We start from the raw sequence: 71,793 nt of genomic DNA on the forward strand, positions 1-71,793 counted from the left end.
TCATAACCACAGGAATTAAAATAGATTAGCTACTTGATCATTTTCCAAAATTATCAACAGAAGCTGAACCAAACAATACCAAAAAAATTCCCAACCTAACCAAAGACAGGTTGGGTTGGATCAGTTTCCTTCACCGGTAACCAACAGAATTTTGTATTTCAGATTTATCAAAGCACAGTTTTTGTTTTCAATTATTAACCAAGTAATGAGTAGAGACCGAAACCTAATATAAACCTTGAAAACTACATTTTACTTCAATAAATATAAAGAAAATAGATATGACAGATATGATCAAGTCGGGCACTAGAGGCCAACACTCTACCCATAATTCCATGATCTAAATCTCCACTCTCCACAGACAGTATTTGGTCAGACAGTTTGGATGTTTGCTCAACCTAACTCGACATCCAAAAATGTCAAAAATAGAAAAACAATGTAAGACACTCTAACTTGGTCATGAATTAGCTCACCAAGAGAGAGTACTCAAAAAATATAGTGCTCGGCTCAAAATCTGAACAAGCTGACATAAGAAACTGCATGGCTCATAGCCTCAGATGATAGACAAGCTATACTCAAGCAAACACTAATTGGAAGCAAGAATTGCTCTCAAGCTACCTGTAGAGTCGGTCCAAAAAAGAAGGGAGGAAAAGACGCTACCTGTAGAGCATAAGGCTCGGATATGTACGAGACAGAACACACAATTGCCTGTCGTGGACTAAGCCAGAAGGGCCATTTCCCTTTGTAGTGTTCCAAAAGTACAGCAAGCATACGCTCTACAGAACCTAAAACAGCTCTGTGAATCATAACAGGCCTCTCCCTCTTGCCATCTTCACCCTCAGCTGAGTAATACAGCTCAAATTGAGTGGGAAGTTGAAAATCAAGCTGCAACCACAGCATTTTACCAAATGATAACAGCAACAAAATGAAACATCAAGAGATCGTAAAACATAAAAAAGTGATCATCATATACCTGTATCGTTGCCAACTGATGTTCTCTTTTCAATGCATCATATACACCAATGTCTATTTTTGGGCCATAAAATGCACCATCCCCTTCTTTCACCTGTGTAACATGACTAACAATGTAAGCATCCATACAAAATCAAGAAATTCAGGGGCAAATACTATTGTGCTAGCTTTAAAAACAAAAAACAAAGTACAGATAACAGACCAAAACAACATTCCACCAATTACAAAATTTTACTCTCTCCGAGGTGAATGAGTAGAGTAGAAAATGGCTTAGTTAAAAACGGGACTGACAGAGCTTCAACAAGTTTTTAAAACCAATTTGGAATGACCACAAAAGAAATAAGCAAGGATCTACTTCGGCTCAAGAACAATGAAAATTGGATATATTTTATTATACATGACTTTTATGAACATGCTGCATTAGGTACCCAAAAAAGAGTGAGCAAGATGCTTAAGAGTATTAAGAGCATCAAGTAAAAGTACCTCCCAGGGCTTGCCAGTCTCAACTAATGCTTCTTTGAGAGCAGCCTCAGCTTTCCCCCATGTTGCCAAGTCTCCCATGTGGTTTTCTGGCATCTACAACATAAATACCAGTACTAATATTATACAATGCAATAGATATGAATTACCCATACTTCCTAGACGTAAACAGGTACTCAGAAACAAAACTCATAGCATAACAAATATATGTATGCCACACCCAATGAGTTGCAACCGAAAATCAGCAACTATCAATACAATGTGATGATCAACTAAAATTAAAATCCAAATAGAGACAGCATGGAGATCTTTCAATATGAGAAAAAAGGCACAAACATCATGGTAACAAAAAAGAAGCTAAATTTACAAGACGGATGAGATATTTCCTTGAGCGTAAATGTTGTCTATTTAAATGTGAAATAAAAAATATATATCTAATTCAAACTTTCAGATTGGGCCTATAACTTGTGAGGAAGAACATCTACACTTTTCTAAAAAAAAATACCATGGTGGCTAGTTGCTCCTAGGAAAAATAAACTCCATTCAATTTTCTACAAACAAAAAATATAGTAGTTCAATGCTTCAAGCATAGGGATCAAGAACCTTACTGTTGATAGCTTCAGATTATAAGTAAAGCCAAATATATTATAGGCATACTCGATAAACTCTAAGACACCCCTCACTTCATCTTTTACCTGAAAAAGAAATATAGATATATAGAACTATAAACATAACAAAACCTCAACAAAAAAAATATGTTATGAGGTATGTAAATAAAGTTATACTCACTTGGGACTCCCTGCAAAAGATATGAGCATCATCCTGTACCATATTTTGGACTAAAATAGTCAGAAGAGTCATGCACTTTACGAATTAAAAGGAATAAGTCGCTACAAACATAATTTTTTGACAAATAAAGTGTATTCATTAGAGAGAAAAGAGTTTCAATAATGCTGGGAACTGGTATTAATTAATAATATAATTATTCAAATGACCAAAAATCATCTCAAAGTATACCTGCTGGAATCTCCTGACACGAGTTAATCCAGTAAGTGCACCACTGGCCTCGTTCCGATGTAACACACCAAAATCAGCAATTCGTAGTGGAAGTTCTTCACAAAAAGACCACACACAAGTAAGTAACAATATCAAGTCCTAACAGCAAAGGATGGTTTATCCCAGTTTCAATAATGTCAAGAAAAGATTTACCAAATATTTTTCCTGAAAGCTAAATAAATAATAATAGCGATGCTAGAGATACAAAAAGTTCCTTTACAATTCCTAAACTAGCAAGGAAGCCTGTGCATCAAACCATGATAAATGAAAATCCGATCAAGCAATTCAAGTGAATAAAAGGTTTCAAAAAAAAAAAAAAAACCTCTATAAGATCGAACCCTATGCTGAAACATTAAACAATGCCCTGGGCAATTCATTGGCTTCAATCCAAACTCCTGTTTATCAATCTGCAATGGAAACATGACATCATCATATAAAAGGGTACAAAATCCAAGAAGTTAAACTTAGTCCTGACTCCTGGTCATTTACATAGCATAACTATATGATGATGATCTAACCATCTGCATTGAATTTCATACATAATTTTCATATTGGTTTATTGTTCAAGCAACAGTGCCTTCTCCTTCGTTACATTACCCACACAAAGATCCCAATAAAGTAGTATAGGAGGCCCCAGTTCAGCTGTTAAGATATCAATATGCATATAGCCAATATTTGGTTTCATTTGTACACACAAAAAACTAATACATAAAATTTACATTTTCAAAGATGTGTATTGACCTTATTTTTACATTACCTTTCAAATTGTCTTACCATAACTTAATCCCTCACAGTCAGATTACATTTCGGCATAAAGTTACTTGAACATAAATTTCCGCAATGGTATCAAGTTACATAAAAACTCACCTCCACCGAAAACATATTATCTCTGTACTTATCAGCATGACGAGATGTTTCCCAAAGTTGCATACTGTACAAGTTTGGTGATATAACCTACCAAAGGAAGGAAAACTATGTGCATATTATTTAAGATTAACAGGTTAATGTAAAAACTGAATATTTTCAGCATGACCAGATGTTTCCCAAAGTTGCATATTGTACAAGTTTGGTGATATAACCTACCAAAGGAAGAAATACTATGTGCATATTATATAAGATTTAAAAGGTTGATGTAAAAACTGAATATTGACTGCCAACCTCTTCATATCCTCTCTCTCTATACTGATTTTGTATGAACTCCATTAATTTCTTATAAATCCGGGTCCCTCTAGGTAGGAAAAACCAACTTCCTGGGCTGAAATTGACAAGTAGAAATAATCAAATGGAAATCATTGACACTCTTGTTCACTTAAAACAATGAAGAAATATGAACTCATTACATACCTAAGTGGGTGACAAAAGTAGAGCTCTTGTTTTGTACCCAAGACTCTATGATCATATTTTTTTGCTTCTTCCAGCTGTTGCATATATGCCTGCAGAAAAAGGGAGATGTTGGTAAGAAAATGAAATAATTCAAGAACTACTACAGCTGAAACATTACAAATTAATACTTAAAAAATAGTTTCCTGTAACATTCATTGTAGCTTAAAATTGCACTGTGATTTACATTTAAACTTATGAAAAAGACGGTATGAAAATTTCATTTCCTCGATATCATTGCTTCGAATAAAACTACACCAAGGTGTATTGCTTGCACTTCATTCAGCTTTATTGATTTTCAGTTTACATAGCTCAGAAACACACCCGATGCACTACTGACTCTGAATATAGGTTTCCAATTTCTATAATATCATGAGAGAAACTGCCCCATGTTGTATTATGATATTTATATTCCCGTGTGAGGTGCTAGAGCCATCAAACAAGCTTAACAAATGGCATCAACATATTTCGAGTTCAACTACACTATGGTGTTTGGTTAACTAAAATGAAACATCTTTTTTCCTTCACATGTGAAACCTTTTTCATTTCATTGAAGTGCTTTCTCTATTCTGTATCCAGATCTATAGTGAAATTCAATTTTATGAGTTAGCACTGAAATTGAATATGCATAGATTTCAATTTGGTATCGATTTGAAAAATTAGTGTAACAATTAATGCCTACAAGTAACTTTAGATTTCAAAAAACACTCAAAAACTTAGCTGAAGCAGCTTTTAAAAGAAAGCAAAGCAGATAATTAAAACCGAAATCAAAGATATGTCCAGTCAAAAACATGATGTCACCTGCAACCACTTTTTATCCGGGTAGGATATTCCATAAACTCTTTGTAAACTTTCGCGATGCTTGTTACCTCTCCAATATGCTGAAGAAGCCTGAGAGTGCAAATTCATAAGTTGCAGAACATGCAAACAAGATGTAGGAGAATCTTACAAACTACAACTATAACATGCATGGTACACATACCTTCAAGCATGCAAATGCTTTGACAAAGGAAGTATTTGGTATATGGGGTCCACGACACAAGTCAACCAAGGGGCCACATCTATATACAGTTATGGTTTCCTCTACTGGAAGACCATTGATTATTTCAACCTGATTAAAATAGTCCAAAACAAAAACAAATCTGAAATTGATTTTGGAAGTATGGAATGCATATACAAAAAGTAGTTAACAATCATTTATTTATAAAAAAAACAAAACTAAGCACTTTCACTTACCTTAAATTTATTTTCCGAGAAAATCTCTAGTGCTTGTTCCCTTGATACTTCAATGCGCTCAAAAGGCTGTTTCCCCTGGAAAAAAAAAAAAAAAAAACAGCTAACCAGTAAAGGATTCTCAACAAAAAAGAGCAAAACTTTGAAAGATCTTATGCTTTTGTAATCGGTGTTTCCTCCATACAGCTTACAAGAGAATAAACAGTACCTTAACAACCTTCTCTACCACTGATACAATTTTCTTTAAGTGCTCATCATTTAAGCCCAAATCTCCGTAAAATGCATCATAATAGAAACCCTGAAATTGAGTTTAATCATTTCATAAACCAAATGAGAAATCACGAAAACACATAGCAAAGAACAAAATCTATACAAAATCTTTTCAAAATTGGGATCACAAACTTCGAATTATCCTGGACACGAGGGAAACCACATATTGATTAAACTCCAAATTATACAACATATTTGAAGAACCAGATTTCCCAAAAGACAACCAGACGAACAAAAATCATATAACAAATGAAAACAGATATTATAACATAAATTGACTGGTAAAATTATTCAAAGACTCCAAAAATTAGAATGTTAACATAGCCAAGGATAAACGTCAACAATGAAACCTGTTTGCTAGTGGTACACATATCGACCCTAGGGGCAGAGATATCGCCTCTGGCACATGGACCGATGCAGAGCTTGCATCCATACTCCGCCTCAAGTGCCTGCAGCGTACGGTATTAAGACTTTATGAATCCAATCCAATTCCTTAAACCAAAATCTGAATAACTCTGAGGTACCTGTCCAAGAATGTGTGCGCTGGAATGCCAAAAAGTTTGGGATACTTGCTCCTCGTTTTCAAATGTGTCAACGGTGAAGACCTTAAGATAGGCATCGCCCTCCAAAGGTCTATTCACGTCCCATAGCACCCCATTAACTTCAGAAATCAAAGCATTGGAAGCCAGACTCTTTGAAATCTGGCTTGCAATGTCAAGCGGCGAAGTTATCCACTTCTTGCCCTCCTTCACCTTACCGTCCGGCAATGTAATCCTAAAAAATAAAAAAAACAATAGTTTCAAAACCCCGAAAATATATACATAAAATATATACAAGTTTTAGGTTTTAGGGTTACTTGATGGGATCGGAGGGGAGGGACTTGCGATGAGCATGTTGTTGAGCCTGGATGGACTCAAAGAGTTGGATGCGCTTGGGAATCATGGTCTGGAGGTAGGGCTCATCTTTGTAGCAGGCGTCCATGGCATATTCTGGTTTCTGGTGCTTGGAGGATTAGAGAAACTCCAGAAAGAAAGAAACAGGCAATAACGTGTCGCCGGCGACGAATACGACGAGAATACAGTTGAAAAAGAGGGGGGGATAAACAGGGGAGAGAAAGAGGGAGGCGAGATCTGAGATGGAAGAGCGAGAGAGAAGGAAAGAGGAGAGGCGGCAAAGATATGATAAAGCAATATGATATGATTAATAGTAGGGTTAGATATATCACATTTTTATATCATAATGTCATAGGGTTTAGGGTTTAGGGTTTAGGGTTTATGATAAAAATGTGTTACATATACTATATTTTTATACCATAATTTCATACCACCTTATGTGGCAACTTACATGACATTCATACATTGGATACTAAAAAATAAAAATAAAAACCCAAAAAGAAAAAGAAAAACGTTGTCCAATAAAGTAATGACACGTCAGGTGGTATAAAAATGTGGTAAGTATAGCATTATTCTAATGTTATACCACCTTATGTGGCAATTTACATGACATTCATACATTGGATACTAAAAAATAAAATAAAAAACTCAAAAAAAAAAATTGTCCAATAAAATAATGACACGTGAGATGGTATAAAAATATGGTATAAAAATGTGGTAAGTATAGCCGACACACACAAAATGTGGTGTAAATATGGGTGCCTCTGGGGCCAAAAAAAGCCGACTTACAACTTACAACACCTATTTATTAATATAAAAAGTTGTTTTGAAACTGTTATTCTATAACATTTTATAGGATTAATTATTTTATAATTTTGTTTTAATGCTACTACAACATCAATATGCAATGGTATTTAATCCATGAATTAATTAGCTAGAGATACACCCATTTATGAGGCCCAATTTGATATTAATCCATCCTTTTGATATACACTCATTTTTGAATTTGCCACATAGGATTATTCATTTTTTGTAGAAGATTCATTTTGTGATTTCCTCTTTTACCCTTTGAAGTGAAAAAAGGTAAATTTTTTGTTTGTCAATTAATGCTTATTTCAAGGTATTGTCATGATTTTTTTTTTTTTTTTTGTAATTAATTGTCATTAATTTATGAAGTTGAATATTAAGATTTTCCATTTCTGGTTTCGTTTTCAAATTTCAAAATTTTATGTGTTTTCCAAATTAGTGTGTATTAATGGCTTACTTAAAAGTTTTGTCATTTATTTTTTTGGTAATTAATTCACATTTATGTTTGACTTTGTAAATTAAGTATATCCTTTTAATTAATTTAGTTTTCAAATTTCAAAATAGGTCTGATCTTGTCCAATTTAGTGTATTATCATATAGAAGAAACATCTTGTACTTATTGCAAACATCATTAAGCTTCCTTCTCACATGTTCTCTTGGTTGCAATATTCTCACATGATCTTGTCCGATTCACCTGTTCTCTAGGTTGCAATATTTTATCATCACATGTTTTCTAGATAAGTAACATATTATTTTGTTTTGGTTGTATTTGTGGTTTCTTCGATCTTCTTCTTCTTCTTTGATCTTCATTTTCTTTAATTTTTCTTCCTCATCAATCTTCGATCTTCTTCTTCTTCCTCCCATATTTTTCTTTGATCTTTTTTTTTTTTTTCAACACCAAGCTCTCCATGATTGTTGGTGTTATTTTTCTTCCACATTTTTCTTCCTAAGTAAGAGGTGATGAAAAGGAGGTTGGATTTGGGAAGATAGGTATCTTCTTCTTGACCTGAGTGATAGGTATCTTTTTTTTTTCTTCTCCTGTTTATGTACCTAATCGAGTCCAAGGTATTGGTATTTGTATTGTGATGGCTTTGTTATATTTTTATTAGATATATTTTTTTTTAACCCAAAGTGGAGGCTTACTGTGTTCATATTTTAAATCTATATTATAGGTATATTATATGTATATTGGGTGTTTAATTTTTTGTATTTAAGTGTTTATATGTTGATGTGAATTGGTAACAAATGTTTTTTGAATTGGATGCATGAATCATAAAATTTCATCAATAAAAACATTCAAAATTAGGAGTAATAAATATATCAAATCATAGATCTTTAAAGGTTCCATTAACATACAGGTATTAGCACCTAAATTTATTAACCAAAACTACCCAGAGCCCCTTTCTTTCTTTGCGGGCCAACTATCACAATTCTATTATTCCTTTGCGGACACCACATCCACTGGATCCCCGCGCTACAGTAAAGCTCATCTGCCAGCGCATTGTTTTGACGAAAATAGGGATAACAAAAATTAAAAATACCTGCCGTGTCCTCACCAGCTGCAACATGCCAAAACACTAATAAACTGAAACTGCAAGTCAGCAACTCCAATAAACTGCAGTTTCAACTCTAATAAATTGCAGTTTCTGCAGTTTCAGTTCATTTACAGTTCCATAAACTGCAGTTTCAGTTCACTTGCAGTTTCAGAAACTGCAGAAAGTTCACTTGTAATTCCAGAAACTGCAGTTTCAGTTCACTGTAAACTGCATAAACTGCAGTTTTTTATGCAGTTTCAGAAACTGCAGAAAGTTCACTTGTAATTCCAGAAACTGCAGTCAGTTCACTGTAAACTGCATAAACTACAGTTTTTTATGCAGTTTCAGTTCACTTGCAGTTTCAGAAATTGCAGAAAACTGCAGTTCTAGAAACTGCAGAAAAATGCAAAAAACTGCAGTTTGACTTAAAATGGCATAAATGCATAAAGAGAGAAGATGAACGTGAAGAGAGAAGAAAGAGAAAGACAAAAAGGAAATAAAATGGCAATTGACCAGATTTCAAGATAAGCCAGCTAGCTGCAACTTACCTTGTTATTAAAAAAAACTAATTGGTGCACTAGAGAGTAAAAACAATAAGTAAAAGGTACCTTAGAGTAATTAATATTGTTCAAATTGAAGCAATGATATCTTTTGTAAATATCCACAAATTTATGCCTAAACCATTATCTGACGTGGAAAAAAAAAAAACCCACACACATTTATTTACCTACTGGGCCTACTCTAAAATTGAGTATTGAAAATAAAGGTATATCTAAATGACTCTTAATCCATCTTGTAGCTTTGTTCTCTGTCCAAACTCTTAACACTCATGGAGTTGTGCAGAAAATGAGAAGATAAAGAGTACGTAGAGAACGTAGCTATACATCCAAACAGTCTGCTAACTGATTACGGCGGCTAGCTCATGCCCCCTCAAGATACAGTTATACAGTTGTACTAACTGTATAACTAAATCTTTGACCAAAGATATCTGATAATATACCAACATCCCCCCTCAAGCTCATGCTTAAGCATGAGATTGGACCTGAGAAATCGAAGCTTAGGAGAATTAAGAGCTTTGGTGAGAATATCACCCAACTGCATAGAGCTAGGAATGAATCCGAGCTTCAAATCACCTCGATTGACTCTCGATCTCCTTCACAAAATGATAATCAATCTTTGTGTGTTTAGCCTTGGAATGAAACACACGGTTGTTAAATAGAGCTATAGCTGAGACAATATCATTATGCATGACAGGTGGTGAAGCAAGAAAGTAGGTTTACTCATACTTTAAAAAAAAAAAAAAAAAAAAAAAAAAAACTCATTTACAAAAGTAGGTCTCACCTCTTTATTACATAGATGATACCCAAAATGGTTAGTAAAGCTTTAATTTCACAATCTGGTCAGTTTACTTGGCAGCCAATTAACCTGTAGTAGGCAGCCAAATATGAAAACTCAAAGCAGAGCAAGTGAACTTTGAAACCCTTGTGCATGCTTTTGTTACAAGACTGTGTCTTCACAGGAACGTTGAGCAAAGAGTCGGTTGCAATTGGGCTTATATTCACAGCCACCCCGAGAGGGAAACACCTAACAAATCAAATTATGCTGACTTAAAAGGAGGTGAGTTGGCCAACTCCTTGAGATTTTACCAACCACCAAATCTTACAAAATTTGCAGATTCCAAATTAATTAATTTTGAAGTTAGAGCATATAATTTAAAATTAATTAACTACAAGTGAAGATGTGTTCAAAATATTATATATCGTCAATAAGGTTCCAAAGTGATATATTACTCAACACACTCTCTCACGTGTACAATAACTTGAGCCAAATATATGTGAGCCAAATATACTGGATGACGTGGAACATATGTGGCCCAAGATTGAGCCTAAAACGTGGATTATTGTTATTTTTGATATTCGTACACAATACTTATTATTTGGATGAAAAAAAACTCATTATATTATATATTGTAACACAATACTTAATATTCTGAATGTGAAATGTTCACGTGCTATATATTAAGCTCACACTACAAGTATTTCCCATGGTTTTGAATATAATCACCTAACATGTGAAACTTGGGGACTTAGACATCACTAAATTAAAATGGCACGCACATAGTGCCTCTGAAGATACTATAAATTCTTGTCCCTAACTGCCATTTAATTATTTTACAAACAAGTGAGATTATTGAAAGATGGAAGCAATATTGGGGATGGCTTTATTAGCCACCACCACTACCACAATTTTCACAACCATGTCAGCCATGGCTTCAGCTGCATCCACAGTGACATTTGTGTTTGGTGACTCCTTGACAGAAGTAGGAAACAACAATTATCTGCAGTACTCTCTTGCAAAGTCAAACTATCCTTGGTATGGGGTCGATTATGAAGGCGGTCAAGCTACCGGCAGGTTCACTAATGGAAGGACCATTGGCGACATAATATGTACGTATTCTCAACTTTTGGATAATAATTTTCTGTTCCTTTATTTTGCAGATCGAAATTTGATTTTCCAGAATTCATATATAATTAATATGTTTTTTTAATTTTGTATTGTTTCTGTTTCTGTTTCTCTTTTCCTTTCTTTGTTTTGGAATTTGCAGCTGCAAAGATTGGGATTCCATCACCACCACCTTATCTTTCCTTGTCACAAAATGATGATGCACTTCTTAAAGGGGTTAATTATGCATCTGGTGGAGCAGGAATACTCAATGACACTGGACTCTACTTTGTAATAATCAAATTTCTTTCAAAATACTATTTATGTTCACTACATATATTTATTCCATAATCTAAGGTACTATACATGAGTAATGTCTCTTACCAAGACAGTCTAGCCAAACTGCGAATATAGACTACATAGTTAGACAGAAATTGACTTACTATATATATATAGGATTTTTCTCAGGTGTGGATGATCTGCGCTCATTTTTTTTTTTTTTTTTTGCCGATGCGTATATCTGGTATAGAATTATGTCATTCTATACGCTTCCGCATAAAAAATAAGTGTGGACATTCTCTTTAGAAGACTATATATATATATATATACCTATATAGTTCGTACATTTAACTTTGCTTCTATTTCCTTTTCACACAGATTCAGAGATTGTCTTTTGATGATCAAATACAGAGCTTCAACAAGACAAAGGAAGCCATCAAGGCTAAGATTGGGCCAGAGGCTGCAATCAAGCTTTGCGCTGAAGCTATGTACTTCATTGGAATTGGTACTCTATCAATGCATGCGCAAATGAAATTTCTTTTAGATGAATTAGAACTCATTTTTTTCATGGGATGTTGGTACTCAATGTAGCATTTTTCTTTCTCTTTTCATTTTTCAGGCAGCAATGACTATGTCAACAATTTCTTGCAACCCTTTTTAGCAGATGGTCAGCAGTACACTTATGACGAATTTGTGGAGCTATTAATCAGTACTTTAGACCACCAACTTACGGTGACAAATTCTCTACAATCCTCTTTCGAGAAAAAAAAAAAAAAAAACTTGAGTGGGACGGATATATTACAATATAATACTAACATAGTGGACCTAATTGCTCATAAAAAGTCGTGCATTAATATTTTAGGATTTTTTTTTTCAAATTTAGTAACTTTGGGTTATGTCCCAAATGGATATTCTAAGGGGTAATTTTGTCTTTTCATCATCATTTCCTCTCTGCCCCCACCCACCCACCCACCCACCCACCCACGCCCCACCACCTTCTCCTCCTCCTCCTCCTCCTTCCTCTTCTTCTTATTATCAATTCTTATTTTTCATTCCTAATACATGGTGTGTATTGAGAATGAAAAACATTTAACACATGGCTTTTCATGTGTGACTAGACTCACCACTTCAAGCATGATGACATGAGATGATTGTCCCACCCAAGTTAATTTTTCTCATCCCCTTTCATGCATTAATATCATTAATTGTGTATCAATTTCGAAAATCAATTTTGACGTGCAGTGTGTATTTGAATTGCTTGTGTTAGAGTCTCTACCAACTGGGTGCTAGAAAGATGATCTTCCATGGTCTTGGTCCCCTTGGCTGCATTCCTTCACAGAGGGTGAAATCAAAGAAAGGCCAATGCTTGAAGCGAGTGAATGAGTGGGTGCTGGAATTCAACTCCAGAGTACAAAAGCTCATTGCCTCTCTTAACCGGCGCCTCCCAAATGCAACACTGTCATTTGCAGATACGTATCCAGATGTTTTCGACTTAATCAACAACCCCACTGCCTATGGTAATTACTAAACTCGATCATTCAACTGTAGATTAGTTTGGAGACATATTTTATGGGCATCACATAAATTTTTTTAATAAATATTCAAGTGTTTTCTTTAAGTGTTTTATAAATATTATAAATATTTAATATTTAATAAATATTCACATAGATTAAGCATCTATCAAGTGATTTATAAACCAAATTAGACACTATATATTAACAACTGGTTTTGCCAAATAATCAATTTTAGCATTTCTAGTAGCGCTACCAAACATGTAGTGTGCATTTGTAAGAAGTGTTTAATTCACTTTTGTTGATAGCACTTTATTTAGAAGTACACAATTTTTTATTTATTTATTTAAACACTGTGATTTCCGTAAATGTATTTGAAAGTGTTTCTTTAAGAGGACTTAAAAACACTAAAAATGGTTAATATATAACAAAAAAAAAACACAACAATTTTAACTATTTGTCAAATACTACCAAGAGCAATTTGAAGTATTTGAAAGTGATTTTAAGGCTAAAGCACAACTTACATATATGCCCTTAACGACCGTAGCTGGTAACCTATGGGAAACTCATGCAATTGTAGATTAGATTGGACGACAAGTTACGTAAAACAATATATGTAACAGTTAGTAATTAGAGATTTAACTTTGTTGTGTTTCAGGTTTTAAGGTTTCGAATACCTCATGTTGCAATGTGGACACAAACATTGGAGGGCTATGCTTGCCCAATTCAAAATTATGCAAAAATCGCAAAGACTATGTATTATGGGATGCATTCCATCCCTCTGATGCAGCAAATGCAGTTCTTGCTGACAAACTCTTCTTGAGACTCTTCTCAAAGTCTCCTTCCCTTGCACCCACACTTTCACCCTAATTTCACACCTACCTGATGATGAAGCATATATATATTACTGGTAAGTCATTGTAGACCACATTAATATAATGACGAATAAGGGATTCGATCATGCAATTAGGGTTAATAAATTGGTATACTAATGTATATCAACTAGTTGTTAGTTTAGTGGTATTTGTTTCTCCAATGTTGGAAGTGAGACAATTTCGATTCTCCCCTCCCCAGGTCATAAAAAAAATCGGCGCACTAATGTAAAAGAACTTATGTTAGCTGAAAATCACACGCGCGAAGATAAGGACAGAGCATTGTAGTCCTTTGCAAGGTGTATATATTGAGTTGCAAGCGTGCCACTACACAGCCTAAATTAGCTTGTTGGGCCGAACTAGAGACTTATTCTTGGTCGAAGTTCATTTTCATGTCTTGTAAACAAGGAATTTGTACTTTTGAGTCAGATTTTGAATACCAAAGTGAAATTGGTCTAATGGTAATGGTGTGAATGAACTTGTACTTACAAGTGAAGCCTTAGTTGTGAAAAATAAAGCAGGCAACAATAAAAGTAAACTTGAATTGTAAACTTACACCAATCGTACGTCAATATCAAATGAAAATCATATTATTAAATGGGAAAGCAATACAATAGGGAGAGACTAAGCAATATACAGGGCCTAGCAAAGTTAAACCAAAATTAAATATATATGACGAAAAATAATATTTTAAATGGACTAAACTATTACAATGATTACGCAAATGATTACGGACTAAACTATTACAATGAAATGTAAAAAAGGTTGTTAATTGGAGAACAAATTAATGAAAAAAGACGGTTTTTTCCTTGTTGTTACATTGGAGGGAATCGAATCTTGGATCTAGCCTAATCCTAACCCTTACCCACCCACCCTCATTACTATGGCTAACCCCAAATGCTTCATTGTTATGTTTTTTTATCTATAGGGATTTATGGAAAACTTTTACTTACTCGCTGTGTAGTTTTAAGGATGCCACTTTTTATAGCTTTATGTACTATGCATAGTTTACATGTTTATCTAAAATTGCACGAAGATCTTTACTTACAATCGATTATTGTCCCAAAGATCCTTATTTGTGCTAAAATCAATTGAGGGCAAAAAAATTCTTAATTCATATACAATAAAGGGAAAGCCTGAAATTCCTCAATGCGTATACAATAAGAAGAGGAAACCTGAGGTTGCATGACTTTTAATTAAGGACTTAAAGTTCCTTGATCCTCATCATAAGAACCTGCAGTTCTTTATCATATGATCAATTACAACATATATAAAGTTTGTATGACTATTTGACAACCCAAAGTTCTAAAGGGGACTGTTTGTACCATAATTTTCAAGAGGCCCAAGAATATGATGCAAGCCCAGGTCCAAGGCCCAACTTCAAGGTCCACTTAAGATGTCCTTAGTGAATAAAGAATGTCTTCTCGGCTACACCAAGCCAAGAATTTTATGGGTTGAGACCATTAGAGTAGTGACACGTGAGTTTAAAAGGCTATCAAAAGCTGGGTAGTAGCTGTCAAAGAGGATAAGCATCAGAATCCTAGGTTGTTCAAGACCATACACGTGTCAATAATCAAAAGGAAGGTTGCCTAGGGTTTCAGAGACACTCATCCACCGTGTGAGACCTCAAAGATAAGGGGATGCTAAAGTTGGCAATCACCTCCTCGCTTGGGAATTCAACACTTGGCTTTGTGTGAAATTGAGGGAAGTATGCTTGCAACCAAATCTGAAACATCCACAATGGACCACTTCCATTTGGATCCATTCACCTGACCGTTATGTCACACAGGCACCGATAAAGATTCGCCAGCACAAAGGGCCCTAAAGCGAGCGCTCGGCCTGATGCTAAGGCATCGGCCATACAAGCGAATTCCTGCACAACTTTATTGCTTTTTGCACAAAAGACATACTTACTCAGCCAATAGGATAGGAAGGTTGAATGCTCATGGTCAGTCACTAGTCCAGTCCTTCGGTTTTAGTGCTTGGTGAACGTTTCATAGCTGGTAACTGTGCAAGAAGTCTTGACGTCCCTTATAAATAAATGTCACCAATTCACCTTGACATGCTCATTCTTGTCGAGCTCCTCCTCAAAGAACGGAGATACAAACTCGTCATGTGGTCTGAAACCAAAGATAGCAGCCATGTCTAAAACAGTGGGGGTGAGTCACCCATAGGGGAGATACAAAGCATTCATGGTCGAAGACTAGAAACACAGAGCCGGTGCAAGAAGTGGACGATCAAAGGTCAAAGCCTTGGTTGACAAAGCAATGACATCCCTGATACCAAGAGCTTCCCATACTATTGACTTCTCAGCTTCAACTCGTTTGTACCAATGAAGCCACTCAGAATTTGGGACAGAGGTAGGCCACACAGTTTGAAGTTTTCGTGATACCCAGGTTCCCCAAAGCCCGCCATGATAAAATGTGGAATGATCCACAAACTAGGTATTCATGGTTTCTTCCACAAGAATGGGCATTTTCTTCCTAAAGTAAGGACCCAAGGTTACCATAAAACCAGGTTCCCTCACGAAACCAATGTCAGAGAATGAAACCACTTCACTCTCAGCTTAAACCAATGCCTCGCGAAAGAGTAAAGGGGCAATCGCATCGTTGAAAGCCTTGGCTTCTTCGCCCATCTTCTTTGAAGTAACAATCTCCCTAACCTGAGCCATCTGAACATAAGAAATTGGATGAAGAGATGAAAGTTTTGCTTTGAAAGATGAAGAACACAAAGGGATTATGAAAGTTCAAAAAGGTAGAAGCTTTTAGACTTGAGAGTTTGAAAACTTGAAAGCGTAAAAATGGGAATATGAGGAATGGGGGATTTATAGAGGAAATTCTGGACACTCGAAGAGGCGGTTCTGGGTAATCAAATGTCTTAAACGGCTACTTTTTCTGGATTGATTTGATGGATTGAGATAAGTTAACATCCGTAATTTTTAGCCCATTTACTTGCTTTATTTAAGTTTTATTATTTCAAGTTTTATTTTAAAAAGTATTTTAAATATTTTGAAAATTTATTTGAAAAATAAAATGTTTTGGGTTAATTTTATAATCTTTGTTTAAAATTAGTTTGACCCATTCTTTGACTTTTTGAACTATTGATCTTTTTACTTCGATTTGTAGCTTGTTGGAAAGGTCTCGAACACACGAATACGTGGGCGCAAAATGTACATCGATCAGAGGTACAGTTTGAGAGATACAAGCATGTGAAGCGATGGGCATTTTGGTAAATTTGCAAACATGAGTTTTAAAAATCCAAAATCACATTTTTATCTTCATTTCTCTCTCCTCATTCACATTCATGCAACCCCCTGACACACTCATTATCTCTCTTCTCTCTCCTCCCTTTTTGGTCACTCTATTTTTCTCTCTCCCCGACTTCACTCCTTTTTTTTCTTCTTCTCCTTTCTCTCTTTTCTTTTTAGTCCATCCTTGTGCTTCTCTCTCTCTCTCTCGGCATCTCTATGCCCAGCTCACCAGCGCCGACCACAGCCCACCTCATCTCTTTCTCCTTCCTATCTTTCTCCTTCATCTCACCACCTACCGTCGAAACCATCGAAAACCCAGCCCCTCCTTTCTTCCTCCCATCATGACCTCAGCTCCCCCCAAAACCCATAAATCCCACCAGCCGAAACTTTTGCAGAAATTTTAGGAATTTCCAAAAATACCCAAATTTCGGCAAAATCATCGAAATTTGACTAAGAACGAGTTGGTATGGTGTTAAAATTTTCATAGCAAAAAAAAAAACGAAAATTTCTATTAACTCCTTGTTTCTATCTAATTTTGTTTCCACTTTAAAGGTTTGTATTAGGTGATTTAACTACCTAATTAACTTGATTAAAACTACAACCAGTAATCGAACCCCAATTTTTGTTTATGTGATGACTCAGGGACTAATCAAACAGACTTAAATTTGAAGCTACAGATTGACACTTGAAAAACACAACACAAATTTGTAGCCAACACAAATCAAACACACACAAGGATTAAGTGACAACCTATACATTCAGAGGACTCATCACAATAGGCATCCTCGTATTATCCACAACTACAGTGGTGTGTGATCGATTAACTGGATAGTTCAATATAACATATAACAACATCAAGCATAAATTTTCAAAGCAGATTCGTGTTTAAATATCAAATATGTCAATAAACATCATGACACAGAATGGAGAAGAAAGCACATAAAATGTTCACCTAAAAAAACTACAAAAGGTAAAAACTAAGGGTCTTTTTCAGCTAACCGGGCAATTCACTATGCAAGAGGTTCAATACAAAGGTAGCATACAACATACAAGCTCAATCACGAAGTCCTAAACTAAGTGGCAGCTTCTTAACCCTTTGTGCAACTTCAATAAGCTAGGCAATCAGTAAATCATGAAGTAGGCAGCTCAATTTCCAAGCTCATCAATTCATGGCATCGATTCACACCAAGCACAACGGATTCTTCAATGTTTAAACATGAAATGCAGATTTGGATTCTATAAAAATCAACCTCCTCAAGCTAAATACATGAAAAAGCTAATGGAGAATCCTAAATCTAAAACCTAAATGAGAGTGTTTATAAATTTGTGAAAACTTCAAGAACTCACTAAACACATTCAGATTAGGGGTGGGTTCGGTACGATTACCGTACCGAAACACCCATACCGAATTCCGACCGATTGGGGTCAAGATGAGGTTTTTGGTTCCAATACCGTACCGACGGTAGGCGGTAACGGTTCACTTCGGTATCGGTCGGAGAGTGGCGGCGTCGGAATGGTATTGAGCCTGCCGAAAACAACACCAACAACCAAATTAAAGAAATCAGAGAGAGGAGGAGAGATAAGACAGAGAGATGGGGAGAGATAAGAGGGAGAGAGGGAGGCGACGATGGTTTCTGGTGGAGTTCGTGGTGGTGGCAGGGGTCTGAGATGGTGTTAGGAGTCTGAGAAGACAGAGAGAGGGAGAGAGATAAGACAAAGAGGTGTTAGGAGCAGAGGGTGAACTCCGAGAAGGTGTGGCTCAGAGAGTGAGTGAACAGAGGTGAAGGACGAGGCCAGAAGAAAACAGGCGGAGACTAGAGGTATGAAACTCGTCTCCATATGTCTGTGTTGTTGGGGTAGCGACTGACTTCCAGTCTTCCACTATGATTGTGAGTTATGGCTTCTGTTTTTCTAAATTCAAGGTCAATGAAATATGAGCTTCCATATTTTTATTCTATAGGCCCAAAAGCCCAACCTTCAGCCCACCCAAACCACCAACACTTGAACGTGTAATCCTCTCTCTCTCACTCTTCACTTCTACTTCTCAGTTTTCATTCTTCGCTCTTGTAGGTTTCTCTAGATCTCTTCAATTCTTCCTCTTCCTCTTCCAGTTTCAAGCTTCATCTCCATTTCTGAGCTTCTTGTGGCTGTTCTTGGGATCATCTTCTTCTTCTAAGCCTCACAGCCTCAGTGCCTTACTCACTGACTCAGGTATTTCTTTTCTCTTCTTTTGGTTTTTGATTTTTTCTAATCTAAGATTCAAGAAGGGTTCAATTACGATTTTAATTGAAATGCCAACAAAAAAATCTTGAAATCTTGAAGATAAGATAGAGGGTTCAATAAAGATAAGGCAGGGGTCTGAGATGGTGTTAAAAGTCTGAGAAGACAAATGGTAAAAAAAAAAAAAAATAAGACCCACAAACCAGATCAAAAATAGAAGAAGGTTTCTGCAAATCTGAAACCAGAGAAGAAGAAGAAGAAGAAGAAAATAAGAGAAGAAGAAGAGGTATCGGTACGGATCGGTATACCGTCATATGAGTATATCAATACTGTTTTGATTCCGTTTTTAGTCGATACGGTACAGTATTTACTCCGATACCGAAAATTAAAAAAAAAAATACCATACCGATCGGTATGGTACTGATACGGCAACGATATTTTTCAGTAAATCTGTAAAAAAACCCAGCCCTAATAGGCATCCTCGTATTATCCACAACTACAGTAGTGTGTGATTAACTTGATAGTTCAATATAACATATAACAACATCAAGCATAAATGTTCAAAGCAGATTCGTGTTTAAATATCAAATATGCCAATAAACATCATGACACAGAATGGAGAAGAAAGCACATAAAATGTTCACCCAAAAAAACTACAAAAGGTAAAAACTGAGGGTCTTTTTCAGCTAACCGGGTAATTCACTATGTAGGAGGTTCAATACAAAGGCAGCATACAACATACAAGCTCAATCACTAAGTCCTAAACTAAGTGGCAGCTTCTTAACCCTTTGTGCAACTTCGATAAGCTAGGCAATCAGTCAATCATGAAGTAGGCAGCTCAATTTCCAAGCTCATCAACTCATGGCATCGATTCACACCAAGCACAGCGGATTCTTCAATGTATAAACATGAAATTCATATTTGGATTCTATAAAAATCAACCTCCTCAAGCTAAATACATGAAAAAGCTAATGGAGAATCCTAAATCTAAAACCTAAATGAGAGTGTTTATAAATTTGTGAAAACTTCAAGAACTCACTAAACACATTCAGATTTTAGAAAATCGAAAACAAGTTAAGAAAATAATTTTAGTTTTTGAAATTCAAAACAATTTTCTTACTTGAAAAGATGAGCTCTCACCAATGACCCCAAAAATCTCAAGAGCATGCACACCCCAAAATAATGCTCATCTACAACAAAGAAAAGAGGCTGATTCAAACCTATACCCACGACACCAACATGCTTACCTGCTCGTGCCACCTGGAAGCCAACCAATGGCTCTCCGCAAAAGACAAATTGAAGACATATTCTTGGTGTCCCATAAAAGATTCCTAATACAGTTATAGATAAGAATGTGGAGCTGTAAATCAACAAATTCCTCATTTTGCAAAATTTCCAAAAGAGACAACCAAAACATGTACCAAACATGTAACTTCATTTAATTGATGAAAATGCATGTGTAGTGAAGGTGTGATGAAAAATGTCTTTATAATCAGTGAGAACTTGACAACCAAACTTAAAATTGATTTCGTGAAATGCATGAAATGTTTTATACCTTCAGGTTGTAACAGCCCGACCCAAATTTTCACTAGGATTTTAAATTTTTATTTGTTGTGGACTTAAAAAAAAAAAAAAAAGGGAGACAAAGGAAAGTTAAGTTGTGGAAACCAGAAAATTTGGAGACAAATATGAATGTTTGGAGATTTATTTAGGAGTAACTAAATTAAAGTGAATAAAGTTTGGGAACTCAAAGTTTAAATTTCAAGCCATTAGAAAAATGGTGCAAGACGAGTGAAGCTCATGGGAGTTACGGAACAATTTTCGGACCTCATAACCATGGTTGGTAAATTATTTAAGAACATTGATGTTATGCCCTCAAGAGAAAAATTGGGTTTCTAATGGGAATTAATTGAGAGGTATCTTTTAAAATTTTGAAATTTACATGGTTAAATAGAGTTTAAACGTAAAAACGCGTAGGCGAAAACGGATCCTAAATTGGAGTTTCGTGGAAAGAAGAATAGATATTTTTCTAGAAGGGGCATCTTTGTAATTTGAAACCCAAGCATTTTAAATTAAAAACCAGCCCACACACTCTCTCTCTCTCTCCAGACTCTTCTCTCTCCCGCACTCCCTCTTTCTCTCTTCTTCCTCGCACCCTCCCCCTGCGCACACATCAGCCACCCTCAAGAACTCACGCCGCCGGCCAACCCAGACCAACCCAGATCGCCGGCAAGCTCCTCTCGCCGGAGCCAAACCGTGTAGGCCCCTCCTCTCGCCGACCAGCCAGTGTAGCGACGCGAAATCGCGACTAGAAGCTAGCCATCGCTGATTTTTCTCGCCGGATTCCAACCACTTCCAACCTCCTTTCACCTCTATTTCTGGCGAGACGATTGTGGCTCGAGACGATCCGGCTAAGGATCGAAGCTAGAATTCTTGCTGTGAGTGGACTTTATTTTACGAATACTCTTCTAAAATTCATGTTTTAATCATTTGGTTATTTGAATTTGTTTGAGAAATAATAGAAGTTGAATTGGATTTTTGTCTTGGAAGTGTTTTCTTAAATTATGATTTTATTATTTAATTCGGTTATCATGAGTCTTGGCTTAGAAATATTGATTGAGAGTTAGACATTTTCTTTATGAAATTATGTGGTGAATTTCAATGGTTTAAGTATCTTTGGACATGGTTTGATTGGAGTTACGAGTTTTATGAATTTAACTGGACAATGATGTTTATATATACATTTTTACTTTTGTCAAATATGTTGCAAATGGAAGATCACGGAAAGACTCAGTTCAATATGATATTACGGATTTGTTCCATTTAACAGAAATTATATAGATTTATAAGATATTTTATTATTGAGATATGTTTGAAACGAGGTGATTTTTGAACGGTCAAAAATCTTGTTTGGGCACGAATGTTTTCGATATTAAAATGAGTAGTTTTAAATCGTCCTATTAGTACCCCCTCAGCAGGTATAGATTTGCTCTGCACTCGCCTAGAGATGACTCGGCGGTGTATGACCAGCATTTGCTCTACACTGACCTAGTTGGCGGTGTATGACCAGCATTATATATTGCTCTGCACTAGCCTAGTCGGCGGTGTATGACCAGCATGACATATTGCTCTGCACTCGCCTTGAAATAACTCAGCGGTGTATGACTAGCATTATAAGCTCTGCGTGTACGTATGACCAGCATTACATTCTGCTCTGCACTTGCCTAATCGGCAGTGTATGACCAGCATCACAAGCTCTGCGTGCACGTATGACTAGTAGTTCCCTGGGTTGTTATGAGTCCTTAAGATCTTACCTTAATTGAGTTTCAAATTGTGAGATTCAATTATTCGACTATTAGTGTTCTTATTGAAGTTTTAATTAATATTGCTACCTAACATATTTTGTGGGAAATTTTGAAGCCTCTAGTATACTTGAGTTAGTTAAATCTATGCACTTGAAAGGTTCATGATGTGTTTTAGAAAGGGTTGTAAATTGTTTTTAAAACTGGGGGATTTCAAAACTAAGTCTGATTTTTAAGTAAAAAGGGTTTTAAGTATGGAAATACGTTCACGAAGGGTTATATACTACTAAATTAGTTTATGTCTACTCACTGAGTTTCCTCTCACGTTTTGTTATTTTGTTTTAAATTTTTCCCAGGCAAGAAGTGGTCGCGCCAATCACGTGGAGGCATTTACATTCACTTCCTTACTCGGACCTTGTAAGCGCCATTTTAATTTTGTAAAAAATTTCTTGTAATAGAATAGTGGCTCTAATAATCACACTTAAATTTTAAGATGGTTTTCTTGAAATTGTTGGGTCTGAAACCCTTTTTTGGTTGTGATAGAGGAGGTTGAAGTTCTTAGAAGTGTTTTTACAGGTTAATAAAATTTTGGATTAATTCATTTTCAGGGGAGGTTCTGCCGAATTTTCGGTAGGATTTTCCTTGATTTTAAATTCCCACATAACTCACTCCGAGATTTAGGGTGAAATCCGGGGGCAGTCCTGTCACGGGTATTTTGGATTGTCATATCAATCTTCAATTCTTCACCCCAATTTCTACCTAATTTTTTTATTTAATTTTTTACCTAATTTTCTTTGTACTTAATACATTTCACCTAATTTATGGAAAGAAAGTTAAGTAGAAATAAATTAGTTGAAAAGAAATTAAGTGGAAAGAAATAAGGTGGAAGAAAATAGGGTAGAAAAAAATAGAGTATTAACTTTTACTACCACAAAACACCTTACTTCAAGCTACAAATGGTTTTTAGTAACATCTTTTAATCTTCAAATAACTTTTTTAACCCTCAGCTCCTAAAATAAATATTTTTGACATTTTTAGCACGTGATAATTAAAAAGTGGCCTTCACATATATATATAGATATATATATATATATATACAATAATGCTCTAAATTTAATTAGCTAGCAAGTTAATATAAAGCTAATCACTCTGTTAGACCCACCGCACAATATAATCTCAAAATCCGATGTAACGACCAGAACTAAATTCTACTAGAAATTTAAGTTTTATTTTTTTATTTAACTATGATTTTAATAGATTTTTAAAGAATGTTCAATTGTGAGACCCCGTATTAATTAATTTTTATTTTAATTTATTATTTTTAATTAATTAGTCAATTTTAAAACGAAGGTAACCTGAAGGAAGTGATATGAATTTGGAAAAGAAAAAAAAAACCGTGCAGATAAGAGGAGTAAAATAATTTAATTTTATGGAGAGGAGTTGCACATTGATTGTGGAACAAGCTAATTTATATTTTAAAGGATAACTAAAACGTTTTTTCTTTTTCAAGGGTAAGAATGGAAATATGAAATTAAAATTAAAATTAAAATTTTTCAAGGGTAAGGATGGAAATATCAAATTAAAATTTTGATTGTATTGATGATTTAGTTTTATGAGCTGTTAAATGACACTTGCAGCATAAGAATATAGAAGGCAGAAGTAAAATTTTCTTTTACTACTGGTCAAAATTGTTTAAAAGAAAAAGAAAACATTAGGAAGGAATTACATAACGTGCAACCAAGGGGTAAAATTTCGGGAGAAAATTTTCGATGAAAATTTGGATAAAAATTTTTACGGAAATTTCTATTAAAATTTCGATTTCAATAAAATTAGACAAAAACGACGAAAATTGCTATTAAAATATGAAAATTTTGAATGAAACTTGATTATATGTTTATTCATATTAAGTACTACATTGATAAAAAAATATTAAAGAAATCAAATTATATAGTAAGTTTCATGTGATATAAAGTGAATATAATATATACTGAAGATAAATGTTGTTAAAAAAATGAGTCACTAATTAATAATTATATAAAAATAACCTTTTTTTAAGGAATATTTAATCATTTTTAATCCAATTATCCTTTAAACATATGTGGACAAATAAAAAAATAACATGTATTCTTATTTTCTAAACCCCTTAATCCAATGAAAAAACACAATCTAAATAGATTGTGAGATCCTAAAAAGTTGGTTTATAATTTATTTTGGAATAAATAATGATTTATTGATAATTATCTTGTTAATTTAGAGATATTAAAATTTTTTTAAAGAATTTTGAAAGCCAATAAATGAATTTGAAGTCATAAAAAAATAAGATTTATCGAAATGAGCTTACAAGATTTTATAGAACGTTTTTCCGACCTCGAAGTTAATTTTAGTGAATTATTTAGGACCTAATCAACTTTAAATCTTTTTTATTTTTTTTTCTTCTTTCCTTCCTTTTTCCTCCCTTGACTATGACTCTCTCTTTTCTTTCCTTCCTTTTCCTTTTCCTTTTTTTTTCTTTCTTTTCCTTTTCCTCTTGTGTTCTCTTCCTCTTCCCCTCTCATTTCTTTCTCCTAGGGTCCCAGCCCTAACCCACGCAGACCCATCTCCTCCCTCTCCCTTCCTTCTTCCTCGATCTCCTTCTCTTCCTCCTCTCCATCCCCGATCTCTTCTCTCTCTTCTTTCTCTTTAGTCTTCACCCTCTAACTCTCTTCGATCTGCCTCCTCTAGCTGGCGACGATGAGGGGATGGCTAGGAAATGTTCTGAAAATGAAAAAGAGGGCTGGGGGAAATTCGACAATCTCTCCAAAAAAAAAAAAAACTGGCTTTGAACGTTAGAAGACAGCGAAATTTCACCCAAAATTTTGGAAAAATTTTCCAAAATATTACCGAAAAAATTATGGAGTTCGAATAAAATCTCCCCCTCTCCAAAAAAAACAAAATTTTCCTCCTTGTGTGCAACTACTATATTCTATAAATAAATATATTCAGTAAATTTAAGTAGTTTTGCTGCATATCTACACCATCATGCATGCCATGCCAGCTTAATTTCAAACCAACTTCATTATCCCATTAACACATACTAATGTTTTACCATATATAAATTTTAGGTTAATAATATGTTATTTTGCTAACAATAAAATCAGATTTACTTTCTTAGGCCAGTGGTAATTTCTTAAGAAATTTATTAAGGATAAATTCAAAAAATTAAAAACTTCTAACTTTTGTGTTTTTCAAAACATTAAAGTTTGGAACAATGCTAGAGAGATCACATTTTGGTACCACATGTGTACCATCTCTCTCTTGAAACCCACTAATATATGTAGAACCCTATTAAAGAGGTGATACACATGTGGTACCCAGAATGTAGTCTCCTTAGCATTATTGTTAAGTGCAACCTTCAAGAGTTGGTGAATTTCCCATAGTACTAGAAAAAGGAAGTAAAAAAGGAAAATTAATGTAAAAACATTTCAGCTATAATAAATACAATTTTAATTAGTTTAAATATATAAAATTATTGGAATAAATTTTAAAAATAAATACTTTGTAACTAAACTTTAGCTATTTTAAAGATAGATCAACTAAAATTTCAGCTATTCATTTTAAAACTGAACCCTAACAATTGCAAAAAAGACAAAAGATTAGTCAAATATAGCTAAATGCAAGAGAAGATAGTATTAGACCATCTCCAAAGTTAAAATGTGAAAACTATATAATTTTAATTATTTTGTAATACTTATTTTTAAAAGTTTAATTTTAGGCTTAATTACAAAATGCATCCACTAATAGGGGGTATTTCAAATTCGTACATTAACTATAAAACATTTTAAATATATCAACCAACTATCAAAAACCTACAAATTAACATTTTTATTAAAATTTTCATCCAAAAAATGTTTAAGGGTCACGTGGACAATGCTGACGTAGCATTTGTTGTTGACATGGTATATTAGTAGGGGTAAAAAAAAAAATGTGGCTATCGAGTTTCGAATTGTTAACCACTAAGTTGAAACTAAAGTGCTCCACCACCTAAACTGACTTCACTATTTATTCATTTAGTGACATATAATATATTTATAAGGTTTCACTTACTATATTCTCGCAAATATATTAACCAACTATCAAAAACCTACAAATTAACATTTTTATTAAAATTTTCATCCAAAAAATGTTTAAGCGCCATGTAGACAATGTTGACGTGGCATTTATTGTTGACATTGTATACTAGTAGGGGTCAAAAAAAAAAATGTGGCTATATCGAGTTTTCGAACTGTTAACCACCAAGTTGAAACTAAAGTGCTCCACCAGCTAAACTGACTTCACTACTTATTCATTTAGTGACATATAATATATTTATAAGGTTTCACTTACTCTATTCTCGCAAATATAAGTAATTTTCTACTTAACCCTTGTCAAAATATAAATGATTGGACAAAATATAAGTATAGATGATTGGCCAATATAAGTACGCAAGAATAATCTTGCTATAGATGATTGGCCAAAAAAATATATATATGCTATATATGAAATAAAATATTAAAAAAATGGGGACTCAAAAACTATGAGAGCATTAGGAGAAAGATAGACTGGGAAAGTGAAACTAAAAAGCTAGTAAAGGTTAGGTATAAAACTACTTATATTTGCTGGAGTAAAGTAAGTAAAACCTTATAAATATATTAGATGTCACTAAATGAATAAGAAGTCAAGTTAATTCAGGTGGTGGAGCACTTTTCAACTCGGTGGTAAACAATTCAAAACTCAATGTAACCACATTCCTTATATTTTTTTTTGAAGAAAATAATGTCCAACCCTACCAGAAAATAAGATCTCATATCCTCAATCTGTCCTCCCGATCCCCTCTGTCCTCCCGATCTCCTCTCCCCGTGTCCCTCCTTGTCTCCTCTCTCAAACTTTGAGGGCCCCTTCTTAATTCTTGTTTTACTTAAAAAAAAAATTATTTTTTAAAAAAATCTGAGATAGAGGACAGAGAAGGACAAGGGGGGATTGAGGACACGAGATCTGAACCTCTACCAGCATATCATGTCAACAACAAATGTCACATTAACATTGTCCACGTGACACTTAACCGTTTTTTGGATAAAAATTTTAACGTAAGTGTTAACTTGTGAGTTTTTTTTATAGAGATCTGAACCTCTACCAGCATATCATGTCAACAACAAATGTCACGTTAACATTGTCCACGTGACACTTAACCGTTTTTTGGATAAAAATTTTAACGTAAGTGTTAACTTGTGAGTTTTTTATAGTTGGTGGATGTATTTGAAACATTTTATAGTTAAGTTAATAGACTAATTTGAAAAACCTTTATAGTTGGTGCATTTTGTAATTGAGCCTTAATTTTATTATTTAAAAATTATACCATTGTATTTCAACTTAATTGTATTTTCTTTTCCAACTATTTTTTTACACCTTATTTCCTTCCTCCTAACTTTCCACTAACTTTCTTTCCACAAATTAGGCAGACAGAAAATTAAATGAAAAAAATTAGGTGAAAAATTAATTGAAAAGTAGGTAGAAATAAAATTAAGTTGAAAGAAAATTTGGTGCAAGAAATTTAATAAAATAAAGGAAAAATATGAAACTCAAATTTAAATAATAAATCAAAATTACAAAATCCAAGAAATATTTGCAATGCAATAATTTAAAAAAAATAAAATTTATTAATTTTAATCTATAAGAGAATAGTACAAAATAATCAAAAAAACCATAGCTCATGACAGAGTACAATTTGAGCACTTTACAATGACAATGTCAATAATTGAAATATGGTGTCGATTTGGTACTATTAACATTGTGGCATTACAAATGGTTGAGTCTGACACCCACATTTGCGATGTTCTTAAGATTTACTTTGTAAATATGTTTTTTTGAAGAAAAAAATAGAATATTCATATCAACTAAAGTAAAGAATATTATTAGAATAATATTTTAAAAACAGCTACTTAATAACCAAATTTTAGCTATAAATAGCTAATAAGTTATTTTAGCTAGTTTTTTTAAAAACTCAACTCTAATAATGCTCTCTATGTTAAGAAAAGCCATGTCATTTCTAGTAATAGAATAGCTAACCCCAAATCATAATATTAATAAGGTGATAACTAACCTATTTAAGTAAATTTTTGTAACAAAATCAGTCATTAACTAGCAATGAGAGTTAGGTATATCGATTTAAGACTTATCTCCATACTATCAAGGTGTTAAAAAAAAGTTAAATTATCATCAATTTTCTCTCAAAGAAAAAAAAAAAATTTGCATACAACCATTCCCTACAAACTATGAGAACAAATTTTCTTTTACAGAAAAATCACATACACCTACTTAATAAAAATTTATCCAAATTCTCTAAATATTAAAACACTCCTATCCACATTGTGTTTATGAGGGTATCAAATCATCCAATAACCTCACAAATTACATTTTTTTAAACAATGACAATATTGGGATCAGACTGACGTGCAAAGATATTCAGCAGAGCAGAAGCCTCTGTAAAATCGTTTAAATCTCATCATCATTCCCCAAATTCAATTCAATCTTACGAGATTGTTGAATGCCTCATTGACATGTAAAACAATTAAACACTAATCGAATAAGTGGAATATGGAATCACACATCACAAATCAATAAGAAATAGATTAAAGAGAAACACCTGTTAATTAGAAATTAAAGAATAAGCAAAGAGAGAATGAGTGATTGCTCTCAGATTAGGGCCAAGGTTTTCAACACAAGAGAACATAAAAGGAGTCGGACAGACCCTCACACGATTTAATCAAAGAAAAAAGTCATGAGCTTCAAATGATTGGCAAACCCTTCTTCTCTTCCCTAAAAGCAGAGGGACATATAAAAACATATCAACCTTTGTTCTTAGAGAAAAGGGTCATTAGGAAAAGCCAAGAACAAGAAGCAACCGCCTTTGATCTATGAATTAATTCAGGAGAGGGCCCAACCCAACCCCCCAAAGTCTCGATTCGGTGTGGTTAAAGCAAATGAAATCATCATCGAGCATCAAGTGGTTGGTGGGTGTTCGTGTTTGGGAGCTGAGAAAATGTGGAACTTACGAGAAAAAGCCAGAACCCATTGGAGATATGAGAGTCTGCCAGTCCAGAAGTTCCTAACCCTTCGGGATTTGATTTCGCATCGTTTCGTAGTCTCTATGCCATTGATGAGCAGAGAGGTTCATAGTTAGATGCCTATTCCGATTCTCATTCGGCAGAATCAAAAATCACAACAATACAAACCATCGAGATTTTACGAAATCAAAATTAAAAGAAGAAAAAACTAATTTTGCTAAGAAATAAAAGAGATGGTGGCTGCAGAGTCGTTTGTGGTTGAGTTATATAGCAGCAGGAATATTTAGGGTTTGTAAAGGAATGTAATATAATGTCCGCAATGTTCTTCACAATTACAGATTTGCCACCCCATTTTACGAGTCAAGGCTGGGCCTGCTTCGGGGCCTGCATCCAATCGAGATCCAAAAATACCCTTTGGCCCAATTTATGGTTGAGTGATTTTAGAACACTCAATAATATTCTCGGGGCGACGTGACTATCGGTGTTGTTGGTGGTGGTGGTTCCAAGGCAAGCTTCTCTGGTTTGTTTGATGGCGGCGTGGATTCGGTCTTTAGGTCTAGGGTTTGCTTCGTGGTTTCTTTTTGGGCCTTTGCCTGTATTGTGTTTGTAAATTTGGTTTGTCCTTTGTTTGTGAAGTTTGTGGAATTGGGTCAGGTTGCCCTATTTCATTTCCAATCCCTTGCTTAGGCCATCCACAGCGGTGAGAGTGAGAGTGCATGATAGTAAGATATGGCCTGAAAAGTGAGTTTTTGGCTTGAAAAGTGATTTTTTGTGCTGAGAGTGAGAGTGAGAGTGAGAGTGATGAAGCTACAGTAGTGCTGAGAGTGAGAGTGAGAGTAATGTAATTGTATCTAATTAAATTAAGCCTAAGTTAGATTAAGTTATAGTTAAGTTATAATTTATAGCTTTAATATTTATAAAAATTATACCATTAGTTTTATTTTAAAGAGATCTTTAATATAAGGTCAATATTGAATATATTTGAATTTATAATTTTATTACCTAAAATATAAATTCTATATATATTTTGTCTCCACCAATACCTTTATTTTAATACCTTTATTTCATTTGACCAACATAAAGCAAGAAACAATATCTTTATTTCATTTCACCAACATAAAACAAGAAAATTTAAGACAAAAACAAACAAACACAAATAAACATAAACAAATAAAACAAAAAACAAACACAAACAAATACAAAACGACAGCCACAAACACAAACACACAATGGTATTGGAGACATCTTCAACATTTTGGCGTTCATCGCCGGCGTCGTGCTTGGCCACAACTTCCTTCTCGCGTCCAAAGGTGCTGGACCAAATCATTCTTCAGTTGCTGGTGGAGTGCTGTTGACCGTATCAATCTAACTCGGGAAAGCCGTTGCTCTAAAAGAATTGGCTGATAACTTTGGCCTCCATCATATGGTTCAGTGTCATACCGTGCCACAGCCCGGGAGATCCTTTCTTGAACGTGGTCAATGTCATCATCCGATTCATCGTCGTCGTTCTCTGGACGCTCGTCCTCAATGATCATGTTGTGTAAATTTATGCATGTCTTCATAATATAGCCCAGATCATTGGCTTTCCATCCTCTGGCGGGCTTTTTTAGAATCTCTCATCTAGCCCTCAGAATCCCGAACGCCCTCTCGACATCTTTCCGGTAGGACTCTTGATATCTTACAAATAGCTGACTTGCCTCTCCTACTGGATTTGTTATTGTTTGTATAAGCGTGGCCCATTTGGGGTAGATCCGCTCCAGTAGATAATACCCCATTGTGTAGTCATTGTCATTAACCTTATACTTGATCTGATGGTTTCGCATCTGCTCCTCATCATCAAAAAGGTGTGAGCCATCCAATACGTTGATGTCATTGTTGCTCCCTGGAAAATCAAAATTGGCATGCCAAATCCATGTGTCGTACCCGGCAACTGCCTCTAATATCACAGTTGGGGTGTGATAATGGCCTTGATATGCCCCTTGTTTTCCTACTGGGCAATTTTTCCATTTCCAATGCATGCAATCTAGACTCCCTAGCATACCTGGGAATCCTCTTTTTTTAGCCTTACACAATAACTCTTATGAACTTCTTGAATGACTCCAGCACTATGGTTTGGGCAATTTGGAAGCCCTCGTCTGGGGCATCAGCCGAGTACCCAGCGGAGAGCATTCTCATGACCGAAGTCAGCTTTTGCTCTGGCGTACAGCCCCATCTTCCAGCAGCGTCTTGTCTTTGTTGGAAGTAGTCATCTTTGTTGCACACATTTTGCATCATCTTTAGGAACAATGATTTCTTCATTCGATAGCGCCGTCAGAACATCTCTTCAGTATATCTTGCTCCAGGGTGCAAATAGTTGCTCATAATAAAACCATGGCCTAGTTGTCGGTTTCGAGGGATATATCGTCGTGGTTGGGATGTGCCTCCATGTATTGGCCTTCTTTGACTTCGTTGTGTATATCGTCGGTAAGCAGCCATGGTACATGCCGTTATATTTGCGAGCTGGTCATCGTACATGTCTAGTTGTGCCTGAAACATCTCTTCATCTGAATCATAATCGTTGGGGGTAGACATCCTGAAGTAGAGTGTAAACGAATTTTCTGCGATTACTAAACAAGGTGAATTGGCGAAGGCACTACATGGTGAAATTTATAGACTAGGTGCGATAATGTAAACAAATCAGAATCTTATCATCTTGGACAGTTAAACGAATCAAAATCTTATCATCTTGGAAAGTTAAACGAATCAGAATTTTATCATCAGTCATAATAGGCTATCTTATCATCTTGGAAAAGTAAAGGAATCCGAGACATATTTAATAAAAGGGTATTTTATTTTAATTCATAATAAAATGCATACATAAAGTACACAACTAACATAGTTGGAAAAACAATGACACATCAGTCATATTGTGAAAAGTCAGTGTTGGGGAAGTACCCTCCCGAGTTTGACTTGCCCTGATTGGCCTAGTTAGCAGCACTTGCATTCCACCTCGCCAAAATTTCACGTGGTCGTGCCTCCCAAAACACTCGTTGTTCTCCATGCATGGTGGTGAGGTCTTTGCCCATGACTTCATAATCTTGTTGCTTTTGTTTAAAATCGATGTGCTCTTTGATCAATCGGTCGCGTGAAGCAGCTATGTCCTTCTGCCCTTGGCAAAGAAACCTGATACTATCGGCAAGGTCATCATCGTTAGTATCAACTTGTTTGGCCCTCTTGGAGTTGTTTCTGGTAGGTGGCCTCGGGCGACTACTGCTAAGTGGTTGAAAGGTCGGGGCATCCTCATCCGCTCTCAATTGAACCGCTTCAGCTTCTGTATCTTCTTCAGTGGGGGTGTCGGATTGTGCACGTTGCCACTTCACAAAGTGTTGCATCTTAGCAAAACAATGGTGCCAAGCAAAAGGACGGTTTCTCGAGTTTGTTGCTTGGTATCGTGTGTTGGCAAAGTTCACCTAGTAATATGAAAACAAATTAATGAATTATAAATGGTACACACATATGTGAATTAACTAGCAAAAAAAAGTATACACAATTTGAAATATAGTACACACATATTGATCAAACATAAATATGTGAATTTAATTATCAAATATATTTGAGTTTAACTAGCAAAAATAAAGTACACACAATTTGAAATATAGTACACACATATTGATCAATCATAAATATGTGAATTTAATTATCAAATATATTTGAGTTTAACTAGCAAAAATAAAGTACACACAATTTGAAATAGAATACACACATATTGATCAATCATAAGTACACACAACTTGAAATATAGTACACACATATTGATCAATCATAAATATGTGAATTTAATTATCAAATATATTTGAGTTTAACTAGCAAAAATAAAGTACACACAATTTGAAATAGAATACACACATATTGATCAACGAAAATATGTGAATTTAATTAACAAAAATATTTGAGTTTAATCAACAAAACTCACCGTATCAATTTGATTTTGCTCGCTAGTGCGTGATCATTCGACCACCAAGATACATTTATGATATTTCGAGGTGGCTTGTCCTATTTTCTTGAAGTGAGCCATGACTGCCCCAATTTGTCGCCCATTCCTCACGGCAAGAGGATATCTCTGAATAAATTGATTGTACACTTTATTCCAAAATTTCATGTTTCTTTGATTGGATCCGATTTCACAATCTTCCGAATTTTCTATCCAAGCTTCAACAAGTGCTACCTCTTCTTCATTGGACCAATTCTTTCTCTTGGCATTTTCCATGATTGAAAAAAAAAAAAAGAATTTTCTAGGAAAAGTAAGGTGATTTGAATAGATTGATAAAATGAATGAATTGAATAGATAGATGTGTGAAAAAATGAGGTGTGAATGCTTAATTTATAGCAAAAGTGATGAAATAGCCGTTATAAATTTTTTAGAATTTTTAAATATTTTTTCGATTTTTTTTTTTGTATTTTTTTTTGTATTTTTAATTGCATTATAACGGTCAATTAATTGTAGCCGTTGATCTCCAACGGATAAACTCATCTGAGCCTCCAGACGCTGCCACGTGTTGCTGGCTAGGATTTTATTTTTTATTTTTAAATTGAAACCAGGCTTTATTGGTGACCGTTGATCTGCAACGGACAGAAGATCGTGGCCACCCGTGTGTGTCAAGTGCGCGTCTTGGCGAGTGGCAGACAACTGCTGTGGTGAACAGTGGATTGTCGGCCACTTTTTTTCATCCCTTCGCATGTACTGATTTGCCCCTGGCTTCTGTCAAAATTCTGGACTCAGCTTCAGCTTTTTGAATTTCTCAAAAGCCCTTAATTGTCTTTTCGCATGCTGGTGGGGCCCACTTAAATAAAAACTCACACACTCACTCTCAGCCGGACCCTCTCCTCGCCCTCAACTCAAGCTCTCACTCACCCTCACTCTCATTACTCTGGCTTACTGTAGACAAACTGAGAGTTTCCTCCCACTCCCACTCCCACTCCCACTCTCACTCTCAAGCTCAAGCTCACCACTGTGGAAGGCCTTATGGACTTTCCATGTCTTGTTGTTTTCTGTTTGTCTTTATTAAAGCTTTTCTTGACCAAAATAATAATATTCTCTAGAGAGCTCATTTCTCAAAGGCTTATTTGTATTTTTACACCCATAGTTTCAATCGGTTTTCACTTTATCATCCAGATGTTTATTTGTCTCACTTTATCATTTACAACTATTCACAGTGTTCACTAAACCTTTTTTTCATTCATTTCATCACCCACACCTACAAAATTGCTAACGTGGTAGTATTATTTTGGATTTTTCACCCAATTTTGACCACAGACACTCACCCAACCACATGCCATGGGAAAATTTAACTTTTAATCTATGTGGTGTCACACTCCGAACCCCAGGTATGCAAAAAAGGTACTCTTCTTGAATTTCCCGAGAAATTAATATCAATAAACCAGTGTTAATCCTCCAAGTCACTCAAGAAAGGTTGAGCCTTTTTAATTTAAATACATTGGGTTAGATCAGAGTGCTCATTACACAACATGATCTTTAAGGAAATAATAAAACTAAAATAAATACATAGATATAAATGAACCAACCCGCTAGGGTAGAATAGTTAAATCAACACCCTATAAAAAGGAGAATTACCAAAGTATAAGTAAGAGCCACATAAGTTTACAAAATGATTAAACTAAAATATTATTGTTCAAAATAGATTCCCAATGGAAAACACTCATGGGAAAGCAAGAACTGCTGCAAAGCAGAAGACATGAATACAGAGACCTTGAGACACCAGACAAAAGAATTCAAGCTACGCGCCCCTCAATTGATATCTTCTCCAAGAAACAAATCTGCATAAGTAAGAGAAAACAAAACAAAACCAAAAAAATAGGAGGTAAGCGTCACATACGATAGCTTCCCTCAGGGGACCCTGCTAAGTTTGAAAACCTGACAGGACCGCCCCTGGATTCCACCCTGAATCACATAGAGGTCCTGTGGAAATCCAAAATCAAGGAAAAACCTACCAAAAATTCAGTAGAACCTCCCCTGAAAATGGACTAACCCAAAATTTATTAACCTGTAAAAGCACTTCTAAAAACACCAGCCGCCTCTACTACAACCAAAAAGAGGTCTCAAACCCTACAAATACAAAATAAATACCATCTTAAAATTGAAGTATGGTTAGCAGAGCCACTACTCTTATTACAACAATTTTTATAGTTAAAAAAAGGAACTTCCAAAATGGAAGCGATGCCTACAAGATCTGAGTAGAGGAAATGGACGCTATGCCTCGACGTGATTGACGCGACCTCCACCACTGCTATTGTCTGGGGGGACAATTTAAGACAAAACAAGAAACACTGTGAGATAAACTCAGTGAGTGGAGAATTTAATGGAAATGAAATCAAATGTTAAATATCTTTTCAGAAAACTCTTTATAACCACGTTTAACTCTAAGACCTCACGTCACTCTTTGAAATCCCCTAGTTTTAAAACTATTTACAAGCTTTAAGAGTGTTATAAAACTAATGGAACTCAAGGAAAAGATAAATCAAAACACATTTCTCAATAGCCAACCATCTAAATTAACAATGTCATAAAAATATTAAAATCGAAATCTTTATAAAACTCGAAAGGTATTTCTCAATTAAAATCCATATTTAAGCTCTTGAAGATAACAATTTAATTTCCACCATGCTTATTCCCTGAAAAACCTGGCCATACACCTGTGCGGAATTCCTGAATCGCATAAGCATGCAATATCCTGGCTATACATACGAGTGAAGTAAAATCCATACACGTGCAGGCAATCCTGGTCATACGTGCACACAAAGCAGATCCTAAAGGGCGAAGCATCTCGACACACGGCCCAAAGCCTATATATGTGTCGTGATGGGTCCCAAAGACCTATCCAATCTGATTACCTAGAGGGTACTGCAAAAGGGTGGTTTGAAAACCATCTCCCATAACTAAATCATAAAATCATTTTCTCGTCGCAAGAATATATTATTGAAACCTTCCTACAAACCTTAAATCAATACGTCAAAGTGTATTATTTCAAATAAATTTAGTATACATAAAACCATTTACAATATCTCAAAGCCACGCAAAATATTTTCTTGAAAATGAAATATCAACTATGAAATTATAACACATTTTGCTATCAACTCAAGACTTACTCAAAACTTTGAAATCGATTTATTTTAAATAAATTCTTGTATAAATCACGTTTGAAATCGTACATCTCTCACGACTCTTAAAAACCAAGTTAATTCATCAATCTCGAATGAAAAATCATTTAATAAGGCTTAAAGTAAGAACATTAATCAACTAATGGAAATGTAAACTTTGAAAATCATAATAGTTTATAACAAGTCCATTCCCAAAATATTTTAACTTAATCCATACTCAAATAAATCAAGAAAGAATTAATATATCCATACTCACAATTCATTATTTCTCAATTAAAACTCGGGATAAGCAAATAAATTCAATGTACCATAGAGTAAACAAAATGTTTTTAAAACAAAAGTCCACTCACAGACATAGCCTAGCTTCGATCCTCCGCCAGATCGTCACGAGCCATGGTCGTTTCGCTTATAAAATAAACAATAAAATAAGAAGTTAGTCTCAACTCCAAGATGTTAAATTTGTATGTGTGTGTTATACCTAACGTCCCACCCAACTTTCGTTTCTACACAACGGTTTACAATTTACACAAGTTGACCAATAACAACTCCACAACCCCCCCTAAAGCTTCCCGGCTCACTAACCATAAACAACATAACCTAGATTGATAACCCACTCAACAAAGTAATCCTAAATACTCCTAAAATCATGGAATATCAGTGGGGGTTCGAAATCACAAAGGTTGCCGCCCAAGGTGGCTGTTTCAAGCCCAAAATTAACCAAAATACAAAAATTTCTCAAATCTCCTCATTCATTCAAATCTAGTATCAAATTTTATTGGTTTCCTAAAGATGGGATTGTCCAAAACCACACCAAAATTACCACAAGACTCAGCCAAACCTCAGCAGACCCAAAATGGGTTCCACCCTTGAATCAAACTTCCCAACACTCAAATTCCTTCAAATTTATTCTAAATTTTTTTTTGTTCTAAACAACAAATGAGGTTCTTAGGGATGAAATTTTTCTAAGAAAACAACAATAATAGTCTCAAACTCTAAGATTCAAAGGGAATCCGAAATGGCCTTAAACCCCAATATTCAAACTTCACCCAAAATCTCAAAATTTCACCACCAAAACATGAGAGGTTGAAAGCCCATTAAGAAGGAAGGAAAACTCACCCTAACCCTTGAAGATAGGAAGTGGGATTGGCCGGAGATTTGAAGGAGAATGGTCAGCATTTTCTGTGGGAATTTTCTGAGCATGGGTCGTGGAGGAGGGGGCTGGGTTGGCTAGAGGAGTAGCTGAGGGAGGTGGTCGACATTGGGGGAGGCTCGCCGGAGGTCTCATGTGGCTGGAAAGGGCGGCGGCAGGTGGTGGCGGCAGATGGGCTTCCTCTGGCCTTATTCGCTCGCGTGTGTGGGTTGGGCTGCAAGGGTGGTGACTGGGAGGTGGTGGTCGGCGCGGTGGGGTCACTCCGGTGACGCTGGGTTGGTGGGTGGTAGTCGGCGGTGAGAGTGGTGGTGCTGGCTAGGTGTGCAGGGGTGGGTTGCGAGGGGAGAGAGTGTGCGGGGAGAAGAGATAAAATGAAGGGAGAGAAAAATGAAGAGAGAGAGAGAGTGAGAAAGAAAAAGAGATCTGAAAATTTTAAAAAAATTTGGGCCTTTCTAGAAACACCCTACAATGAAAAAGTCTAAAATACCCTCTACTTCAAACGTCCATAACTCTTGATCCGAAACTCCGATGGTCGCACAGTTCGCATATATGAGTTTGTGGTTTCAACACTTATCCGACGAGACCAAATTCACACCCAATAGATTAAAAAGTCAAAATTGGGTCAACTAACCCTTTACTTAAAATCCTAAAATTCCCCTTCATGAAAATTTAAATAAAAATCCACAATAAAACTTAAAATTAAACTTCAAAGGGTCACATTGGGGTCGGGGCGTTACAACCTCCCCCCGTTAAGAAAATTTTGTCCTCAAAATTTGTACCTTCCATTCGAAAAGATGCGGGTACTGAGCTCATAATTGCTCCTCCGGTTCCTACGTCGCCTCTTCCACATTGTGGTTTCTCCATAAAACTTTCACCAGGGGAATGATCTTTGTACGAAGTATCTGATCTCTACGATTCAAAATCTCAACGGGCTGCTTCTCATAAGACAAATCCTCTCTCAACTCAATGGGCTGGGTTTCCAAAATATGAGAAGGATCTGGTTGATACTTATGCAACATAGATACATGGAACACATCGTGGCCGTAGGTAAAGCAAGTCTATAAGCAACTGGACCAATTCGCTCTATAATCTCATAAGGTCCAATGAAACGAGGATTTAACTTCCTGCGCTTTCCAAAACGCACTACACCCTTCCAGGGTGATAACTATAGGAAAACTCGATCACCCACCTCAAACTCAAGATCCTTCAAAGAATTTAGGCCGGCGGCTTCCACCGCCGATTTCAGCCATTTCTGGCGAGAATTGGCCGTCGACCCAGGTATAAAGGTTGATCCTCTTGACGTCTCCTTCGTGCTAGAGTAATTTGTTTTCGTTAATTTTGAGTTTTGAAATTTGCGTAGGTTGACCACCACGGACCACCGCAGGTCCCGCCGTGTTTGGTCGTACCGATGGATGGAATTATTGATTTTTGGCGTCTGGCCAGTCACCCGAAGCTTGTGGTGAGTTTTCGGTGATTTTTGTGTGATGTTTGGGGCGGGGCAGCCACCGTGTGTGATGGCGGCCGCCAGTTTCGGTCGTTCAGTGGCCCAATTGTGTTTCTGAATTGTATTTATTTGATTGTCTGGTCTTAACAGGTACACGAGCTCAGGAAATCTTATTCTCGATGCCGTTATGCTGTCGGATTGGAGATCCAAGCAAAAGAGCGAAGAAGGACATTTCGGTCTTTTTCGCGTGGTTAGACTGTGAGTGAAATTAGATAGTCTGTTTTGTTGCTTTGTGTGCTTGCGTGCATATGTTTGCTAGGATTTGGTTTGGCTAGGACTTGGAAATGTCTAGGCTTGAATCTTAAGAATGGAAGTGATGGTAATTATGCTTTGAGGTTATTAAATTTAAGACGGGAATGATTTGAGGTTGAGGTTAATAGTTGATGATTAGGCAATTGAATTACAGAATGATTATTATTATTTATGGTGGATTTATGATGTAAACTTGAGGAATTATATTTGTCTTGATGCTTGGATGAGATTGTTGATGAAATTATTATGCGATTTGAGTAATTATGGGTTTTATTGTGGATTATTTTTGAGCATGGAAATTGAAGGATTATTTTAGGATTATTGTTTAAGTCATTTCACTCATACGAGCTCTAGTGAGCTTACCGGGTTGTTTGTTTGAATGACCCGGTGTACCATGAATATGGTGTAGTGTGGTTGTTGGTGTTTTGCAGGTTAAGCAGGCTGAGGAGGCAGTGAGGAGAAGTCGAGGTAGTGGGACTCATCGAGATTTATTTAATTGTTTTTACACAATGTTTTCATTTAAATGTTTTTGGTAAAATTGTTTTTAGTTATATTTATGTGCATGGCTGAAAAGAAAAGAGAAAACAAGTTTAAAAGTTTGATGTTCAGTATTTTTATGGGCCTGAGGTTCGGGGCGTTACATGGTCTTCATCAGTGAGATTATTTCGAAATTGCTTGTTGTCTCCTTCTGATTGTAATTGTTTCTCTAATTGTGCAGTAAGTTTCTTAAAAGATTATTGTGTCTATGTGCTCATGTTAAGTGGGTCCATAGGGGCTGTTAAGAATCTTTTCTCTATTATAAATACTAATTAATATTATCTTCTTATCCTATAAGCATAAGCTTGGGATGTGTATCATCGAAATTATCAATTTGGACAAGTTGTCCTCCTCAAAATCTCTAGATATGTTCAATCTTTGGTGTCCACCTGTATGCTGCTACATTAGTGACAAAATATTTGTTCTTGTTAAAAACTACTATGTTTTATGCTACGTTATGAACTTTCTTTAAAACCCATTTAAGGGGAATGCTGAGGAAATCAATGCAAAGATCATGCCACTTTTCTAAATGTATTTATGCTAAGTACTGAAACTTATGAGAGAACTGCTGCAGATGACTGTTGCGATTAACATATTAACTGACTAAGATAACCAAAATCAATGAGTAGCTTAGGAGTAACTTTGACTACTTCTTGCTTCACGTTATGCCTGTAGTTGAAATGCCAAAGCTCATTGTTGGAGTAACTTTTACGCGTTTACACTCACAAAAAGGATCCGTGTGTTGACCATAGGGTTGCCGCTAGATCCAATTCAGTTTTTAATCCTATTTTCAGCCAATTTTAGAGCCTTTCCATTTAATCCTAGCTTTTCTCCCCCAATATCCTAACCCTTCATTTGGACCCTCCATTCCTATAAATACAAGGCCACCCCCTCCCATTTCATTTTCACTACCAAACTAATTTTTGCGAGCCTCTCTCTCTCTAAAACTCTCTTAGTTTTTTTCTCACTCTAGAAATATTTCTTTTCTAGGACATACCACAATTAGAAATTTATCAATTAACTAATAGTGGTAGAACTTGATGCCTTAGTTCTCTTTTAATTGCTTGTTAGCTTGCATGCTTAGTTTATTTTTTTCAAATCACAATCCATTTTCTTCAACTAGGTTAGATTTAAATTAATTTGGGAAACATTTATAAACAAGACACATACTTTGATGGTTGTTTCATTTCAAGATATTAATTTTGATTCATGTTAATGAATGACACATACTTTTATTTTATGTTAATTAAAGACAATTTTTTATCTCAACTTTGACCCGACATTAGATCCATCAAAACTCCACCAAATCCAGCAAACTTATAATTGGTTTAAAGCTATGCATCTCCTATTTACAACCATATAAAGATCATTCAAATCAAACATCTACAACTCCAGATAATTGGCCCAAAAGTAGGGTACCCGAAACTGTTCAATTGAACCTCTAGGGAAAAATTTGAAAAATCAGACAGTTTCGGGTACCTTACTTTGGGGTCGATTATTTAGAGTTGTAGAGATCCGATTTAGGTGATCTTTATATGGTTGTAAAGAGGAGATGTATATCTTTAAACCTACTATAATTTTTTTGAGTTTGGTGAAGTTTTGATGGGTCCAACGTCAGACAAAAGTTGAGATAAAAATTGAAAAAAAAAACATGGTCCTTAATTGACACAAAATGAAAGTATGTGTCCTTCATTAACACAAAACAAAATTAATGTCATGAAATGAAACAACTATCAAAATATGTGTCATCTTTGTAAATTTTTCCCAATTAATTTTGATTTAATTAGTTATTTTCATCTTTTAAACTATCCATGTGGGTTTGACCTCATGCTTATTAGTCTATATTTCAATAAACTCGTACACTTGCGAGAAATAAATATTTTATGAAAAAAATCAAATATCTTATAGAAGAAGTCTTTGCTAATATTCAAAACACACTGTTTGTGGATAAATCCACATGGATTCAACAACCAACCACACACTTCCACGTGGCCTGATAGATCCCATTTGCCACTTTGACCTCTCAGCAGTCGACTTGGTCAAACCCACCATCCACGTCATCATGCCAGTTCGACAATACATGATATCGGATTCAACATCATAGCTCGTCTTGTACCACCTAATTCGAGCTGAGCTCATCTTGACTGGTATTTATCGTTGACTCGAAGGACCGTTCTTGACTATTGTGCGAATGGCTCAGATTGACATACTATTCCACCAATCTAATCTTCCCAAGAAGACCATTTCACACTTGAGAGGATTAATGGTTACATGTTCAGCTCGGCTCGGTCTCTTTGCTCCACCGCTGTTCTAGAAACTCCAGCTAATGTGAACCGCCTCACTCAAGTGCACTTGATGTGACATGCTATACAGCCTTGCAACCTAGCTCCAATTGTCACTATTAGAACATCCCATCATACCAAGCCATGCTTGCATTCAATGCAACATTGAATGCAAGGGGACTTGGCAGCTATGCATGCTACTGTTCCAAGACAGTGACGTGGCCTCTTCTCCAACGTTCATCCTCATGCAGGTAACTTATCCCTTACTTCTTCCTTGTCTATATAAGCCACCTTATATGCATAAAAGAGGGGTTCACAAAAGCCTAAACAAACACACACCCATTTGAGAGAATAACCCATAACATATTTTCTTTGTTCTTCCTATTTCTCTCAAGTTCATCATTTGTTCTTGTTTGTTCTTACTCAACCACCTCCTCTCGCTCTTCACTAACTTAATCATCGAAGCGTAGTTGGCTGGTACCACACCGGTGCTACTTCTTTTGATTCTTGTTTATTCATGTCATCTTCATTAGAGATCATCAGCAAGTTAGCTCATCATCACCCTTGTTCACCCTCCAAGAAGGTTGAATCATCACCCACATCATTCACCTTAAGTTGTTGCATCATCGAGCATATTTTTGCATCAACACACACCATTGATTTTGATAAGAAGAATAAGGTTTATAACAAATTTATTGAAATTCAAGCTAAGAATGATGGCCCAATATATTACTCATAAGGAGCATACTGTTTTTCACTTTTTCTGATGGTTTGGCTTTGAAAGTATATTTTTTGTGTGGCCTAGAAATAGGTCATTCAAGATCTCCAAACTGTTGTCGAAGCTCTAGCTTTAGGCCACAATATGACCCTTGGACCAATGGTTCTAGCTTATCTTTATCGAGGCCTCTACAACATGGTTCATCCTAAACCCTTGGACTATCACCCTTCTGGGCCAATTTGGCTTTTTCAAACATGGTTGCAGGTTTTTTTTCACAATTGAGGCAGGCATATCCCCCTTTTTTCATACGATTCTCTCCTTGAGGATACATTGCTACGATGACCACCTTTCGGCCTCGAGGCCGACGACTGCTTTAGAATCTTGTACCATTGCGAAGGCCTTTATGCTTCCCAATTTTCTACACGTCTAGACCACAAATTTCCTTAATTTCTCCGCATGACGCTAGACACGCCTACCTCAGCCCATACACCTTTCAAAACTTCATGCAATAACCTTTGGGCTAGTATTACTGTGACTAGAGATTTGCAATTTGGTCTTTTGGAGGGTAATTCTCACAAATACCTGTGTAGGGCTAAGCTTTATTTTCCAATCGCAGCCTGCCATCAACTTCGGTTTTAGTTAAGAAATTCCAATTCCGTTCTCTAATTTCGTCAACCTAGCCACCTCTTTCAGGTCGAGTTCAAGAAAAAAGATTGTCATGAGCTCTCTCAGTACAACGCTTGCAAGTTAAATAATTTTGATCTTCGAGTCCAAGATGCTACTTACAATTCCAAGGAACATTTCGATGCTTAATGGAAAGATTTTAACAAAGGATGGTTTTCTCATGTTGCTGAAGTCATTGCAGCCAAACTCTTTCAGGAGAGTTTACTTCTCCATTAGGGAAACATGTTTAGTCTTTCCCCTGAAAATGAGTGGAGAGTTAAAACCCTAGGAGGGTTCGGCCAAGCTCATGGCTTTCTAGCCATTCCACCTAGTAATAATATGGACTAGGTTCATCCACTTAAAATGAGTGGCTCTCCTTCTCCCATTTAGATCCACTAATCACCATCTTTTTATGGTAAGAATTAACATGTTTGGACTTCATTATGTGAGCCTCAGTTGTAATTTTTTCCTTTTTTTCTCTTCTCTGCAAAATTAAAACAAAACAAGGTGGAGCTTTTAAAAGAATATTAATAAATAGTTGAAGCCCAGGCTCTTCGGCTTGTTTTTTACAAAATTGAGTGGACCAATTCGCTAAAACTACCTGCTCACTCACTGCAAGACCCCCTGACCACCATCTATCTCAAAATTTCTGAAAGTTCCCGATACCATATATGATATATATACCTGTCTACAAGAAAACTGCACAGGTGATGAGAACTTGAATTATCAGTGCAATGCTTGTAAAAGCGTTGCTGTGGAAGTTGCAGGCAGAAGAATCTGTACTTGTGGAATTCATGGATGGAGCCGTGATATTTACCATGGTGCCATTCTTGCCAAGACTGCATGCAAAAAAGAACAGCAATCAAATGGTGCTAATTGCTTTGTACCAAAACAAAAAATAGTGCTAATTGCTCATCTAGCAAAGTGTAGTTAATAAGCAGAATTTTACCTTCCTAGAAATATACAGGAACCATGGCCTGCAGCATTGAAACAGAATTATTAAAAAGATGCATAGTTAAGTAGGATGACCAACTCCAACATAAATATTCATAATAAATAGAACCTAAGACTAAGAGAATGTTGCGTTCTGTAAAGTAGAGGTCTTACTTGGATCTGTGGTGGTGATTGTAGCCACTCCATTGAAGTCACATGCTGCAGAAGTCTTCCCCATCTGATGGTAATAAGTGTCAAATGCATATGTTGCATGCGCAATCACATTGTCCGGTTCATAGCACGGTTCTCCCTGCAATAAAGTTGAACAATCCACCTTGCCAGGTCCACAAGCCCAGTCAAGTGCAGCCTGAAGCATCTTTGGATCAGCACCATCCTTTGCAATACAGAAAGTTTGGTTTGCAGTATCATTTGCTAATACTGCTCCTGATCCTATCAAGCGTAAAATGTAGATAGGTGTCCCATTTGCATCAAACAATCCCCAGTTCTTCTCTGATACGGGCCCAGGTTTCGTATCCTCATTATACAGTTCATAAATGAAAGTACTAACAGCCATTCCAGGATGTTTGGGAGTTCCAGTTTTGTTCAGCACATGCCTTATTAAATTGCTGTTGTAAGTGTTGGCATTTTCTATTGTTGCATCTGGCTCATTAGAATCACCTTTAGAAGGCCAACCTGATTCCGTCACTATTACCGGAATGTTAGTGAAGTTAAGAAAAGCCATTGCATAATATGCTGCGTCAACCATAGCATCAAAAACATTAGAGTAATGAAGAAGTGTGTTGGAATCAACAGCTTCTTTGTTTGGAGCGAGGGGCTTGATGAGTGCATAATCTAATGGAATAACCCCATTTGATTGCATGTAATCGTAGTATGGGTATATATTGACCATGAGAAACGACCCTGTGGACTGCAAGAAATTCAGCATGGGGACTAAAACGGGATCCAATGAGCGGTTAAAGAAGGCTTGGGAGGGTGGGAATGAATCAAGGATAATAGAGGAAGAAAGGGGAGTTGAAACTTTGATTTGGCGATCAAGATTGGATGCCACAAGGGCTGAGTGAATATACTTGAGGGCATTGACAAGGACTTTTGCAGCATTTGGGAGGGTAGTAAGAACCTCCGAGCCAACAGATATGGCTGTGATGTTTGTGGCTGGGTAATGAGCTACCACATTCTGGGATACCCAATTAGCTGCAGTGGAATTCGATTGACCAACTCCAAGGATCTGTTCATTAGGGACAGAAATCATAACTTGAATGCCTGAATTTGCAAGTGCAACAAGCATGGCACGGTCAGCATCATATAAACGGACATGTCGAATTTGCTGAGCTTTTAGGAGAGCTACTACTTGTGTTGGGTGTGGCATGTCTGAGAGGTCTGTTCCTATATTCACACCAATAAATACATCTGCACAAAGGAAATCAGCCGTTGTCATTTTTTTTTTTCTTTTTTCTATCTGAAACATAAATCTGAACTCCAAGTTTCAAGCAAAAACGCATGAGTGGAAAGGAAATGAAATCAACATCTAACAGAGCAATTTGTTTCTTTTACTACTTAAATCTTAGTTGAATTTTAACTGAGAAACCTGCTTTTGCAAGCTTTACTACTCTTGAGAACTAGTACATATGTAGAACTATCTCTTAATTAGAACATATTTGGTTCCCACCAGTTTTGAAAACTGACATAAGCCCAATAAAAAAGGAGCCTCCTCTTCAGAAAAAAACAATATTTGGTGAAGGTTTGGGTTGGTTTGTGACAATTATCTTTGAGGACCAGATAACCAAGGAACTTGACTAAGCTGTAAAGAAAATTAACCAAGTTCAAGTTCCCACATGTGAAGATAAACTGAGAGATTTTCGTTCCCCCACATATTGAATCCAACTAGAAGCATAATCAACCAAATGAAAAATGATATCTAAAATAACAAGTAATTGTTGGACAACCCTTGACCACAATCTGCAGTTAGAAAAATACATGCCACACATCCATATAAGAACGCAATTATTATATATCAACTGCTTTAATATATTGAAATGTTTGATTAAGAATATGCAATTTGTTGGGGGCTAAGATTGGATAACATGAAATCCAATAGGACCTTCCAATTTCCTTGCCTATACCATATTGGAACTTTAGTAGTAAAACATCGATCACAGATTCACAGGAAATTAAAGGACAGCTTCCACTGAACAACTTGTACAAGAAAGAAAAGTAAATTATCCCGTTTAGTTTCATCTAATGCTAAAATTTCAAGATTCTCAAGCATTTATGATCATTGGTGCTTCACTGGAATGAACCAAATAGAACATGATAACTTGACATCTAGCCTACAAATTTCACATGGACATAGATTTACTTGACAGTAGCACAATTTTAGTAGACAAATCTTTGGAGTTTGGACATTATCTAGTATACATATCTAAATTATCTAATTAAACTGTCAAATGATAATCTGGTAATGATGATAGGTACCCTACAAAATCACTTAAAAGGGGTCCACACCATTTAAGAAGGGGAGTGGGATGATGATGCTATGAAGGGTTTTATTTCTTCTTTCTTAGTGATACAAACTTTTGCAACAAAAGATGAAATTGCATAATTACCTATGCTTCTTTGATTGAAAAGAGAAAGTTTGAAAAGTTTGGCTGCACATAAATTCTGATATCCAAGAAAAAATGGCACATTCTTGCAAGGCACTCACTTACCATTTACAGCAAAAGCGGAGTGAGAAATTAGTATGTAATCTCATTCACAATATTATTACCTAAACAGAACTGTGAATACCATATGCATACTAATTACAAAGTATGTTCACATGGGTAACTTGGAAGACAGTAAGAATCCCACTTTATTGGAACTAGGTAGAGCATTATTCCAAGGTAAACTAAACTAATCCAAGCAGGAACCAGCCTTAGGTAGCAGTACTTATGGCATAAAGCAATATAATATTCTGTAACTGAATACAGCACAGTATGTTTTTATGATCCACAAAGTTCTAAGTCCCAAGAAGAAATGCCTAAATTCTGTAACCTTTGACCATTTGCACTACCAATGTAAAGGGTAAAAAAAATTACCCTTGAGCTGGAAGACAGTGATGGTGAATTTCATATTATTATAATATATTACATAATTTTACATGAAAATTGCACAACTTCATGAGCACAAATCTTATATGTACCACTTGATTTTCATATAAAAATTAATTACAGATATGTAATGATGCAGATGAAATTTGTGTGGATTTATGCATATTAAGTTCTGCAAGGGAAGGATCGTTGTTGGATGATTATCTACAATATCAAGAGCATTTTCACTAAATCCTCAACACACATCTGACTGATTTCAAGAGAGAGAGAGAGAGAGAGAGAGAGAGAGAGAGAGAGAGAGAGAGAGAGAGAGAGAGAGAGAGAGAGAGAGAGAGAAGAAACAGAGCCTTCTAGCAATTTAATAAATGACCATCAAACTCACTGCCAAGTGAAGCATAACACACTCATACACAACAAGACACCTTCCCTTTCCTTTCCTAGTTCAACAACCATCAAACATTGTGTTCATGTAATAACAAAAACTCATGGGGGTATTGAGGACGGAGATGAAATAATGCCTCCAAGAGAACACATGGAGATGATGCGAATCATCATAAGCTCTATATATATATATATTCCAATTAAACATATAAAATATCACCCGAATAACATTTAATGCATTGCTGACCAATTAGGATAGAACTCGAACACATTCAAAGAACCCATAGAAAATTAAAATGAATACACAAATAAAGATCTAACCTTCATCAGCTGTAGCAACTGAAACTGCTAAGAGTAAAAGCAAAAGCCTCACAGCCATGGATTTAATCCGCCAAAAACAATAAACCCACTAAAGAATCTGAAGCAAACCCAACAATGTCGCGAGAGAGAGAGAGAGAGAGAGAGAGAGAGAGAGAGCAGGGGAGTGTTAGACTGGAAACATATGAAACCCAAGTGAAGAAGTAAAGTAATGAAGCAAAGGGTGGATTAAAGTTGCAGGGGAATATATCATATCTTGACTGTGGACTCTGGTCTAGTGGTCGGTGGAGAAGTAAGAGAGAGAGAGAGAGGGGGCCCACATATCACGTGGCAATAATAAAGGCAAATCCGACGACCCAGGCATCACATTAGTGGAAAGTTTACAGTAACTAAGCAGAGAGCAGTCTGTTGGTAGTACTTGGTAGTGTGCATGGTAGTGGAGGGGTAGCTACTAGCTGATGAGGAGCCCAAGGCCAAGGCCAGGGGGTAGATTATGTAATTAATAAATACATGTATCATTTTTTGTGCTTGTTGGGTAGCCGTTACACTTACAGCCTTCTTTTGCTTTTTCAGACTTCGTTTGTTACTCTTTTACTCACAATGTTTTGTAGTTTTTGTATTTTTACTCAGATTTTGTCTCTTTGTGTGCTTATGACGAGGAGAGTGTGGGACTACTTTTTGTGCATACAAACAAGCAAACGACTCCGAACTGACCCAGCTGCCCCCAACGGTCATATTCTCCGTCCTTCCCACTTATTTCATTTGTTTCTGTTTTCTCATTTTTCATTCAATTCTTTTTGGGTCTGCATTTTCATTGAATTCATTCTATGATTTATTCTTTTTTTTTTTTTTTGGTAGAAAAGCCCAGAAAAGACCATCTCTCAGAGCCTCGAGGCCCTCAGCAAAGTTAATCGAAGTAGAAAAAAATTTACGGACCCAACTATCAATTATCATAGGTTTTCCATTTTCGTCGCGTAAAATAAACATTTTCTTAATTGTTTGAATTTAATAAACTAGGTTATTACATACATGATTGTTATGGACAAAATTTGTTCACTCATGGATTGAGCTAAAATTGGTCCATATCACTTAAAGGAGTGTTCCCAACTCAGATGTTACAGGAGTTTAATGGATTTTAAAATCCATAGAATCTATCAAAATCCAAAGGAATTGGGTGGAATTCTTATGGAATTTGTTATGTGTAAAAAATGCATTCAAATCCAACCAAATCCATCAAAATCCATTAAAATCCTTCACTTAATGAAATCTATGACTTTTTGAAGACACCTGGATTTTATTAGAATCTATTAAAATCTGAGTTGGGAACACCTAAAGTTCATTAGAATCCATTAAAATCTAAATTGGGGACACCTAGATTTCATTGGACTTTTAAAATCCAATGAAATCTAAGTTGGGGACACCCAGTTAGTTTGGGCTAAAAGAGGTACCACCAAGTAAAGATCCTACTTGGAACTTATGTTGTTTAAAAATAAAATAAAATAAAACATATGTAAAAGAAATCAGACATTTGTGTTTAGTTCTTCTCTATGTTTGGGCATTACAGGACTTAAGTGCTAAAAGTTCTAAAGTATGTACTAAGCTTATTTGCTTCAGGATGTGTTTATGTTGTTCTCTGCAAGTAATTAAAATAAGATAAATAAGTAAACAAATCAAAATTATAGAAGTTAACTATCTCAGGATCCAGATTTGACAAAAATGTCCATTGAAATTGCAGGTCATAGATAGAGATTGTGAAATTCAAACAATGAAATGAAAATAGACTGATAATAAATACTCAATGATTGAGAAAATAAATGCTTCCTTGATTGATTCGCAGTGAGGAAAATACATTAAATTCCATAAATAAATATAAAGAGAGAGAGAGAGAGAGAGTAATAAATAAAGCAGTTAAATATGAAAGAACGAAAAGGTTGCAATGAGATCAACGCATTAACAAAAGCACAAAGAGAAGACAAAATGAATGATCAAGTCATTTGACAGAGAAATTTTAGAAATAGATCTGGGTTTTTGTGTGAGTTGTTGGAGAGAGCTTCAATTTTCTTCTAAAATTGTATTTATAGTGAGATAAGGCTCCGAAACCCTAGCTGATTCTTCTTCAGATTGCTGACACGTGTACGATTTTGAACAAGCTTAAGAATCTCGGTACCCGTGACTTCACAACTGCAGCCAGCTTTTGGACAGCTTTATATGGACGCATGTCACTGTTCTAATGGCCTCATCTCTTCATAATCCTCTCGGCTTGGTCTAGTCGAGAGTTTCTCTCGCCAAGGCACCTCTATTCGCCTGAACCTTCCTTCATGGGCCTTGAACTTGGGCTTTAGTTGAGTTGGCATCATCTTTGGGCTAATTTCTTCTCAGAACTTCTCCTCTGGGCTTCGGGTTTATGCCACCTGAAAATCATGGTACAAACATTGCCCCCCAAGTATGAGAGATGCTTGAACTAGTCGAGAGATTGAAGACTTCATTAAAATAAAACTGGGCGAATAAAGATCTTGGCGAACAAAAGGACTTAGAGATTTCCTGTTTTTCATTTGCCCTGGGCAAAAGACTTGCTAAGTAAGGAAACATTAATCTGTTTCATTAAATGCTCACAGTAGCTTTTTTGCACACCTCGTGCCACGTGGCGCAACCTAACTGGCCACATATGTCCTTGTATTGCAGAGGCGGCGTCACCTTCTTTCTGTCCTAAAACCTTTGGCGGCATGTCTCTTCATCGTGAAGCGTGATTTACTACTTGAATCATTATCGCTCTTTCATTAAAACTTCATCATCACCATCCTTAATCAATTTCAAACCCCTGCAACTTCTGAAAATAAATTACCGTTTGAGCCAAACTTCATACCTTTTCAGATATCTTACCTTGAGACTATAAATTGAGAACTTAGCCATTCTTGCATTCTTCATGCTTCCAAAAACTCTAAGAGCTTAGATCCTGTCTTGAATTCTCTTGAATTTTCTCTAAGAGCTCGCATTTGTTCTTGAGTGTTTCTTTTCCTCTTAAAAAACTCAAAACTTCAGATTCTTTAAACTTTCCCCTCTTTGTAATCATGGTTCATGTTCGATTCGCTAAGGCATCTGGAAGAATTGAGAAAGACGCAAAGGCTTTCCATGAGGCCATTGCCTCTTACTACACTCCTGAAGCCCTTGTTGATAAAGTGAACATATTTTCTGCCATCGTCCGCAAGGAATTTCTTGGTTATGCAACCTGCCTGGGCCCCTGCTTCAAAGGCGATATGCCCCCCAGACTTTCTGAGGCTATAATTCAAAGATTATTCTGTGTTCCATTCTGGTGGTCGATGGGGAGGATCATGGACGACCCAAAAACCTCAAACGTTTTGGCCATCAACTTCAAAAAAGTGGATCAAGTGGTACAATAGGGTGGAGGCTTGCAAAAGCGAAGTGTGGGAGACATTGGGCATCAAGAATGCTCTCGGTTTTTGCTAATAGTGCTCTTCAACAATATTCTACTGCTTTAAGCAAAATGAAGATGTAACTAGGGCAAATTGCTAAAATTTGAGTCAACGAGAGCCTGGAAAGTTTCAAGTCAACCACTTGTGAATCCAAATAACAAGAACATGCCAAAGCAATTACAATACTCCGAGGAGGTAAGGTTATTGATAATAAAGTTAGCAATGAAGTTACTAAAGACGATTTTGTGGATGCAGGTGATACACAAAAAGAAAAAGAGACGCCACCAAAGGAAGTAATTCCCTCGGCCACGTCAACAACTTCACTGTAACGATCCGACCCAAATTTGACTAGAAATTTGAATTTCTATTTAATTTTGGTTTTACAAGGCTTTAAAGGAAGTTTAACTGTGAGACCCCGTATTTTTCAAGTTTTATTTTTGAAATATATTTTAAATATCTTGGGAATTTGTGTGAGAAATAAAATGTTTTGGATGAAATTTATTTTATCTTATTTTGTTTTTAGGTTAGTTTGACCCAAAGGTTGACTTTTGATTTAATGGACTTTTGACTTTGATTATTGACATGGTTGGGTAGTGCTCGGCTCTACGAACATATAGGTGTGAACGGTTTGTCGATCAAAACTAAGATTTGAGAGATACTAGCAATTGAAGCTAGGGGCATTTTAGTCTTTTCATAGCCTAAGATATTTTTAAAAAACCCACACTAGAAGGTTCTAGGCCTCTCTCTCTCTCTCTCCTCAACCCACAGCCCAGCAAATTTTTTTTTTCTCTCTCTCTCCCCGAGCTCACTCTCTCCCCTTCCTCCTATCTCTAGCGCGGCCAGCTCCGGCCAATTTCCCGGCGACCAGAGGCCGGCGGCGGGTCCCTCAGTCGTCGCCAACCCCCCCCAACCTCCCTACTTCTCTCTCTCTCTCTCTCTGACTCCTTCTCCCTCCTCCACTGCGCGCGACCAACCCAGCCAGCCCAGCCTAAGTTCGGCCACCTTCCCGACGACCCAAGCTCACCGGTCGACTCCCCACCCGGCGCCAACCCAACCCAGCACCTCCTTGCGCCGGCCAGCCACCACTGAGACGCGAACCGCGACTGGAAGCCAGCCCACCGCCGCCCCTTCCTCGCCTGATGTCGACAAAATTTTGGCATTTTTCACAACAAATTAGGTGGGTTATCATTCTCTTGTCATTGGCTTTCTTTTCCCTATGTAAATTGTTGTTTAAATTGAGAATTTGAGAAGTTGGATTTTGGAATTTAGAGCCTTTTCGAATTTTCTCTCGGGTTTCAGACTAAGGGTGTTATTGATGATGGTTTTGGGCAAATTTAATCTTTAGGAACCTCAATTTGTTGTTTTAGAATCGAAAGTTGAAGTGGATTTGGGAAATTTGTATCTTCGGCTAAAAGTTGGTTTTGGGGCAGCCACTTTGGGTGGCACCCACTGTGATTTCGAAAACCCTTTTTTATTTGGTGTTTGTAAATTTATTTTTAAGGCGATTGTTGAGTGAGTTTTGACCATGGCTGCGTCGAGTGTGGTTGGAGAAGCTGAAATTGTTTGGGGTGAAAACGTGAGACTTTGTTGTTGTTGAAATTTCTCTAAGACGAGCTTTCTGACCGATATAAGTCTTATGCTAGTTCTTTTAATTCTAGGTTTGATTTTAGAAATGAGAAAGACGTTGGGTTGAGCCGCAAAGCTTTCGAGGTGAATTAATGAGGAGACATTTATGGATTTAATTTGGGTATGTTTAAAATCATTGTGAGTAAACGAGAGTTGGGTGAGACATTAGGTTTAGGACACACATCTTGATGCCTTAATGTCGGGACTAATAGTATTTTTATTTATTTATTTTATAGGCGAGACTACCGCGGCACAAGACAATCCGACTAACGATCGAAGTTAGACTTCTCGAGGAGAGTGGACCTTTGTTTTAAAAATGATTATGAATTTCATGATTTAATATACATTTTTCATGAGTTAATCGAGAAAAGACAATTTATGAGTTGGATCTTTGTTTTGGGGAAAACAATTTACGAATTTTATGATTTACTTGATTCAAAATGTTTATTTTGAGTTTTGATTTAAAAATGATGATTAGCGGGGTGGATCCTGAGTTTTGAGCGTAAATGGTTTATGGTTTCTGAATGGTTACATTCCTATTTATTTCCATGAGGGTGAAAATTGAGTTCTATCAAACTTTAAAGTTCATCAAATAATATTTCCATTTTGGGTTTGGAGTTATCTAATTTGAGATTTATATTATGCTCAGGATAATATTTTGAATTTGGTTTTAGCGTAAACCATTTGAAGTCTTGATCTCAATTCAATTGCTAAACATATGAATTTTTGTAACAACCCGACCCAAATTTCATTATGAATTTAAAATTTTATTGGTTGTTGACCTAAGAAGCAAGAAGAAAAGTTAAGTTGTGAGACCCAAGAAATTTTTTTTGTAAATTAATTGGGAGACAATAATAAGTTTTGGAGTTATAGAGACCTAATTGTAATTAAAATGATTTTTGGTGATTAAATTTAAGTTATAAAGGATTTATTGGGAAATATTTGGAAGCATTTAAATTAAGTTGAATAAGTTTCGGGGACTCAAAGTTTGAAGTTGAGGGGTAGGAAAATAGTACAAGGCAAGAGGAACCCATAAGAATTTACGGAACATTTTTCAGACTTCAGATCCATTATTGGTGAATTAATTAAAGTGTGGACAATTATGCCCTTCACAAAAAAAAAGTTTGGGTTTCCAAAGGGGTTTAATTGAAAAGTAATTTTAAAAATTACAATCTTGGTATGGTTGGAAAGTGCTCGTACTAACGAACGTTTAGGCAAAAACGGATCGCGATTCGAGGTTACGTAGACAAAATTATGGGCATTTCAAGTTGGAGGGTGTGACGCCCCGAAACTGGGAACATCACAGCGGCACTCGTCTTAAAGATCCTGAGACTATAATACCCCTTACGCCGAGTATTATATTCCCAAGCTCTCTAAAACGAGTTAAGCCATTTTTATTGAAGAACCCGAGTTGGATCAGAGTAGTAAAAATACAACGGAAGAAATTACTGAAAATGCCTCAAATTATAAATAATAGTAAAGAGTACGAACCTGTGAGGGTTATGTGTTTCAAATACACTAACCCTAATGCGACATAATAAAACAGTAGATAAACAGATATGTCAGGATAGTCCAACCCACGCCAGAGTGATTCAGTCTTCAACAAGGTGGTGCAACAAATTAGACTCATGGGTAGCCAATGGGAGATGCCACCTACGAGGATGAAAGAGAAACACCACCATGGATCCAAAGAAAGGATCTAAACCAGATAGCAAGGCTGAAACTGACAAGCTGCAAGTGCCACACCCACGACCTTAGTCTTGATCTCCAACAACTGGATTATCTGCACTCACAAGAGTACAGTAGGGGGTAAGCGTCACATACGTTCATCGCTTCCCCTCGGGGGAAAATCCTAGTTAGGTTTGAAACAATACTCGAAAATATAAGATTTCAAGGAAAACAGTTTAAAAGCAATGTACATCCAAAAATAGGGTATCAATATCAATAATATTGTAACCAAAGCCAGTAATGATAAAGATAATTATGCCAATAATCAGTGAGTAAAGTCTTTGCATGCTCATACATCTTTTTCAGTGAAAATCCTTCCTGTCACGTGACATAGTTCAGAAACATACCTGTGACCGATCACATACAGGCCAGCTGCCAGTATCGGAAATTAAACCACCACCTCGACACTGTGGTGAGAGTATTCATTTACCTGGTAATACCACATTGGTTAGCCTCCCCAGAAGGACATTCGACTAACCAGTCCGTACTTACCCCTCCGGAGGTTTAGGGGATCAAAATCCAAGGTTACAACACGTGCCCGTTACTCTCAGGTCGTCTAAGGTATCACATAGAGAAAATCACACAAATATACCATACAAAAATCATGCACATTCTCTATGAAAGACATTTTCATATACATATAGTACGAAAATAGGCAGAAAATCCAATAACTGGGATATGGTACCTTCCCCCTACCTGTTTTACCAAAGTATGTCCCTTGCCTGATCCCTTTCTTGTGTCTGGGTCCCACTTGTACCTGTTGGGAAAACTGGAGATCCGAATCCGACAACAGCCATTAGGAACGTACGAAACGTACTCTCGACCTTGTCTGTTAAGACCAAGTAAAATCTAGAGGTTTGGCACTAGCGTAACTTGCTAGGCTTTTCTAAATTCTTGATCCGGCTTGACCCTGCTCCTCGAGGCAGACAGTCATGTCAGACCGTGTGGTTTTTAAGTTTATTTTAATTTATTGTCGAGCAAGTTGATCAGATATGAACCTTATAACGTGACCAGGTCAATGCATGGGGAAACTGAGAGAGCTCTGGCTCAGTACCCAACGCTTGTATGCTAATGGACTGACCTTAGTCATCACGTTATTTGGTTACCACTGATATGGCCTCAATATTTATTAAGTTCATTTAATAACAACAGTTAAACGGCGTTTCGTCTATAACCACAACTTAAACAACAGCAGATTAAATAAGCTGGGTTAAGGGTATACCTGTTGAAGACTTCCCACGGGCAGAGTCTCGGTACTCCTAGACTTGCTAAGTAACAAGATTAAAATAGCCTAATTAACAAGAGATTAATTTAACAAAATTTTAGCAGAAATTCGACAGGGATCAAGAAATTACCTATGGAGCTCAAAAATGATTTTTTTAAAACTTCACCAAAACATAGCCTTCACACTACTAGAATCAAAGCGCTCGTCGCCATAATCGCGTAAGCGAAATCGGATTGTCGATCGGAGCTCCAGAACTCAAGATAAACTCAAAATAAGATTGAAGAAGAGATAAAAGAGGAGAGAGGAGAGAAAAGCTCTCTCTTGGGAAGCGTGCGGCTGAATTGTCAAGATCAGCTAGGGGTGTGCGGCACTATTGATAGGGGGAGAGAGTAAGTCAACTCAGTTGACTCATCCGTGTTGACCGGGTTGACTCAAGTTAACCGTCACAACTTGGGCCACTGAGGAAGTGACACGTGGCGCATGCCCTGACACTTGGCTGCATATGTAGCCATCAGATCTTGCTGCCATACATCGTTGGACGCTCCAGATCGTGCCACGTGGCGCGATCTCGTGATTTTTATATTTTATTTTCTTTTTCCTATACTTCTTAATTTGAAAAATTAATTAAAAATAGCTCGGGACTCAGAAAGATATCCCGAAAAATACTACGGACTCGTATCGACTAGTACTAATTAAATATGAGGTCAAATTACCAATTTGTCCTTTAGAAAAATTTCAAAAATTTCAAGCTCCACAAACTAGGATAAAATGCTTTTAAAAAAAGAAAATTTGAGAAATTCATAAAATAATCTCCCGGACTCGGAATAATACGAGACTTGCTCCGTTGGGTTCGTGAGTAAAAGTACTACATTTTAAAGATCTAACTTGGGTCAAAACCCTAGTCAAAGTTGGTCAAACAATTAAAGCTCAAGGTGAAAAATACAATTTTCCGCCCAACAATTTCTAGAAAAATTCTAGAAATTAAGGAAAAATTCCAAAATAAATTTGGAAAATTTTGGGTCTCACATCCTCCCCTACTTAGAAAAAATCTCGTTCTCGAGATTACCTGAGTTAAATGAAGAGATGCGGGTATCTTTTCCTCATGTCGGATTCCAGTTCTCATGTCGCTTCCTCGACTCCGTGGCGCTGCCACTGAACTTTTACAAGTGGTACCTTCTTATTCCTGAGTTGTTTCGTCTCGTAAGCTAAGATAGAAACAGGTCCTTCCACATAAGACACGTTAGGTTCTAGCGGTAAACCAATCCAAGGCATCACTTGAGGGATGTCAGACACACTCTTTTTCAACTGGGACACATGGAATACGTTATGTATGTATGCCAATTGAGGCGGCAACTCCAACCTGTAAGCAACTTTCCCGACACGTTTCAAAACCTTGAACGGTCCAATATACCTGGGTGCCAACTTGCCTCGCATACCAAACCGAAATGTACCCTTCAAAGGACTAACTTTCAGAAACACCAAGTCCTCAACTTGAAATTCCAAAGGCTTCCTCCTTTGATCAGCATACGATTTCCGCATACTTTGGGCAGTTTTTTGGCGTTTCCTGACTATCTTGACCTTTTCGGTCAATTCTTTAATCACTTCAGGGCCCAGAACAACTCGGTCCTCAACATTGGCCCAACAGAGTGCCAAACGACACGACCTTCCGTAAAGTACTTCGTACGGTGCCATCTTGATACTGCTTTGATAACTATTGTTATATACGAACTCGGCAAGCGGTAAGTACTCACTCCACTTACCTCTGAAATCTAGAACACAAGCTCGCAACATATCTTCCAGTATCTGAATAACTTTTTCAGATTGCCCATCCGTCTGCAGATGATAGGCACTGCTAAGATTTAACTGAGTGCCTAATTCAGATTGTAACTTCCACCACAATCGAGACGTAAATCGGGGATCTCGATCGGAAACAATCGTTTTCGGAATACCATGCAATCGAACAATCCATTCGACATAGAGATCAGCAAAATATCAACAGGTGAGTTCATCTTGATCGGCAAGAAATGAGCTGACTTTGTGAGTCTGTCCACGATAACCCAAATACCATTGTGCCCTTTTGTAGTTCTTGGCAGATCTGTGATGAAATCCATAGTAACACAATCTCACTTCCACTCAGGAGTAGGTAACGGTTGCAACAATCCAGACGGCTTCTGGTGTACGGCTTTCACTTGTTGACAGGTCACACAGTGATTAACAAAATCAGCCACGTCTCTTTTCATACCTTTCCACCAGTATCTTCATTTCAAATCTTGATACATTTTCGTCCCTCCAGGGTGCACATCAAAACTGGTAGAATGAGCTTTGTTCAGAATCCGTTGTCTTGTTTCTTTCCTGTTTGGCACAACTATTCAGCCTCTGTATCTCAAACTTCCATCAGAATGTACCTTCCATTCCTCAGGTGCATCTCTTGAGTATACCTTCTTCTTTTTCTGTTGTATCTCTAGATTCCCTTCCTGTTCTTAAACTAATTCTTGCTCCAATTGGGGCTCAATCTGCATACTTGCAATCCTTCCATCATGGCGTATGTTAACTTTGTACTGATCCAAAGTCTGCAGGATCTCTCGTTCAACCATCAATAAACTGGCTAGAGTGTTTTTCTTTCTGCTCAGTGCATCAGCTACTTTGTTGGCTTTTCCTGGATGATACTGTAATTCAAAATCATAATCTTTAAGATACTCCATCCAACGTCGTTGTTGCAAATTCAGATCTCTCTGAGTGAATATATGCTTGAGGCTCTTGTGATCTGAGAAAACAGTGAATCGGCCTCATACAAGTAGCATCTCTAGATTTTTAGAGCGTGTACAACAGCGGCTAACTTCAAATCATGAGTTGGATAATTCTTTTCATATTCCTTCAACTGTCTTGAGGCATAGGCTATCACTCGCTAATTCTGCATCAGTACACATCCGATTCCTATTATGGACGCGTCGGTGTAGACTTCATAAGGATCTTCATTGTTGGGTAAGACTAACACTGGGGCAGTTGTCAGTCGTTTCTTGAGCTCTTGGAATGCTTCTTCACACTTTTCGTTCCATTCAAACTTGAATCCTTTTCTGAGTAATTGAGTCATCGGGGTAGCAATCTTGGAAAAACCTTCTACGAACCTTTTGTAATAATCTGCTAATCCAAGAAAACTACGGACTTCTGTCATGTTCTTCGGTTGTTCCCAATTCAGAACTGCTTCGATCTTCTTGGGATCAGGAGATAATCCATTTTCTGAGATGATCTGGCCAAGGAACTGTACCTCTTTTAGCCAAAATTCACATTTTGACTTCTTGGCGTAAAGTTGCTTTCGAAGTAATGTCTGTAAAACAATTCTCAGATGCTCTTCATGCTCTTCTTTACTCTTGGAGTAAATCAGGATGTCGTCGATGAAGACAATAACAAATTTGTCCAAGTATGGACGGAATGCTCGGTTCATCAGGTCCATGAATGCGGCAGGTGCATTTGTCAATCCAAACGGCATCACAACGAACTCATAATGTCCGTATCTGGTACGAAAAGCAGTCTTTGGGATGTCTTCGTCTCGAACTCTGAGTTGATGGTAGCCGGATCTGAGATCAATCTTTGAGAAGTACTTCGCTCTACTAAGTTGATCAAATAGCTCGTCAATTATAGGCAATGGATACTTGTTCTTGATTGTGACTTGGTTCAGCTTCCGGTGGTTTATGCAGAGTCGCAATGTTCCATCATGCTTTTTGGCAAATAGAACAGGGGCTCCCCATGGTGATATACTTTCTCTGATAAAGCCTTTCTCCTTCAAGTCGTCTAATTTCTTCTTCAACTCCACCATCTCGGCTGGTGCCATGCGGTAGGGCAGGATTGAAATAGGTTGAGTGCCTGGTACAAGTTCAATCTTGAATTCTACTTTTCTTGTTGGTGGGATTCCGGGCAGATCTTCTGGAAAAACGTCTGGGTATTCGTCTACCACTGGTATTGGTTTATCTTCCTTCTGCTTGGCTTGTGTGAAAATGATGAGTGAATAGCATAGCATAACTCTCTTGCTTTTGAAACAAACTTTCAGCAATGGGTTGATGGGTTGTAGCGGTTTGTGCAATCGGATGATCACCTCTTCTTTTTTACTCGTGACTACCTTCACTTTTCTTTTCTCACAATCGATCTGTGCCTGCTTTTCTTGTAACCAATCCATTCCTAGAATAAGATCGTAGTAATCCATGTGCAAAGGGTATAGGTTTGTTGTCAAGACTTGCTCTTGGACTACTAGTTGGCAAGATTGGTAAATTCTATCTACCTCGATTGTTGTTCCAATGGGTGTACTCATGTGGATGGTTTCAGCTAAAGATTTAGCATGCAATCCTAATTTCTCAGTAAAGCTAACAAAGACAAATGAATGTCAAGCACTCGTATCAAACAAAATTCTAACTTCAGTATTAAAGAGCAGTATAGTACCGTCAAATGGGGCTTCTTCCTGGTTAGCTCTTACAGCAAGAACTCATCCTCCTCTAGCTGGTTGTGGTCTTCCTCTGCCACCTCTTCCTTGTCCTCTACGATTGTTGGGTTGTGGTGGTGCCTGTTGCAATGGTTGAGCTCTAAATGGTTGTGGTGCAGCCTGTATCTGTGGTTGTGGCCTGTGGGCATTCTGCTGTGTTCTAGTAGGACAATCATTTCTGTAGTGGCCTTCACCTCCACACTGGTAACAAATTTGAAGTCTAGTCCTCTTCCAGTTTCTTTGGTTTAGGGAGGGTCCTCCCCTCTGAAAATTTCTTCTTTTTCCTAGTCTTGTTCCCTCAGACCTCACAATTTCCCCTTTCTGTCTAGTTGCAAGGAAATCCTGCTCCTGAGCATAAGCAGCATTGACCACATCTTTGAAAACTGTAAACCTTTGACTTGCCAAGTATTGGCGAATCCCGTTCTTCAGACCTTGCAGAAATTTGACCGTCTTTGCCTTCTCATCATTCATGGTAGATGGGACGAAACATCCAAGTTCAGTAAACTTTCCCACGTATTCAGAAACAGTCATGTTTCCCTGCTCTAGATCCATGAATTCCTTCATCTTTGTCATCTGCAGTGGCTCGGGAAAATATCTGTCGTAGAACAATTCTCTAAATCCTTCCCAAGTCATAGTGTTAATATTTTCTCGGTGCTTAATGAATCTCTACCATCCGTCAGCTTCGCCTTCAAACACATGTGTAGCTAGCCAGATCTTGTACTCATATGGTGAGTTAATCGACTCGAGCTTCTTCTCGATGTGCGTAACCCAATTCTCAGCTAAATCGGGTTCAGAACTTCCATAGAACTTCATCGGCTTAGTCCTAAGGAAACGATCTAAGTGCTCGCCTCGTCACTTATCTTCACCTTCAACGGGAGTGAGACGGTTACCAGCTTGTTGAGCAAAGAAAGCCTGCATAAATTCAGCCATTTGTTGCAAGTCGAACCGATTATTGGCATTACTGTTAGTTTGATCGAAACGGGGCGCCATCTTGTCAGCAATACTGAAAAAAAATAAGGGAATGATTGACACAAATAATACCAGGAACAAAAAGGGAAAGACTTATCGAAGAATGTGTTTGGGTGGAAACTTCGAAAGAATCTGCTGAATCAGCTCTGGGTTGGCATATCCTGCATATTAGTAAAAATAATCTACTAACAATCTTACAAAGTTATTTATTTTTATTTTTTTTAGGTCGTACCGCTCTGATACCAATTTTTCTGTGACGCCCCGAAACTGGGAACACCACAGTGGCACCCGTCTTAAAGATTCTGAGACTATAATACCCCTTACCCCGAGTATTATATTCCCAAGCTCTCGAAAACGAGTTAAGCCCTTTTTATTGAAGAACCCGGGTTGGATCAGAGTAGTAAAAATACAACGGAAGAAATTACTGAAAATGCCTCAAATTATAAATAATAGTAAAGAGTACCAACTCGTGAGGGATATGTGTTTCAAATACACTAACCCTAAGGCGACATAATAAAACAGTAGATAAACAGATATGTCAGGATAGTCCAACCCACGCCAGAGTGATTCAGTCTTCAACAAGGTGGTGCAATAAATTAGACTCATGGGTAGCCAATGGGAGATGCCACCTACGAGGATGAAAGAGAAACACCACCATGGATCCAAAGAAAGGATCTAAACCAGATAGCAAGGCTGAAACTGACAAGCTGTAAGTGCCACACCCAGGACCTTAGTCTTGGTCTCCAACAACTGGATTATCTGCACTCACAAGAGTACAGTAGGGGGAAAGCGTCACATACGTTCATTGCTTCCCCTCGGGGGAAAATCCTGGTTAGGTTTGAAACAATACTCGAAAATATAGGATTTCAAGGAAAACAGTTTAAAAGCAATGTACACCCAAAAAAAGGGTATCAATACCAATAATATTGTAACCAAAGCCAGTAATGATAAAGATAATTATGTCAATAATCAATGAGTAAAGCCTTTGCATGCTTATACATCTCTTTCAGTGAAAATCCTTCCTGTCACATGACATAGTTCAGAAACATACCTGCGATCGATCACATACAGGCCAACCGCCAGTATCGAAAATTCAACCACCACCTCGATACTGTGGTGAGAGTTTCCATTTACCTGGTAATACCACATTGTTTAGCCTCCCCAGAAGGACATTCGACTAACCAATCCGTACTTACCCCTCCGGAGGTTTAGGGGATCGAAACCCAAGGTCACAACACGTGCCCGTTACTCTTAGGTCGTCTAAGGTATCACACAAATATGCCATACAAAAATTATGCACATTCTCTGTGAAAGACATTTTCATATACATATAGTACGAAAATAGGTAGAAAATCCAATAACTGGGATATGGTATCTTCCCCCTACCTGTTTTACCAAAGTGTGTCCCTTGCTTGATCCCTTTCTTGTGTCTAGGTCCCACTTGTACCTGTTGGGAAAACTGGAGATCCGAATCCGACAACAGCCATTAGGAACGTACTAAACGTACTCTCGACCTTGTCTGTTAAGACCAGGTAAAATCTAGAGGTTTGGCACTAGCGTAACTTACTAGGCTTCTCTAAATTCTTGATCTGGCATGACCCTGCTCCCCGAGGCAGACAGTCATGTCAGACCGTGTGGTTTTTAAGTTTATTTTAATTTATTGTCGAGCAGGTTGATCAGATATGAACCTTACAACGTGACCAGGTCAGTGTATGGGGAAACTGAGGGACCTCTGGCTCAGTACCCAACGCCTGTATGCTCATGGACTGACCTTAGTCATCACGTTAGTTGGTTACCACTGATATGGCCTCAATATTTATTAAGTTTATTTAATAACAACAGTTAAACGGCATTTCGTCTATAACCACAACTTAAACAACAACAGATTAAATAAGCTGGGTTAAGGGTATACCTGTTGAAGACTTCCCACGGGCAGAGTCTCGGTACTACTAGACTTGCTAAGTAACAAGATTAAAATAGCCTAATTAACAAGAGAATAATTTAACAAAATTTTAGCAGAAATTCGACAGGGATCAAGAAATTAGCTATGAAGCTTATAAATGATTTTTTTAAAATTTCACCAAAACATAGCCTTCACACTACTAGAATTGAAGAGCTCGTTGCCACGATCGCGTAAGCGTAATCGGATCGTCGATCTGAGCTCCAGAACTCAAGATAAACTCAAAACAAGATTGAAGAAGAGAGAAAAGAGGAGAGAGAAGAGAGAAGCTCTCTCTTGGGAAACGTGCGACTGAATTGTGAAGATCAGCTAGGGGTGTGCAGCACTATTTATAGGGGGAGAGAGTGAGTCAACTCGGTTGACTCAAGTCAACCGTCACAACTTAGGCCAATGAGGAAGTGACACGTGGCGCATGCCCTGACACTTGGCTGCACATGTAGTCATCAGATCTTGCTGCCATACATCGTTGGACGCTCCAGATCGTGCCACGTGGCGCGATCTGGTGATTTTCCTATTTTATTTTCTTTTTCCTATACTTCTTAAGTTCAAAAATTAATTAAAAATAGTTCGGGACTCAAAAAAATATCTCGAAAAATACTACGGACTCGTATCGACTAGTACTAATTAAATATGAGGTCAAATTACCAATTTGTCCTTTAAAAAAATTTCAAAAATTTCAAGCTCCACAAACTAGGATAAAATGCTTTTAAAAAAAGAAAATTTGAGAAATTCATAAAATAATCTCCTGGACTCGGAATAATACGAGACTTGCTCCATTGGGTTCGTGAGTAAAAGTACTACATTTTAAAGGTCTAACTTGGGTCAAAACCCTAGTCAAAGTTGGTCAAAAAATTAAAGCTCAAGGTGAAAAATACGATTTTCCGCCCAACAATTTCTAGAAAAATTCTAGAAATTAAGGAAAAATCCCAAAATAAATTTGAAAAATTTTGGGTCTCACAGAGGGCATTATGGTAATTTTGTGGATCAGCCGTTTTAAAAACCAGCTGACCCTTTCTTCTCTCCCGCATAGCAGCAGCCCCTCCCCATTTCTAGAAAATTCTTCCTGTTTTGACCTCCACCCTCTCAAATTTGACTGGCCATAATTTCTTCATTCGATGTCCGATTGATGCAATCTTGGTGGCTATGGCTTCGTATCGACTTCCTCTTTCTTTTGGTATATCATACGCACCCTATCGCACACTGTACTGAGCGAATCGATGCTCAAAAGGTGACTCTCCTAATGACAGTTTTTCGTCGATTTCCGACGACTCCAGCCACCATTCATGGACTTCTTGGCATGGATCTTCTTCTCTCTTCATGGGCTTCCAGTTCCAGGTCACCATTCATGTTTTAATTCAGTATTTTGATAGTTGCCATTAAAGCCACCATAGGTACTGCGAATCCAAGGTGTGTTCCGACCATTTTCAGCCTTTTTTTGAGGTCGACCCAGGTATATAAGTTGTTTCCCTCGTCGTTATCTACATGTTCGTATATTTATTTCAATCATCTGAGAAGTTTGGGAAATGACCACTATTCACCGCCGGCAGCCACTGCGGGACCACTGCGCGTGGCGGCGACCGGAGTGTTTTAGAGCAGGTTTCGACCCTCTCCCACCTCCTAGGACTATTTTTAGATTCCTAATGACCTACTGGTTGATTTTTAGGTGGATTGAAAGCTGATGGAGAACTCGAATTGGAAATCGAACCTCGAACGGACGTCTTAGTGATATGAAACTGACTCCCGAATAAGCACCGGCTAAGGTATAAAATGTAACTCTCTTTTAAGTAATTGATTTGGTGATTTAGATTAAGAGTGAGAAGTGAGTTGGATAATCAAGGTTAATTGGAGATTGATTTATAGTTATTGTTTGGTTTTTTTGAATTAATTAGGTGACTGAGTCGCGAAGGTTATGGAACGCGAGAAAGGTATAATTCATATCCTTTTAATTAGGGATATTTCTATTTTTTGAGTGGATCGACGGTAATTGAGTTAGACTGATGGTTGGTTGTTACTTGTGAATTAAGGAGGTTTGAAAAGCTTGAATATATGATCGGTTGGTTACCAAACGTGGAATCAAATTGAAAGAGAGATTCAGGTAAGTTCTCGATAAGGGTTTGACTCCTTGGCTTAATTTATACCAGTAGCGTTAATTCTAAAGTGGGATTAATGTTCGGCATATTAAAGTAAGCGTATTTTTGTATTAGGTCAATGGAGCTTCGTCTTTTGATTACCGTTAGTGGTGAATAAGTGTTGAATTGTGAGATGGAAACAATCTCGGAAAGGATTGTGCATAGCTTGGTTAATCTGTGAGTGGACTCTTATTTTTTTAAATGATTTATGAAATTCGTGATTTATTTTGGTTATATAAATTTTAGTTGTGAAATAAAAGTTTGAATGGGCTTTTGGTTTTCTAAAGAATTCATGAAAATTTCATCAATCATTTCACACTTAATATTTTGGAAATTCATGTTGGGATTTGATCATTGGTATTAAATGTTATTTCGAATAAGTTTTATTGTTGGACATTTGAAAGGAAACTAGTTTCTTATTTTTATACGTATGGATTATTTCATATTTTAGCCTATGTTCAAAGATGTGGTTTCATGTGTTTCGAATGAAATTTATTAAGGACTATTTTACTAGTTGTGCTTATGCATTGTGGATTGAGGATTTAAAGTTTCTGGGAAAGATAAAGATATTTTCTATCCGTGGAAAATGATATATTTGGGCTATAGAAAAAAATGGTTTTCAAACCACCCTTGCAGTACCCTCCAAGTTATCAGATTTGATAGGTCTTTGGGACCCATCACGGCACACATATAAGCTTTGGGCCGTGTGTCGGGATGCTTCGCCCTTTGGGGGTAGTCTACGTGCACATATGACGCTTGGCTTGTTGTACGACGGCGAATCGACGTATGACGGCGAATCGACGTATGACGGCGTTGCGACGACGCAGGTGGAAGGTTATGTGGACGGTCCGCTTGGTGCGATGGTTTTGTAACGGTACCAATGTGGAGCACGTTAATTGGGTGCTTATATGGCCAACATTTTTACTAAAAACTTTACTAAAAAAAATATATATATTTTTAGTTATTTCCTATCAGTTCAAGACTCAAAAAAGAGGTTTTTAGTTAGAAATTTTATAAGATATGACATTTATATTACTTCCCATTATTTTCTATGTTCAAAAGAAATTTCAAAGTTGAAGTTGTTATATAGAACCTTTCTATTGGAATTATGTTGATGATATAAGGTTTTTTTTAAGTTGTGGAATTCGGTAGAATTTTCCTTGATTTTGGATCCCATAGAACCCCTCCGAGTTTCAAGGTGAAATCCAGGGGCGGTTTTGTCAATTTTTATATGAAATTATTGGATTGGCATTTAGTTACTTATCTCATCCGTTGAGTATTTTAAGATACGAGTTTACATCAGCAAAGATTATAAATATGACAATTTTAGTTGAGTAGTTTGTTAATATGAATTTAAAATATTTTTATCCTTAAGGCATGTTTGGAAAGAGGTGATATTTGAATTGTAAGAAATTCCTTTTTGGGCATGTTCGTTTTGATATGAAATAAGCAGTTTTAAACCGTCCTATTTGTACCCTCACCTAATAGGTACCAATTGCTCTGCACTCGCCTAGAGATGACTCGGCGGTGTATGACCAACATTTGCTCTGCACTTGCCTAGTCGGCGATGTATGACCAGCATAGTATATTGCTCTGCACTCGCCTAGAGATGATTCGGCAGTGTATGACCAGCATTATAAGCTCTGCGTGCACGTATGACCAGCAAATCCCTGGGTACTAGTACGAAGTGACTTTATACGGTACATGAGATCTTACTTTGATTAAGTATTAAGTTGTGAGATGTATTAATTTGAATATTAGTGTTTTATTTGAGGATTTAAACGGTATTACTATCTAATTTATTTTATGGGAAATTTTTGAAGCCTCTAGTATACTTGAGTTATTTAAATCTATGCGTTTGAAAGATTCATGATGTTTTTAGAAAGGTTTGTAAATTGGTTTAAAATTGAAGGATTTCAAAACCAAGTCTGATTTTAAGGAAAAAAGGTTTTAAGTATGGAAATAAGTTCACGAAGAGTTTTTATACTATTAAATTAGTTTATGTCCACTCACTGAGTTTCCTCTCACGCTTTGTTATTTTGTTTTAAATTTCCCCCAGGTAGGAGCGGTTGAGCCAAGAGGAACGTCGAGGCATTTTGAAATACGTTTGAGAACCTAGTAGGCTAGAGTTCCTTTATATCTTTATTTTTATAAAATCTAGACTAACTCTGATAACCAGTACAAATTAGTTGTATGTTATTTATTTTATCCTTGGATGGGTCAGAGACCCTTGTTGCAGTTGTGGTAGAGGTGGTTGAATATTAGAAGTGTTTTCTTCTACAGATCCTTTAAATTTGGGTTATTCCAATTTCAGGAGAGGTTCTATCGAATTTTCGGTAGGATTTCCTTTGGTTTTGGATCCCGTAGGACCACTCCGGGTTTCAGGGTTGAATTCTTGGGGCGGTCCTGTCAGATGGCTGAATGCTTGATTAATCAAGCATTTTGCGTGACTGCTGCTAGTGTGAACGCTGGGCGAAAACCTTGCTGGCTTGACTTGTGAGCTCGGCTCACATGGGAGAGTGAGAGAGAGAGAGAGAGAGAGAGAGAGAGAGAGAGAGAGAGAGAGAGAGAGAGAGATAGGAAGAAATGGTGGCAGCTTGCGGCTGGAGAATGGCTTGGCTTGCGGCTTGGTGGCTCATGTGGGTTGCGGAAGTGAGAGGAAGGGGAAAGCTGCTGCACGTGTCGCCGTCCAATTGGCTGGAGCCAAGATTAATCAAAGTGAAGAGAGAGGTGGAAGGGTGCTAGTTGTAACGACCCGACCCAAATTTCCTTGGAAATTTAAAATTTTTTATATAACTTTGTTCATTTAAGAGATTTTATAAAGAAACAAAATTTGAAAAAAAAAAAACCTCGGAAGAATTTTCATTAAATTACTTTGGAAATATTTTGAGAATTTATTTTAAAGATTTTGGGATTTGATTTGAGAAATAAAAAGGTTGTGATTAAATTTTTAATTTTTGTTTTAAATTGGGCTTGACCCAAAAGTTGACTTTTAAAATTAGTGGACTTTCGTCTTTGACTTTAGGCACGTTGGATATGTCTCGACTCATGAGTTCGTAGACACGAAGCATGCGTAAATTGGAGTTACGGGCTTTTGAAGTGAGGGGCAAACTTGTAATTTTGTTTGGGCCGAGTTTAAATAACCAAAAGTCAGAAATTTCTCTCTCTTCCCTCATTTCTCTCTATCTCTCCCCGTGCTCTCTCTCTTTTTCCCGATTCTCTCTCCTCCTCTCCTCATTGGCCATAACTCTAAGATCCGACCTCTGATTTAGGCGTTCTTAGTGGCATTGGAAAAGTATCGATGATACTTTTCTATTGGTGGTCTCGGATCAACCATCCGACCACCCACGACAGCGCAGCAAGCCACCAAAGTTGCGACTGCATATAATGACCCGACCCAAATTTATTTAGAAATTTAAAGATTTTGGGCTAATTTTTTTATTTTCGTCTTAAATTGGCCTTGACCCCAAAGTTGACCTTCCTTATTAGTGAGTTTTTGATTTTGACTTTGGGCCTGTTAGATAGGTCTCGAGTCCACGAGTTTGTAGACACGAAGCACGCGTAAATCGAAGTTACGATTTGAGTTTTACGGATGTTCAAAGTGAGGGGCAATTTTGTAAAATGGCATGAATGGATTTTAAATACCCAAAAGTCTATTTTTTCTCTGATTCTCTCTCCTCTCTCCCTGGTCCTCTCCCTGTCCCGCGTGTCTCTCTCTCTCTCTCTCTCACTCTCGCCGCCCCTGCCACCAGCGCGTGAAGGTTCGTCTAGCGGCGGCTGGGGTCGGACTTTGGCTCCCTGCCATCGCCGTCCCTCCCTCCTCCTTCCCTTGGTCTCCCCTTGCTTCGGCGACCAGGCTCGACAGAGAAACGTCGCGAGACAGAGAAGATGTTATCGTCGGTGATCTCTAGTTTTCCGGCCAAGACGCGACGTCGGACCCACTGGGTCTTAATCCTCTCACCACGGCGAGTTCAGCCATGGTACTCCTATGCTCCGATTATGCTCCACGACGGAGCAATGAGCTCCGGAACTCCAACGCAGCCGCCAGATTCCGCCGTAGATTCCGGGGAGATTTGGCCATCTACCCAGTTACGAAATTGATCCTCTAGGTATGGGCTATCTTTCCCCTAAGGTGCGTTTGTCCAATTATGAGAAATTGAAAATTTGATTTTACGGTTTTTGTTATTTTTCGAATTTCTTAAATTGGAGATGAAATTGAGATGTTTTTGTGCAATTGAAGGATCCTTTGTGCAATTAGAAATAATTCGAGTTGAAATTGGGTAATTTCCAGGTCATGCCGCTCCTGCCACCTCCGATTTCCGCCACTCATGGTGGCGGGTTGAGTAGTTTTCGCGCCAATTAGTCTCCCCGAGGCTAATTCCAGAGCCTGTTGTGTTTTGGGTGAGTTTCCTGGAATTTTTGGGTGTAGTTGGGGCCGGGCAGCCACCGTGTGTGGTGGTGGGCCGCCTGACTCAGTCGTAGAATGACCAGATTGTGAAACCTAGTTTAAACTATTGGATTGTCTGGTCTTAATAGGTACACAGGTTCGGGAAATCTTATTCCCGATGTTGTCATGCTGCAGGATTGGAGATCCGAGAAAAGGTGTCTGGAAGGCAATTCTGTCTTTTCACAAGTTGCACGGTGAGTGAAACTTATTTGGTTATATTGTTGAGTACCGTTGGTGAATTGTCTGCTATATGTGATTTGTGGTTGTAAGTTGGAGGAGGCTAAGTGTAGGATTAGATTATGAGAATGAGTGGATAATGATTTTGAGGCTAAGGGATTAATTGGGAATTATAGAGATGCCCTGAGAATAATTGCTGATTTAGATGAGAAATGTTTATTATCGAGGTTATTGATTGGTGATTTGACAATCGTTAGGCCAGAATGATCTGATTAATTTTTGAGGAAGATGTTGAGTCTTGATGTTGGTTTGAGTGATGTTGACTGGATTGGAATTTTATGGAAAACAGAAACTTAGATTCCGTTCAATTAAGAGGGCGTATCAATCCTTTTATCTCCTTACTTGGAATTCGTTTAATAAATCTCCCAAATTATGAAATTAGGCATGTTTTTATACTAGGTTGACCGTATTTCACCTTTCGACTAATCTAGTGGCAAACAAGTGAAGGATCGTGAGTAGGAATCAATATCCGGAAAAGATTCGGCATAACTCGGTATAAAAGTGAGTGGATTTCGTTTAATAAATGTTTTATGCAATTTATGATTTATTTATTTAAAGAAAGTTATTTACTTATTGCATGCTAAATTAACTAACGGATTTAAACAAACTAGTGCACGTTTATCCATATTGAAAAGAGGAAAATAAAAATGATTTACTATTATTGTTTGAAAGCTTAAATTTATGATTAACTAACTTGGTATTTTCGATTAACGATTTATGAGATGTTTTGAGATCTGTTGGATTGTATAAGTTTGAAAATCATTGGTTAATTAAATATTTTGATATGTATAAATGATGAGTTCAGGGTTGCATTACATGGTTTTCATATGGATAGTTTCTAGAAGTAGTTTTTGGCATTATTTTAGGAAAGTTTTATTATTGAATTTTTGTCCTTTGGAAATGATTTGGATCTAGTAGCATGATTATCATAAGGAAGGTTTATGGAAATGGTTCTTGGGTATTATTCTAAGCTGTTTATGATTAAAACTTCT

At 36.9% G+C, this 71,793-nt stretch overlaps 4 protein-coding genes, 2 long non-coding RNA genes and 1 other non-coding gene across 9 annotated transcripts in view; 1 reads left to right on the forward strand and 6 right to left on the reverse strand.

The window, feature by feature from the left end:
• The window catches only part of LOC147286166 (threonine--tRNA ligase, mitochondrial 1-like), a 9,639-nt gene extending 3,076 nt beyond the window's left edge, over nt 1-6,563 (reverse strand). For both annotated transcript variants that reach the window (XM_086239340.1, XM_086239339.1), the window contains exons 1-17: nt 6,245-6,563; nt 5,913-6,162; nt 5,739-5,837; nt 5,327-5,416; nt 5,122-5,196; nt 4,868-4,996; nt 4,687-4,776; nt 3,850-3,938; nt 3,664-3,760; nt 3,373-3,459; nt 2,828-2,912; nt 2,467-2,561; nt 2,239-2,271; nt 2,058-2,144; nt 1,453-1,545; nt 971-1,063; nt 658-882 (exon numbers count right to left, since the gene is read on the reverse strand). In XM_086239340.1, the coding sequence (XP_086095466.1) occupies nt 658-882; nt 971-1,063; nt 1,453-1,545; nt 2,058-2,144; nt 2,239-2,271; nt 2,467-2,561; nt 2,828-2,912; nt 3,373-3,459; nt 3,664-3,760; nt 3,850-3,938; nt 4,687-4,776; nt 4,868-4,996; nt 5,122-5,196; nt 5,327-5,416; nt 5,739-5,837; nt 5,913-6,162; nt 6,245-6,369 (1,842 nt within the window). In that variant the 5' untranslated portion in view covers nt 6,370-6,563. The remainder of the gene's footprint in view (nt 1-657; nt 883-970; nt 1,064-1,452; nt 1,546-2,057; nt 2,145-2,238; nt 2,272-2,466; nt 2,562-2,827; nt 2,913-3,372; nt 3,460-3,663; nt 3,761-3,849; nt 3,939-4,686; nt 4,777-4,867; nt 4,997-5,121; nt 5,197-5,326; nt 5,417-5,738; nt 5,838-5,912; nt 6,163-6,244) is intronic.
• Nucleotides 6,564-10,820: 4,257 nt separating this feature from the next.
• LOC147286167 (SGNH hydrolase-type esterase superfamily protein) lies at nt 10,821-13,731 on the forward strand. The gene is made up of 6 exons (XM_086239343.1): nt 10,821-11,070; nt 11,229-11,356; nt 11,723-11,849; nt 11,964-12,076; nt 12,612-12,861; nt 13,514-13,731. The coding sequence occupies exons 1-6, from the start codon at nt 10,821-10,823 to the stop codon at nt 13,723-13,725; spliced, it is 1,080 nt and encodes a 359-aa protein (XP_086095469.1). The 3' UTR covers nt 13,726-13,731.
• Nucleotides 13,732-28,706: 14,975 nt separating this feature from the next.
• Nucleotides 28,707-29,805, reverse strand: LOC147286168 (uncharacterized). Its single transcript, XR_015121672.1, has 2 exons — nt 29,567-29,805; nt 28,707-29,089 (listed from the first exon to the last, which is right to left on the reverse strand). It is a non-coding gene; the product is annotated as an uncharacterized LOC147286168 (long non-coding RNA).
• LOC147286169 (small nucleolar RNA Z122) lies at nt 28,948-29,031 on the reverse strand. Its single transcript, XR_015122182.1, has one exon. It is a non-coding gene; the product is annotated as a small nucleolar RNA Z122 (small nucleolar RNA).
• Nucleotides 29,806-31,194: 1,389 nt separating the features above from the next.
• Nucleotides 31,195-31,596, reverse strand: LOC147286170 (uncharacterized). The gene has a single exon (XM_086240690.1). It carries the CDS (start codon nt 31,594-31,596, stop codon nt 31,195-31,197), a length of 402 nt encoding a protein of 133 aa, XP_086096816.1.
• A 3,592-nt stretch (nt 31,597-35,188) lies between these two features.
• On the reverse strand, nt 35,189-38,233 carry LOC147286171 (uncharacterized). Of its 2 annotated transcripts, XR_015122076.1 has the most exons (4): nt 37,850-38,233; nt 37,084-37,138; nt 35,801-35,869; nt 35,189-35,681 (listed from the first exon to the last, which is right to left on the reverse strand). It is a non-coding gene; the product is annotated as an uncharacterized LOC147286171 (long non-coding RNA). The 2 variants fall into 2 exon arrangements; XR_015122075.1 differs by having other exon boundaries at nt 35,189-35,869.
• Nucleotides 38,234-44,347: 6,114 nt separating this feature from the next.
• On the reverse strand, nt 44,348-48,820 carry LOC147286172 (glucan endo-1,3-beta-glucosidase 2-like). The gene is made up of 4 exons (XM_086240375.1): nt 48,582-48,820; nt 44,947-46,200; nt 44,789-44,816; nt 44,348-44,678 (listed from the first exon to the last, which is right to left on the reverse strand). Exons 1-4 carry the CDS (start codon nt 48,637-48,639, stop codon nt 44,528-44,530), a joined length of 1,491 nt encoding a protein of 496 aa, XP_086096501.1. The 5' UTR covers nt 48,640-48,820; the 3' UTR covers nt 44,348-44,527.
• Between the last annotated feature and the right edge of the window lie 22,973 nt (nt 48,821-71,793).

The sequence above is a fragment of the Dryas octopetala genome, chromosome 4 (genome assembly GCF_963921425.1).
Source record: "Dryas octopetala chromosome 4, drDryOcto1.1, whole genome shotgun sequence".
Lineage (NCBI taxonomy): Eukaryota > Viridiplantae > Streptophyta > Magnoliopsida > Rosales > Rosaceae > Dryas > Dryas octopetala.

Bases quoted from the DNA above. Each gene is read 5' to 3' on its own strand.
- LOC147286167 (XM_086239343.1), top strand. From the start codon at position 10,821: ATGGAAGCAATATTGGGGATGGCTTTATTAGCCACCACCACTACCACA. The intron at 11,357-11,722 runs GTAATAATCAAA...CTTTTCACACAG, and splicing joins ATGACACTGGACTCTACTTT to ATTCAGAGATTGTCTTTTGA. The intron at 12,077-12,611 runs GTGACAAATTCT...TGCTTGTGTTAG, and splicing joins CTTTAGACCACCAACTTACG to AGTCTCTACCAACTGGGTGC.
- LOC147286170 (XM_086240690.1), bottom strand. From the start codon at position 31,596: ATGCATTGGAAATGGAAAAATTGCCCAGTAGGAAAACAAGGGGCATAT.
- LOC147286172 (XM_086240375.1), bottom strand. From the start codon at position 48,639: ATGGCTGTGAGGCTTTTGCTTTTACTCTTAGCAGTTTCAGTTGCTACA. The intron at 46,201-48,581 runs GTTAGATCTTTA...TCCTTTGTGCAG, and splicing joins AGTTGCTACAGCTGATGAAG to ATGTATTTATTGGTGTGAAT. The intron at 44,679-44,788 runs GTAAAATTCTGC...TTTTGCATGCAG, and splicing joins TCCTGTATATTTCTAGGAAG to TCTTGGCAAGAATGGCACCA.